This window comes from Ornithodoros turicata, chromosome 8 (genome assembly GCF_037126465.1).
Source record: "Ornithodoros turicata isolate Travis chromosome 8, ASM3712646v1, whole genome shotgun sequence".
Lineage (NCBI taxonomy): Eukaryota > Metazoa > Arthropoda > Arachnida > Ixodida > Argasidae > Ornithodoros > Ornithodoros turicata.
In genome coordinates this window covers 8,766,424-8,829,318 of record NC_088208.1, presented here as the reverse complement: position 1 = coordinate 8,829,318, position 62,895 = coordinate 8,766,424, and the positions used below count along the sequence as shown (strand labels likewise).

The following is a 62,895-nucleotide window of genomic DNA, read 5'->3' as shown; positions in this document are numbered from 1 at the left end:
TTCGAGGCTCAGCATCTAAAGCGTTTCCGCTGATGTGGGTCTTCAAATTCATTGAAATGTGATTGATAATTTCGCCGAATTTCTCTTGTGCCATTGAATGTAATCGTTCCCGATCTTCGCACCCTAAAACCCAACTCACGTCATATTTAATCCCAGAGAGTCATATGTGCGAGGAGGCAGCCGAGAAGGAGGCATTATGAAGATCCCTATAATTTTACTTGTAGCCTTCATTTTCAATGCATCCTGCATCAATTTGGCAATGTGAGTAGCCAGTCTCTCCCTCCACCGAGTCAAATTCTAATAAGGGCATATATGAAGGAAGTACAAATGTGTCGAATCTTTGAGGCATTGCTCCACATTGAGTTTAAAGATGGACTAAACACGAACTTATGCTAATAGCGAGTAGGAGAGGCATCCGTCTAATTTCATGGATCGGTGTGCCAGTTTGCGCCTGTCGAGAAATTCGAGGAACTCATCTCGACTATGATGACATCAGAAGTGGGTGATTGTGGATTGCACGTTTGTGTCCATTCATTAATGCCGTGTTTTTCTGATGTACCTTGCACACAAAGTACAATGACTATCTTACTGACTAATGACTAGCTTACACACTGTCTTAAACAGTCCATTCTAGCAAGAGTGTAGCTTGAAGCACGTAGCTTTGATCGATGTGCTGCATTACATTATGCGCGAATTGTGCCATCGCGAGAGAATATAGGGGAACAATGAAGTATTTTCCTACTTCTGTGGTCTGTGGTTTCTGAAAGAGCTCGCCATTGTCGTCTTCACAGAGTAACCTCACGACCACGTCACGACTAACGCTTTGGTGCGTCCTGAGGAAGACATGTCGTGACAGCGTACCTTTTTGGACATTTTCGTCGGTGTTCAGCTGCTTGTGGGAAATGCTTTTCCTTCGTGGTGTGGACTGTGGTGTACCTGATCCCCACTTTGATGGAGTCAACCTCTCAATTTTATTTTTCCCCTTTCGCCATTATCATCACCAGACAGCAGAAATGCTTTGATGTAAAGCACCAGGACTTGCGTTATCGGCACCAAAGAAAATTACGTAGTAACGGGGCGGGTTGAGGAGAAATTAAAGCAAAACTTCAAGGCGAATATTTCTACTATGGCACGTTATTGTTCGTTTCTCCCTTCAACGTGTCAGCTATGATCAATCTTTACCCCGCCGTTTAGCGAGAAATGTTTCGAGATCACTAAGAATAACTTCATAGTCTGCGGGAATGTATTATTTAGCCTGAGGCGCAACAGCAAGTCGCAAAGTACGGCAAAGTACAACGAAATGTGAGTCTGGCTATGGCCTCTAAACATTCTATCGCCATACCGCTCATGTATCTCGTAACCAGTCACTATTCCGGATATTTAACCACATAATCTTCCAGCGTGGCCAAGGTGCAGCTGATTTCTGGACAGTGCCGGTTCAAAGGTGGTGCTAAGAGCCACTCGAGCACGCTGTACGGGCTCCTAGAAAGCGTATTTTGGCCAGTTCTGTTAATGCTCTCACAAAACGTCCAGAAAACAGAAGCGAAATCTAAGATGCACAACGGATGTACTAATTTTTCATCTTCTGTTGTCTTTTCTTTCCTTCACGAAACTAACAGAGGGTGCTGTGATGACAATGGCGGATGCTCCTTCCATATTGTAAGTTAATTTTCTTACACTTTGTGCGTCTAGGGGCCACACAAGACCATTGAGATATTATCAATTAATTATAATGGCCATGGTTCGCGTGCTCAACGTCTTAAATATACTAATAATTGAGCCTCTTCATGCAATAAGGGGATAAGTCGAAAAATCCCAAACAGAGAAAAGGGGCCTGATCTGACTCTGCGTCCGATTGACATACATGCATTTCTCATTTCTTACCTTCCTGTAGCGGGCCAATAAATTGCAATATAGGGTCCTAAATTTTATTTGGCAGGTACATACTGGTATGTAGATGTCATTGCAGCAAAAATAGCAAAAAGGTGATAAATTGACTTATCACCTTATTGCATACAGAGGTTCAATTGTTGGCCCAACAATAAGAGGACGTGAAAAGTCTGGATGGACGCAGCCAACGGCTTTGATGCTCTGCAACATCAGCGGTACATTCTATATGTGATGTTTTGTTTATTTATCTATTTGTACATGCCGTAGCCTCAGCTCGAGGCTATCGCAGGAGTAAACTGAAGAACATGACATGTATGGAATACTGTAGAAAAATATGCATTGAAGTGATTGGCCAAAGCAAGTGCATTGGAACATTAATTACCTACAGCAAACATAACTGGGAGAAATCGAGTAATACAGGACGCAATCAATTTATGGAATACTTCATAGTGTACTTGAACATCTGCTGTTCCACAGATACTCACAAACTCATGAAAGGCAGAAGACAGTCTGTCAGTGATCGCGATTTCGTTAACTCTAGAATAACCAAGGACAGAAAAGACAGTACAGTTATTCCTTCATGGCTTCCTTCGTAGCTTAATGGAGCATGGAAAGACTCGAGAACAAATATGTCGGGACAACTAGAAATTAGTATTACAAGGCCTGGGACACACTCGCACAAAATCTACGAGTGCAGCGCGTAATCCTAGAGCGCGAGAGAGCTTTCAATCTCGCACGTCAGAAAACCCTCGTCTGCCAGTCTTCAACGTCATGTGCATCGCCAATACTAAGGAGAGCGACTTTCTTCTTTGTTTCTTTTGGCAGTCGCCTTTTGCATCGCCCCTTCGCGTCTCGACCAGCAGTTCTCGCTACCAGATGATTCTTAGTGGCCCATGAAGAGTCCTCTGCCAACCTGACGTCACGAGACGCGAGGGGCCGCTGAGGGAGGTCGTCGCTGCTGCTCGCTCTCTAGCAAAGCGATTTTCTCAGTAAATTCCCAATTCCCAAAGGAAATATATCGCGTGACGGTTCCTGAAGGTAGGATGCTCATATGACGCAGTAACAAAAATATATGTTCCAAGTCCTTTCAATGCTCCATTAATTGTCGCTCGAAATAATACACCTGGATGGTCGGACAGCTCGTCACGTAAGTGCCAAACTGTACATTCAGCCTCATCGCCATGGTCATAAGTGAATGGCGCCGCTACGTTATGTAAGCGTGCGCCACATGCTGATGCGCGTTCTTAGTCTGGCATCAGGTCACCGTGTCTGGATGTATGGAACATTTGTGTTGCCAGATTCGGCCCTCCAACGCCCAAATAATGATTTGTTTTGCAGTCATTCGTTGTACGCAGTGAGTCCAGCAAAATGCCCATGTGTTTTCACCTGTTGTGTTCATGCATCTATTGAGATAGGCAGATGGCAAGGGGGATCTGGTCCGTCACCGACGATTGCCTTCATCTACACACTTCCCCCGGGGCTTCCTGACTGACGGTCAACAATTTCACAAGCGTGTGCACTTTTTAATGGTGTAACTAAGAAAAACCAAATCGAGAACTCCACGATGTGCGTGGACAAATTAACAATTGGTATATTAACTCGAAAGTGGTTGCATGTCAATCGACGAACTTCCATAATAAAAGTATATTTGCGCGGCTACTGGCTTAAACTAACAATTAAGCTGCACAGTATAGGATCTTCGTTTGAGATGTCAGTAATCTTAGAGCGTCCGTCAGGTGGAAAGTCATGAGAATGCGGATAAATATACACAACGAACTCCCGAAATATGCATGCAACTATGCACTAAAAATCTTGTACATATACAACAAGGACTCTTAATGTATGCAATTGTATTCATGGTTATTGGTATGAAGGCAATGCTTCGAATGATCGAATGTGTGACGAAATTTGAGCATTGTATTAGAGATCACAATGTGACGCCACAGATGCGAACAGTTCCTCCTTTTGATATTGCTGCCAACATTACCAGACGATAAATTTTGGCAGCAGTCTCGTTGCGGGGGGAGGGGGATTGTTATCGCCCGTGCAGTTTCCTCGGATAATGCCATCATTATGCTGTTTAACACGTTGACGCTCCTTTCAATAGTCTATGCAGGGGTATGGGTACTGCCTTGGACCCACGGACTGTCGACAAGTACGAAAGGGGGGGTACACGTGCTGCCAGAGATAACGTCCACGACGTCGCTCACGAAAGTTCTACACCAGAGGAGCCAACAGCATTTCAAGGAAAACTTCCAGCCTCTCCTAAACAATATAATCGGTAGACAAAAACGTCTCAGCTGTTCAGCATGCAAGGATGTGCAGCTATGGAAAACAAGGGAAATTAAACTCGAATTATGTGATCCAATTCTGCCAGCGGTTGTTTCAACGATGGTGATGCGGTTCTCAGTTTGGTGCAATATTATTTCGCCTTCTCCTATGGCATGGAACAGACAGCATAGACAACGAAGAAGACAAGTGATGCAAGCTGCCAACTAGAGCTTCCCTACTACAGATTAACAAAAAAAATGAAATTTTGAAAAACATTAACAATCGAAATCTCTTTAATGCATTAACATATGAGGCATGTGCGAATATATGAATTTAAAGTATATCGAATCGTAATTAAATGGGAAAGCCAGCTATCTGATATATATATATATATATATATATATATATACATAAAGAGGGGGGAAAGCCATTAAAAAAATAAGTAAATGATGCTAGACGTGTTTGAAATTCAAACTTACAGATTAAAATGACTTCTATGGCTGCACGTAGAGAAACAGATACTACTCATTGAACGATGCGATGTCGCATCGTTCAATGAGTATCTATATATATATATATATAATTTAATGAAAAATAGCATAGGCTCTTTGGCTGCACGTTGAACATATGTTTATAAGTTCCAAACGTCGCCACACCAACATTGGACAGCTGTTTCGGCCTTATTGGGCCTTCATCAGCAATGCGTAGGTGGGCGACGTTTGAGCGAGTGGCGTCGGAAGGTCACGTGGAACGTGATGTCCTCCCGTCAGGGTGAGTGACTCACCTCTGAAAGCCCAGTGCGAAGCCAGTACAGTATTAATTGAAGAAAAATAGCATAGGCTCTTTGGCTGCACGTTGAACATATGTTTATAAGTCCCAAACGTCGCCACACCAACATTGGACAGCTGTTTCGGCCTTATTGGGCCTTCATCAGCAATGCGTAGGTGGGCGACGTTTGAGCGAGTGGCGTCGGAAGGTCACGTGGAACGTGATGTCCTCCCGTCAGGGTGAGTGACTCACCTCTGAAAGCCCAGTGCGAAGCCAGTACAGTATTAATTGAAGAAAAATAGCATAGGCTCTTTGGCTGCACGTTGAACATATGTTTATAAGTCCCAAACGTCGCCACACCAACATTGGACAGCTGTTTCGGCCTTATTGGGCCTTCATCAGCAATGCGTAGGTGGGCGACGTTTGAGCGAGTGGCGTCGGAAGGTCACGTTGAACGTGATGTCCTCCCGTCAGGGTGAGTGACTCACCTCTGAAAGTCCAGTGCGAAGCCAGTACAGTATTAATTGAAGAAAAATAGCATAGGCTCTTTGGCTGCACGTTGAACATATGTTTATAAGTCCCAAACGTCGCCACACCAACATTGGACAGCTGTTTCGGCCTTATTGGGCCTTCATCAGCAATGCGTAGGTGGGCGACGTTTGAGCGAGTGGCGTCGGAAGGTCACGTGGAACGTGATGTCCTCCCGTCAGGGTGAGTGACTCACTTCTGAAAGCCCAGTGCGAAGCCAGTACAGTATTAATTGAAGAAAAATAGCATAGGCTCTTTGGCTGCACGTTGAACATATGTTTATAAGTCCCAAACGTCGCCACACCAACATTGGACAGCTGTTTCGGCCTTATTGGGCCTTCATCAGCAATGCGTAGGTGGGCGACGTTTGAGCGAGTGACGTCGGAAGGTCACGTGGAACGTGATGTCCTCCCGTCAGGGTGAGTGACTCACTTCTGAAAGCCCAGTGCGAAGCCAGTACAGTATTAATTGAAGAAAAATAGCATAGGCTCTTTGGCTGCACGTTGAACATATGTTTATAAGTCCCAAACGTCGCCACACCAACATTGGACAGCTGTTTCGGCCTTATTGGGCCTTCATCAACAATGCGTAGGTGGGCGACGTTTGAGCGAGTGGCGTCGGAAGGTCACGTGGAACGTGATGTCCTACCGTCAGGGTGAGTGACTCACCTCTGAAAGTCCAGTGCGAAGCCAGTACAGTATTAATTGAAGAAAAATAGCATAGGCTCTTTGGCTGCACGTTGAACATATGTTTATAAGTCCCAAACGTCGCCACACCAACATTGGACAGCTGTTTCGGCCTTATTGGGCCTTCATCAGCAATGCGTAGGTGGGCGACGTTTGAGCGAGTGGCGTCGGAAGGTCACGTGGAACGTGATGTCCTCCCGTCAGGGTGAGTGACTCACCTCTGAAAGCCCAGTGCGAAGCCAGTACAGTATTAATTGAAGAAAAATAGCATAGGCTCTTTGGCTGCACGTTGAACATATGTTTATAAGTCCCAAATTTCGCCACACCAACATTGGACAGCTGTTTCGGCCTTATTGGGACTTCATCAGCAATGCCTAGGTGGGCGACGTTTGAGCGAGTGGCGTCGGAAGGTCACGTGGAACGTGATGTCCTCCCGTCAGGGTGAGTGACTCACCTCTGAAAGCCCAGTGCGAAGCCAGTACAGTATTAATTGAAGAAAAATAGCATAGGCTCTTTGGCTGCACGTTGAACATATGTTTATAAGTCCCAAACGTCGGGAGAACATCACGTTCCACGTGACCTTCCGACGCCACTCGCTCAAACGTCGCCCACCTACGCATTGCTGATGAAGGCCCAATAAGGCCGAAACAGCTGTCCAATGTTGGTGTGGCGACGTTTGGGACTTATAAACATATGTTCAACGTCCAGCCAAAGAGCCTATGCTATTTTTCTTCAATTAATACTGTACTGGCTTCGCACTGGGCTTTCAGAGGTGAGTCACTCACCCTGACGGGAGGACATCACGTTCCACGTGACCTTCCGACGCCACTCGCTCAAACGTCGCCCACCTACGCATTGCTGATGAAGGCCCAATAAGGCCGAAACAGCTGTCCAATGTTGATGTGGCGACGTTTGGGACTTATAAACATATGTTCAACGTGCAGCCAAAGAGCCTATGCTATTTTTCTTCAATTAATACTGTACTGGCTTCGCACTGGGCTTTCAGAGGTGAGTCACTCACCCTGACGGGAGGACATCACGTTCCACGTGACCTTCCGACGCCACTCGCTCAAACGTCGCCCACCTACGCATTGCTGATGAAGGCCCAATAAGGCCGAAACAGCTGTCCAATGTTGATGTGGCGACGTTTGGGACTTATAAACATATGTTCAACGTGCAGCCAAAGAGCCTATGCTATTTTTCTTCAATTAATACTGTACTGGCTTCGCACTGGGCTTTCAGAAGTGAGTCACTCACCCTGACGGGAGGACATCACGTTCCACGTGACCTTCCGACGCCACTCGCTCAAACGTCGCCCACCTACGCATTGCTGATGAAGGCCCAATAAGGCCGAAACAGCTGTCCAATGTTGGTGTGGCGACGTTTGGGACTTATAAACATATGTTCAACGTGCAGCCAAAGAGCCTATGCTATTTTTCTTCAATTAATACTGTACTGGCTTCGCACTGGGCTTTCAGAGGTGAGTCACTCACCCTGACGGGAGGACATCACGTTCCACGTGACCTTCCGTCGCCACTCGCTCAAACGTCGCCCACCTACGCATTGCTGATGAAGGCCCAATAAGGCCGAAACAGCTGTCCAATGTTGATGTGGCGACGTTTGGGACTTATAAACATATGTTCAACGTGCAGCCAAAGAGCCTATGCTATTTTTCTTCAATTAATACTGTACTGGCTTCGCACTGGGCTTTCAGAGGTGAGTCACTCACATCACGTTCCACGTGACCTTCCGACGCCACTCGCTCAAACGTCGCCTACCTACGCATTGCTGATGAAGGCCCAATAAGGCCGAAACAGCTGTCCAATGTTGGTGTGGCGACGTTTGGGACTTATAAATATATATATATAGGTATTCAATAAAGATCAGAAGTGGAGACGGTGCTTCTACAGGATAAGGAATAAAAGGGGGACTTTATTAAACACTAAGAGTGTAGTGTTAGCTCCGCTACTAGGGGGAAAGGACGACGACGTTGACGAGGTGTAGGAGCTCGTGGGGATGAATAAAGCATTAACGTTCTAAACTGCAACGTGGCTGGATGTCCTTTACTTCACGCTACATGGCGGCAGCGGTGGGATACGTTTGAAGACAATGTCCCTGGAATCAAGCTTTATGTCATCATCGTCTATCTCATCGATCGCCGGACTTCGGCAACCAGCCCAGTTCAACTTCATCGACGTCACGGACTGGCCTGCCTGGAGGGACGAGTTTGAAGACTACCTCTATGCGTCCGGAACTCAAGATAAACCAGGAGAAGTTAAGGTCAGGACATTGCTTTACTGCATGGGAAGAAAAGCGCGTGAAATCTTACGAACCTTCAAAAGGAACCTGAGGAAGAGACAAAAGATTACGGGATTGTGCTTGAAAAGTTCAATGCACATTTTACTCATTCACGAAACACTGTTTACGAGGCTGCAAACTTCAGCCGACGGTAGCAGAATCTCGGCGAAACCGTAGACGCGTACCTCGTAGAGCTGCACAAGTTGGCAGAAAAATGTGACTTTGGCCTAACGGCGGCGTTGACTCACGCCATTCATGCGCCCACTGCGGATATCAGCACCCACAAAGGCCCTGTCCCGCACGCAACAAAGAATGTTTAAAATGCTGCAGAGTCGGTCATTTTGCAAAAAATGTGCCATACTAGCCTCCCACAGTGGGAAAAACCGGGACCCAGAGACTATCGCAGGAATTTTGTATCCGAGGTCACACTGCCCGAGAATGATTTCTTCCTCGGTACGGTAGCAATGCAGACTCCAGCTCCCGTAACCAGAGAAGTAGAAGTCAGAGTCAATGATGTTCCTCTGCTAGCAAAGATTGATTCTGGCGCTGACGTCACTGTTGTCGGGTCTGGATTCCCAGGGTTGCCAGACCTTCTTGAACCGCCAGACACACTGAAAGGACCAAGTGGAACTACGCTCGACGTTCTTGGGAAGTTCAGAGCAGTAATCCAATGGAAAAAGAAGACTATGTCCCAAATGGTATATGTCGTGCACGGTCTAAGAAAGCCCCTCTTGGGGTTGCCAGCATTACTTGACTTAGAGATCATACGTTTTTTGAACGAAGTGGAAGTCGGAGAAGATCACTGGTCTACTCGCAAGTTTCCCGAGCTGTTCCGAAGTCTAGGCAAAATTCCCGGGGAATACGTCATTCGATTACAAGAAAACTGTACGCCGTTTGCCATAGCCGCGCCACGTCGCGTTCCTTTCGCCATGCGCACTTCGGTTAAGACAGAGCTCGACAATATGGAGAAACAAGGTGTTATACGGAAAATACACACTCCGACAGATTGGTGTGCACCAATCGTTCTTGTGAAGAAGCCATCGGGGAAAATTAGGATCTGTGTTGATTTGACGAAGCTCAACGAATGCGTTAAGCGAGAAAGGTTGATCTTGCCAACCGTAGAAGAGGTCTTGGGCAGCATTGGCCCCGCCAGGTTTTTCACGAAGCTGGATGCTAATTCCGGGTTTTATCAGATTATGCTCTCGGAAAAGAGTCTAGAGCTCACAACTTTCATAACGCCGTTCGGACGTTATTGTTTCCAACGCCTTCCCTTCGGGATCACTTCAGCACCAGAGGTCTTTCAAAGGAAAATTGCGCAAGTGCTTGACGACTTACCAGGAGTCCTGAACTTAATGGATGACATCCTTATTTATGGAGACAACAGAGAAGAACACGACCGGAGACTAAATGCAGTCTTACAGCGCCTGTCTGACAATAACGTCACCCTGAATCTCGAGAAATGCAAATTCTTTGTGGAGAAGATTTCGTTCTTGGGAGTTCTCATTGACCAGCACGGAATTTACCCGGACCCCAGAAGAGTAGAAGCGTTGACAGCTCTAGAACCTCCTCAAAACGTTTCGGACTTGCGTCGTATTCTAGGGATGTTCAACCATGTTGGAAGGTTCATCCCTAACATGTCAACATTATCAGCACCTCTGCGCGAACTTCTTGTGAAGAACGTTGACTGGTATTGGGGAAACGGCCAACAAGATGCTTTTCAACGTCTAAAGGCCTCCATCTCTTCTGGAATTTGTATGGCCAAGTACAACCCTAATCTCCCGACGATACTGTCAGCAGATGCCTCATCCTACGGGCTTGGAGCCGTGCTACTGCAGGTCCAGCAACCTGGGGACCGTAAGCCAGTAGCGTACGCGTCGCGATCACTAAACAGCGCCGAAACTCGTTATTCTCAAATGGAGAAAGAGGCTTTAGCCTTAACCTGGGCCGCGGAGAAGTTTGACGAATATATCTGTGGTCTGCGCTGTACCTTCGAAACTGATCACAAACCGCTTGTCTCCCTCCTCGGTCTCCAGCAGCTTGATCAGCTACCACTAAGAATTCAGAGGTTTCGGCTGAGACTAATGAGATACGATTACGACGTCACCGATTTACCCGGTGCGTCCATGACAATAGCCGACGCTCTTTCGCGTTCTCCGCTGAAGGACACCACGTCATCCCTTACTGCCGATGAAGTTTCGGCATTCGTACGTGGAGGAATCGAGGCGATCCCGGACTCCGACAAATTGCTAGACCGTATCCGGGAATTTCAGAAAAAAGATGAAGTGTGCAGCACACTAAGAGAGTATTGCAAAACGGGATGGCCCCCCAAAGGGCGAATTAACCAGGCACTACGTCCTTATTACGAACAAATGGCAAAACTCTCAGTGTGTGAAGACGTCCTACTGTGCGGCCAGCGCTTCGTAATTCCCATGTCTCTGCGAGAAGAAATTCTGGGTCGCATACACGAGGGACACCAAGGAATTGTTAGATGCAGACAGAAAGCGAAGGAGTCTATCTGGTGGCCGGGTATCAGCAAGGAGCTGACGGACCTTGTTAGAGCCTGTTCCGTCTGCGAGGAGTACAGACTTCAGCCGTCAGAACCCATGATCCCAACGGAGACACCTCCCCTCCCATGGGAAAAGGTCGCAGTGGATCTATTTCACCTAGGGGGAATCGAATACGTCCTGGCAGTGGACTATCGGTCCAGATACCCAGAAGTGCTACCTCTGTCGAATGATTGGTCTTCACGAGCTGTCATTTTACGCTTAAAAAGCATCTTCGCGAGGCACGGCATTCCCCGAGAAGTGGTAACGGACAACGGTCCTCAGTTTGCAAGTGAAGAATTCAGGAACTTTGGACGATATTATGGATTTAAGCACACCACATCTAGTCCCTATTTCCCACAATCTAATGGACAAGCGGAGCTAACACTACAAAGAGGGGGTATTCGACGTTTCGACAGCAGCGCTGTCTTCAACAGGACTGTCTTCAACGTTCCTGTTGAAGACAGCGCTGCTGTCGAAACGTCGAATACCCCCTCTTAGTTTTTAATAAAGTCCCCCTTTTATTCCTTATCCTGTAGAAGCACCGTCTCCACTTCTGATCTTTATTGAATACCTTTATTTTTCGTGGTCAACCGCATTCGTTTATTTCAACTTATATATATATATATATATATGGTGGTCTCTCTCTCTCTCTCTATATATATATATATATATATATATCTGGGTGACGTTCGAGGAATTAAGGATAAGAAAGGGGTTATGGCGACGGAATGAGAACACAGGTGCGGAGTACAAAGGTACCCAGTGGACCGCGAGAATGTGAAAACGGAGGTGGTCTCAGGGGAGCGACAAACTGAGAAAATATGGTAAGAATAATGGAGAGTTGTTTTACAGTTTCTGTGTGTGTATATGTTTAATATTATTTTATTTTATTTTATGCAAAAATGATATATGCGAGTTAAATAATTGTAATGGGCATGCGTGGATGTTCAAACTGTGAGGCTTCTGAGACTGGAATTTTGCAATTAAAAAGGATTCGCGACTTTTACGCTTCATGTCATTGTTATATCCGATTCAAGGATAATGATTTTGAGGTCTCTACCTAAAGTGTGTCCAGCAACGTTAAAATGTGTAGAAATGGGTGCAGGATGGTTATTAACAATATCGGATTTATGGCTGTAAAACCTTTCTCTCATGGTGTTCGAGGTTTCTCCAATATACTGAATACAGCATTTAGTGCACACAATAAGGTAACATATGTTAAAAGCGTTGCAGTGCAACCCCTGTCGGACTTCGAAAGTAAAAGAATGTGAGGTACTCGAGATAAAAGTACACGAACAGAAGAAATGACATGTTTGGCAGCATTTGTTACCACAAGGGGAACACCCTGGATTTGGTCAGGATAGACGGGGTGAACGTGATCGACGGAATGTGATACTTGCGGCAGCAGGAAAAAATAGCTTAAGTCTCTCATCGCTGTGAAGTATGTTGAGATGGCGGGTGAAGATGGATCCTGCGCTACGGATCCATGCTGCCGCGGTTCATGTGAAAGTAATTTATCCTGGTCTACAGATTTGCAGGTCGAGAGAGCATTGTTTATAGGGTTGTGAGGGTAATTTCGTTTTCTAAAATCGTTTAATATTTCTGCAGAGCATGCCTCAAAATCCTGTGGGTTAGAGCATATGCGTTTCAGACGTGTGAACTGACCAAACGGGATACTCCTTTTCTGCGTATTAGGATGGTAGCTGTAGTATTCATCACAATTCCTGTGCCTTTATCAGTGCGCCTGATTACGATATCGTCACGAGACTTAAGATTCCGTAGTGCTATCCTTTCTTTCTTAGATAAATTAAATGATCCTCAGTTGTTAAAAATGTTAAGAAGGTGTTTGATGTCACTGGATACTGCTTTAATGTAATTATCCAACATTGGACTAGTTCTTGATGGGTCAGGGGTTCAGACGGAAGTTTTCTTAAATGGCGTTTATTCAATACACGCACTGCCGTGAAAAAATGTTTACAAGGGCATTTGTCTACCTAAACTGTACCGTGCTTAAATCGTACGGTGTAATTCGCCTACCATATTGTACAAGTGCTTTCTGGACGACATCTTCATTGTTCAGCCACATTCGAAGAACGACCTGTATATCTTCTTTAGCGTTTTAATCAAGCACATCCAGCTATGAAATTCACCCATTCTTCCACGGCTCTAGCTGTTAACTTCCCCCCCATAGGTGCCCAAGTAAAGTTAAGCAACGGGGCCCGTTCCATAACCCCACAGACACTCAACAGTATTAGCTATAAATAGTTGTCACCCGCAGTATTCTAAACTTGCCATGCCATACAGCCTTGCACTTCGGTGTAGACGCACCTGTTCCAGCGACACCTACCTGAACAGAAATTTAAACCAGCCGAAGCAAGCATCAGTCGTCGATTCCCACCTAATTTTGTTCAGGACGCACTAACCAAGGCTCGTAGGGCAGATGGCACCATTTAATAATACTGTTTCAAACATGAACAGTATACTTAACTGTTATGTCCTGATTATCTGCTGTGGCGCATTCGATATCTAGTTTATTGTACGCTGCAATCAGGTGATGCCGCGCGCCCTTTCCCCCATGTCTGCCTAAAAAGGACCGAGCAGAAAAAAATTGCAAACGAAGTCGGCCCAAGCGGAAAAATCGCCAAAGAAGTCTGCATAGACAGAAAAATACGCGATGATGCCACCGCTTGGCGGGTTTGCTGGCTGCACCGCCCACCACACGCGGAAACAAATCGCGAAAGAGGTCGGCCGAAGCGCAGAGAGTATGCGACGGTAAGTTAAGGCGGAGATTTGGCCAAGTTGGTACATAACTAGGTAGAAAACAGCGCAGAGACGGGACACGAAGAAGAAATAAGTGCACACACAGAGCGCTGACTAGCAACTGCAGCTTTATTCCCCAAAGGGGGCAAAACCGAAAAGGAGAGAAGGAAAGGAGGACAATCAGGAACACTCCAGAAGATAACTAGTCTCTTTGTTCAATAGGTCCACTGATGGCTTGCTGACACATTTTTCACCTCTATTATGAATTTGTGCTCCTTCGTAAATTTCCCTGGCGAGCCTGTCGGAGTAGCTCCTAAGTACACGTGTGTCTTCCAAACGAGGTCGGCATGCGCAATCGCGACAGTGCGTGGCCAGGTTGCTGCCTGTGTGAGTCTGCAGGGAGGATGAGTGTTCGCGCAGCCTGTAACTCAGACACCGTCCTGTCTGTCCCACATATGACTTCCCGCACGTCAGAGGAATGTCATAAATAACATTACACTTGCACTGGACGAAATGCCTTACATGCTTTTTGTTGCATCCGGAACCAGCGGCTTCACTGTTGACGCGTCGACACAGCCCGCCTAACTTGTTAGGTGCAGTGAATACAAGGCTAACGCCGGCACGCTGGGCAACTTTCTTTATGTTGTGTGAAACTGCGTGGATATATGGAATGGCCGCTATCCTGGACGAGCGATCATGCCTGGGAGCCTCTTCGTGTTTCTTGTGCAACTTCCTGAGGAGAACCTCAGCTAAGCCTCTTATCAGCTGAACTGGAAAGCCCGCGGTTTTAAGCCTCAAAACTTGTGACAAGAGGCTCCGCTGAACTTGATGTGGGCATGAGCGTTTCACGGCATTTTCCATTGCCGATAGTGCAATACTGCGTTTCACCAGCTTGGAGTGGGCCGACGAAAACGGCAAAAGGCCCTTCTTAGAGCGTGGGGCGTATATCCAGCACAGGTGGTCAGGCTCGATGGCCAGTTCAAGGTCTAGGAACCTGAGTCGATGTTCCACTGGTAACTCCCTCGTGAGTGTGAAAGGTGAGAGGGTGCGCTGGAAGATGCGAGTTATGTGTTCTGTGCGCTCGTCCACGGCCACGTTCTCAGTGTCAAAGATGATCAAGTAGTCGTCAACGAACCGGAAAACCCTGCGGACTCCCATATCGCGGAGGGCACGTTCAAGCCGCCTGTCGTATCTCGCCAGCAGCAAGTTGCTGAGCACGGGGGCAACACATGAACCAATGCAAACTCCGGCTCTTTGCAAGTACACTCCTCCCAAAAACTCGACCGTAGTTGATTGAAGGTACAGTCTGAGGACTGCTAGGAAGGTGGAGACATCAACTCCAACTTCATTTTGAAACTGAACGGTTCCGTAACGGTCGATTCCTTCACTAACAACTTCGATGAGCTCGTCTTGTGGCAGGGAATAATACAGGTCCTTGACATCAAGTCAGAAGACGCAACGCGATCCTGGGCTTAAACCCTTGAGGAAGTCGGATACGTCGCTCGGGCGGAACACAAGGAAGGGATCCTCAATCTCCAAGGCTGAAAGCGCCTTCTGGATGAAACGTCCTACCGGCTGCTGCCAGGTATGCCGCTCTGACACGATGGCACGGAACGGTGAGCTTTCCTTGTGAGTTTTAATGGAGAAGAAGACCTGGAGACTGAGTGTTTTTGCTTTCTTCACTGAGGCTACCAATCTAGGCAGATTCGCACTCTCGCAAAGTTCAATGGCCCGTTTCCTGAGTGAATGAGGAACTAGGTTTGTCCTGACAAACTTGTCGTCCATGGCTTCTTGTGCTTCAAGGATTCCTGTACTCAAGGATTTTCTCCTCGCTGCGCGCACCCGGGGATGCCCCCTGGTATGTGGCAACGTCGGTTTCACAACGAACTCAGAGTGGCGTCGCAAGTTTCTGATTTCGTCTGGGGCAGGATCTTCCCCAACCTTCCGAAGCGATTGAATGTTCAGCCCCCAGCAGGACAAGAGAATGGAATGTGCTTGGCGGGGCAGACTTGCCTCGACAATGTGAACGAGTTCTCAAGCTAGGGCCCAAGTTTTGTGCTCCCGTGAAGCCCGACAAGACGGAACTCCTGGCCCTGGTCAGGAAGACTGCCACGAGGGCTCATCCCCAGGAGGTTGATCGCTGCATCTCCTGCGCGGTCGACACGCTTCCAGCCACCGCGAGCCCATGCGCCCGCTTCAAGACCAACAGCGTCGTTGAGCCCCTACGTGAGAGAAACCTCAAGTTGCTCCAGACAGACAAGGAAGGTGGGTTCGCCGTTCTTCCCTCAGCCCTCTACTACAGGAAGGCACAGGAAGCCATGGATGACAACTTTGTCAGGACAAACCATGTTCCTCGTTCACTCAGGAAACGGGCCATTGAACTTTGCGAGAGTGCGAACTGCCTAGATTGGTAGCCTCAGTGAAGAAAGCAAAAACACTCAGTCATCAGGTCTTCTTCTCCATTAAAACTCACAAGGAAAGCTCACCGTTCCGTGCCATCGTGTCAGAGCGGCATACCTGGACACAGCCGGTAGGACGTTTCATCCAGAAGGCGCTTTCAGCCTTGGAGATTGAGGATCCGTTCCTTGTGTTCCGCCCGAGCGACGTATCCGACTTCCTCAAGGGTTTAAGCCCAAGATCGCGTTGCGTCTTCTCACTTGATGTCAAGGACCTGTATTATTCCCTGCCACAAGACGAGCTCATCGAAGTTGTTAGTGAAGGAATCGACCGTTACGGAACCGTTCGGTTTCAAAATCAAGTTGGAGTTGATGTCTCCACCTTCCCAGCAGTCCTCAGACTGTACCTTCAATCAACTACGGTCGAGTTTTTGGGAGGAGTGTACTTGCAAAGAGCCGGAGTTTGCATTGGTTCATGTGTTGCCCCCGTGCTCAGCAACTTGCTGCTGGCGAGATACGACAGGCGGCTTGAACGTGCCCTCCGCGATATGGGAGTCCGCAGGGTTTTCCGGTTCGTTGACGACTACTTGATCATCTTTGACACTGAGAACGTGGCCGTGGACGAGCGCACAGAACACATAACTCGCATCTTCCAGCGCACCCTCTCACCTTTCACACTCACGAGGGAGTTACCAGTGGAACATCGACTCAGGTTCCTAGACCTTGAACTCGCCATCGAGCCTGACCACCTGTGCTGGATATACGCCCCACGCTCTAAGAAGGGCCTTTTGCCGTTTTCGTCGGCCCACTCCAAGCTGGTGAAACGCAGTATTGCACTATCGGCAATGGAAAATGCCGTGAAACGCTCATGCCCAAATCAAGTTCAGCGGAGCCTCTTGTCACAAGTTTTGAGGCTTAAAACCGCGGGCTTTCCAGTTCAGCTGATAAGAGGCTTAGCTGAGGTTCTCCTCGGGAAGTTGCACAAGAAACACGAAGAGGCTCCCAGGCATGATCGCTCGTCCAGGATAGCGGCCATTCCATATATCCACGCAGTTTCACACAACATAAAGAAAGTTGCCCAGCGTGCCGGCGTTAGCGTTGTATTCACTGCACCTAACAAGTTAGGCGGGCTGTGTCGACGCGTCAACAGTGAAGAAGCCGCCGGTTCCGGATGCAACAAAAAGCATGTAAGGCCTTTCGTCCAGTGCAAGTGTAATGTTATTTATGACATTCCTCTGACGTGCGGGAACTCATGTGGGACAGACAGGACGGTGTCTGAGTGACAGGCTGTGCGAACACTCATCCTCCCTGCAGACTCACACAGGCAGCAACCTGGCCATGCACTGTCGTGATTGCGGATGCCGACCTCGTTTGGAAGACACACGTGTACTTAGGAGCTACTCCGACAGGCTCGACAGGGAAATTTACGAAGGAGCACAAATTCATAATAGAGGTGAAAAATGTGTCAGCAAGCCATCAGTGGACCTATTGAACAAGGAGATTAGTTATCTTCTAGAGTGTTCCTGATTGTCCTCCTTTCCTTCTCTCCCTTTCGGTTTTGCCCCCTTTGGGGAATAAAGCTTCAGTTGCTAGTCAGCGCTCTGTGTGTGCACTTGTTTCTTCTTCGTGTCCCGTCTCTGCGCTGTTTTCTACCTAGCGACGGTAAGCACACGAGCAGATCTCCACCCACGCACTGGAAAAAATTCGCAAGTGAAGTCGTCCCGGGGGGAGGGGGGGACGCGCCGTCTACTAGGGTTGCTTTTACCTCGGGTCCCCTCTATACTACTGATCCCTATCATCATATTTTTAGCCTTCATTGTCATGACCTTCTCTATCAGTTTGGCAATATGAATAGCCAGTCTCTCTCTCCATTGAGTTCAGTTGATAAGAAAAGACAAAAGAAAAAAAATGGAGAAATAGGCACTCATTGCGAGACCCGGCTATAAACGAAAAAACGAAATGGCTAACTACAATAAAAATAATGCGTGACCAAGACACACTGTCAGTCACTTGCACATTAGTTATTCGATTCAGTGATAATTTAATAAGAGCATATATGAAGGAAGTATATATATTGTGCTTAATCATTGAGGCAGTGCTCCACATTGAGTATAAAGATAGACTAAACAGGAACTTATGCGAATAATGAGTAAGAGATACCTACAACCACCACTAACCAACCAGATACCTACATATGGCATACACTTGTTTAGGTATGATTCCGCGGTAAACGTTCCCGACTGTAGAGGATTTCCAAGCTTGAAATCTTAAAATATTTTAAGCGCTTTCATTGCTCTGCTCCAATGCGTTTCAGCAGATGCTTTCGTCAGAGCAGTCGCCTTGCAACCACATGTCCAGTACTTTTCACACTGCTACTTAACAGTACCTGACTTGTTATTCCGGTGGTTCCCAACCGGGGAGGAATCCGTCTCTGCTAAGACCTCTAATCTCCGTTGAGCGCATATAACAGGTAGCAGTTTGTTCCCGAGGAGTGCTATCCACGACATGATCCACGCACACCTCAGTACACACAACGCACGTCGCACCAGAGGTCGCAGGCATGCCTCGCGCCCAGAACGTACTGTTCCAGTCTCTTTGGAGCCTTCCTTCTAGGCAGCGAGTGCGCACGCTAGAATTACTGGAATGACCCGCTCCGCCAGCGCGCCCGAGGTGGTGAGAGGGTTTGACACCTCACAGTGACAGCAACGCCGTAAGTTTCACGCACCTGTTGTGACATGCGTATGGTAGTGCAATCATGTGATCAAGAAGTCTCCCAGGCAGGTCTGTATCAAGAGAAAAAGACACCCACTGTATAAGAAACGGTTACGGCTCCATTGCAAGAGGACCTTCATCGAACGATCCCGATTGTCATCTTCGTCAAAGGGGGGCGCTCTCAAATCGCGACTTTTCAAGGAACTGTGCTGTGACATGGGCGCATGTCACCAGTTCCTTTTTCACACAAACGTTCGTTAGCTTTCAAGGGGCAACTTAACTGCCAGGGTAGTGGGATTTCGGGAAGAGCTCAAAGTATGCTCCCATTAACATGGGAATTTCCGGGAAGGGCATTTCCGCGTGGTTAAGTGATGAAGAATGAATATTGCGTCCCAGCTATTTGGCCGACATGTTTGAGCAGCTGAACAAGCTCAACATTCAGATGCATGGAAGGAACACGAACATCATCAAGTTCACCGACTCCCTGGAGGTATTCTTGTGTAAAGTGGAAAACTGGAAAAAGAGCATCAAAGGGGATAACGCGGCAATGTTCGAGAGGCTAGCCTCGACGCTTAGCGGTAGTGACCATGATGGCTGACATCCAGCGTTTGTCGGGAAAGAAATTCTGCTCTACTTAACAGTTGAAATTCCCCTGAAATTAGTGAAGACGACATAGCTCTAGTGCTGAACCATTCCAAGTTGTCAATGCAAAACGGATTCCGGAGCAGGGGTACATTCGAAGAGAAAACGATAACGGAGTTCTGGCCGCTAGTCTGTAGTTCTTACCCCAAGTTTCTGAGAAAGCGCTCCGCATATTGCTTCCCTTCGCGTCGACGTACCTGTGGAAGTCTGGGTTTTCGTCTCTTTCATACGCAGCTCCGCGAATCCAAGAACTCGTGAGGAATAGGCAGTGTCAGATGTCTCATCGAGAGTTGTGTGTTTCGAGCTTACATTTGCTACTGATCTAATCTCGCCCGCTTAAAGCACATTTATTCCTCTTCCCTTATCTTCCTTTTCAAATATGGACCGCGTCTGTGAGGCTGGAAGTGGTATACAGGGTGCCCCAGAAAACGTGTCATTCAATTATAATTAGAAAACCTACACCAACTAGAATCATGCGGTAAACTGCATTTGTTCTTGCTAAGTTTTTGCCACATCCTGAAGTTTAATTATGTAAATGCTTGCGAACCGAACTCGGAAATTTGCCAAGTAAAGGTTACTTTTTTACCTCACCAATATGAAGAGAGTAGTATAAGGAGATGCCGGGGGAGACCGGTGGCGAGTTTATTCTATGCCAGTGCCTCCCTGGGCCGACTTTTTTCGCGTATTTTTCCTCGCGCGCGGCAGGCGGCGCTCGGGTGGAGGCTCTTACCGGTGGGCGGAGCGTGGTCGGAGGGCTGCGTGCGCGCTTAACCGCTCACATTTTTCAGCCTGGGCCGACTTCTTTAATCATTTTTCAAACTATGTCGATTTCAATCGCAATTTTCCCCCGCTACAACAGGTGTGCAGTAGGCAGTTTACATGCAAAGGATAGCCATACACAAAAGCACAAATGGAAATATATTTATTAAAGTCATTAGTGTCGAGAATTATGTTATGACTCTGTGTGAAGGAAAACTTAGCCAAAAAATCTGATGCAATAGCATTGAAGGGGTATCACATTTTTTATTAGTGATAATCACGCAAGTTTTCAATGAAGCAGATGGAGTAGCACATTTTAATCGAAGATATTTTTAGTCAATACGATTACAATCAAAATTGAAAGTTTTATTATAAAAACTCTAACATTATTATACGTGACCACCATAGTGGAGTTTAAATTACAAAGTTCTGATAGATGTATGTAACTTCAAGAACAATAGCTGGGCCGACTTCTCTAGCGATTTTTTATTATTTTTTTTAGCGCGCGGTGGGTGGCGCGCAGGTGAGGGGCTGTCCGGGTGCTTACCAGCAGGCCAACGGGCTTGGTGCTCCCTGGGCCGACTTTTTTGGCGATTTTTCTGCATGGGCCGACTTCTCTAGCGATTTTTTTTTCAGCGCGCGGTGGGTGGTGCACAGGTGAGGGGCTGTCCGTGTGCTTATCAGCGGGCTGAAGAGCTGAGCGTACACTTATGGTTGTGCACACTGGGCTAACTTCTTTGGCTATTTTTCAGCCTGGGCTGACTTCGTTCGCATTTTTTCATGCGGCGCGCAAGTAGGGGCATGCACACTGACAACATCGGGCCACATCTTTCACGATTTTTCACCCTGGGACGACTTCGTTCGCAATTTTTTTCAGGTGGTGCGTGCATCAAAATTCAAAGTTTTATTATAAAAAGTCTAACATTATTATACGCGAGCACCCTTGCGGAGTTTTAATTACAAAGTTCTGATAGATGTACATAACTTCATGCACAACAGCTAATATTCCATTATGACACATTTAATCAAAGAAGATATTTTTAATCACTATGATTACAAACAAAATTCAAAGTTTTATTATAAAAAGTCTTACATTATTATACGTGACCACCATAGTGAGTGGAGCTTTAATTACAAGTGCAGATAGATGTATGTGAGCAGCAGAGAACCTGGAAGACCATGGGACACAAATGACACGAACACAAAACGAAATAAGATCTATAACACTACATTGGTTAATCAAAACAACAAAGCAGGAGAATAATCTATCATTTTAACTACCATAAAATCATCCTCGTGACTTAATCTAGTCGAATCCCATACAATTTTCATTCTGAGAGACACTACAAACCTTACTTTGTTTTATGAATCCAACACAGAAAATATATTAAAAAATGAACTTCACCGCATAGTGCGCTCCTAGTCAACAACCAGCTCTAATAATACCTGCCCTGATTTGTTGAAGACGGGAGGCGTACGCCTGTTTTGTCACAGTTATGAACATTTTCGAGCGCAATAGGGAAGATTATTCCAACATTACACAATTAATCAATTTCTTATTAAGTAAACAGCATAGACATATGGAAATAATGAGAAAGAAATCGATCAACAGTTAGCATTAATAGAGAGCCAAAACAATGCACAATCCAACATGTAAACAACAGACACATGCAGGAAAATAATTGAAAAATAATCTATCAAAACGAGAAACATGCACGGATGAATAGCAGAGAAACACTTTGAACAGCACACCATCCAAACGTAAACAATAGCACACACGCAAGGAAATAATGAGAAACACGCTCAACAGCTAATAGAGAACCAAAACCAATCACATAAACAAGAGGTACACAAAGGATAAGTAATTGAAAAAGAATCTTTCAAAACGAGAAACATGCACGGAGCTAACGCTGAATAGCATAGAAACACTCTAAACTGTGCATCTGCCAACGTGTAAACATGAGACAGGAAAATATCATTGAAACAAGGTCAACAGCTAATAGAGAACCAAACAAATACACCAAAGCAAACAAGAGGTACAGAAAAGAAAATGATTGAAAAACAATCTATCAAAACGATGAACATGTACGGATGAATACCAGAGAAACGCTTTGTGCGATGCATCTGCCAACATGTAAACAACACACAGGAAAATAATAGCGAAACAAACTATTAGACATTAATAAATTGAAATGGAAATAATATATCATTTGAACTATCATAAAATCAACCTTGCGACCTAACAATATAGAATTTTCATCCTACCTGGGCACTATAAACTTTACCTTGACAGAGGTATCCAAACACGCGGCATGGCTAAGCTTTCCACAGTACAAGCAGACTGGAGCCCGGTGGGGTCACTCTCTCCTTCTATACAGCCCAAAGCGAAGAATCCGCACATCCTTGGCAATCTATGGAGTGGGGAAACCCTCTCTCTTTTTCACATTCTTTCCTCCAAAAGGAAATATTCTTAGGACCGGTGTACAGAGGCGAAATTTTCTATTGATCGCAAATAGACATTGGGATTATTCTATTCTCAAGAACACAATAAGAATTCGATCAAAAAACAATAGCACGCAAAAAATGTAAGAATAGACTTTTATGTCAGTGCAAACTGGTTTTAGAGAAACATTATCTAAGCAAACGAGAAATATTATCGGCACAAACAATACTCAACCAAAACGAGAAACGATGCATTTTAATGTATTTCAAATCTGACACAACTATTATGCATACGTTATTCTCAACTCACAAAATATCGATCGAGTGAATATCTGAAGCAAAAAGAGACAGTCAAATTTATTCAATGATAGAAACAATACTCATTCGAAAACGAGAATCAAATTTAATTACGTCGTTTTATGACAACTTTGCAATAGTAATTTCTACACGCAGAAGCCACAAACAACTCATCTGAAATGCAAATTAATGTAAAAGTTTGCTGCAGTGAAAATCAATGCACACAACTTAAAAGTACATTCCCAACTAGTAGATTATTTTTATTAATATCAATCGAGTGATTATCTGAAACAAAGTCAAAAGCAGTAATTAATTTAGGCAAACATTTTTTCTTAACCACGCAGCGCAAATATACATCACAGAAACATGTCTTTTCCATTCAGGGCCCACTAGTGGAAACGAAGTGAGAGAGGGAAGCTGAGTTCCCGTACACTTTCGTTAAGGTTACGCCCGCAGGGAGTAGGGGAATCCAACAATGGTCTTGGTATACAATGTATAGTTTAAAGCCATAAACTGACTCCCGCAAGTCAAGTTACGGAATGAGGGTCTCTAGCGCTGTCTTGTATGTAGAATCATTGAAAGCACACGTTTTTTCCTTACACATCGCAGCTTATTGTAAATTGAATTTCATAATTCTAACGTCAGGTGGAACATCCTAAACGCGATAACATAATAAATTTTAATAAATAAAATTAGCACCGATATGACTTAATTAAGTGTTGAGGCACACTGTAAATCAGAAGAGACAATTGCTATACATTGAAGGGATGGACGGATTTTGTACTCATTACCATAGGTCATGGGAGGACCTGATAAAAAGATGCTTCGAAAAGGAGGAGCCTCGAAACGATTCAATTATCGCTGCATTTCGATACGTCCTAGACATGGTCGTATTCGGAGATATGGCACAAATTATGAAATTCAAGATACGAGAACTTGTATGCCGAATCTACAATCGTTATAAAAATATTTGCACGTCAACATCGGAAGGACCACTGGGATTGATGGTGGAGTTTTTGAGGTTTGCTAACGAAGAATTGAAATACACTAGACCAAACGTAATTGTAATCATTGCAATGGGCATTGCATTAATCAAGAAAGCAATCAGATCAAATTATCATGTACAAGCAGTCTATATCGCACGATTCATTACGGATTTGTTGAAATTACACCTAACAGTTGAAATGGAAAGTACATAAAAAATCTTATCACGTGATATATTCCACCCTAGAGCCTCTACACATTTATTTTATTCTGCCAGTCAATGATGTCGAATGAACAGAAGTTCAATATTGTCGTGCAAGGTCTGATGTATCATCACTTATTGAAACTCAACAAACATATCAATTGCGGTGGACCACAGGACGATTTTCATCTAATACTCTCTTGTACGCCATTCAAGAATCTTCATACAAAGAAAGGAAACATCAATAAGAGACTGTGCAAGGTCATCGCTACAAAGTGCAAGTTGTTGAAGCAATACAAACACGGCGACAAACATATCACCCGCGTTAATCAATGCTGGATTCAAGCGCCCAATAATCAGAATAAACTACTTGATGTCTTCGGAATTCCTCAACCAAGACAACAAATGAAAACTTCAGAGTTTGGATAGAACTGTAATTTATCGAAATAAACATGTGTATAAATGAAATAATAATTATATTCTTTGTCATCATTGTAATGTATTCTACACATCGCAACGAAAACAGCTTATGATTAGATTCAAGATTGCTAAGGAGACGTTTATTCCACACTATGTACAAGGATCTTCGCATGGAATCAGTGCCGGCAATCAAAGAGATTTTACACGACCACACTCTATACAGCACCGACACCCAAAGGAAAGAATTGTAGAAGAATTGCTAATATAAATTTGGAGGCATGTTACATCAATCTTTGTTTACAAAAAGAGGATCACTAATATTGTGCGAAAGCTTACTTTATGAATTAAATTGCACAGTGTGTATATTTTCTCAAACGATTGGACAGTTGACAATACTATATTGAAAGGAATCTATTATCATATGACACGATGCAAGTGATGGACAAGCATGATGCGCAGGCGGAGTCTACAATTCTAACCATCATAACATGCGGCACACAGTTCCAATAAGATTTGGGAGAATCGAATCACACAACCATCATCAGATATTTTTAACCAATGAAGATGTGCACTATGAATAAGATACGTAATTATAATAAGTAAATATTTCTTTTGCAAACTTAACCAAAACAGCACACATAAACGTAGCTCCAATTCACAGAATGTACCCGAGGTTTTTTCATTAGCCATACTGAAAAACTATGAGTCTATTCATTATGTCACAGCATATGAGGCACTACAAATGGGAAGGACATACTTTATTTTAGAAGATTTTAGCTCATAATCAATCAAAACACAAACTCCAACACCAAAGGCTCTTGTTTAAATTTTCAAAGTCAAAACTGTACACTCTTTCTTTGTACACTGTACACTCTTTCACACTCTTTGTACATCTTAAGTTGAAGTTACATACATCTATCAGAACTTTGTAATTAAAACGCCACTATGGTGGTCACGTATAATAATGTTAGAGTTTTTATAATAAAATTTTTAATTTTGATTGTAATCGTATTGACTAAAAATATCTTCTTGGGTTAAAATGTGCTACTCCATCTGCTTCATTGAAAAGTTGCGTGATTATCACTAATAAAAAAATGTCATACCCCTTCAATGGTATTGCATCAGATTTTTTGGCTAAGTTTTCCTTCACACAGAGTCATAACATAATTCTCGACACTAATGACTTTAATAAATATATTTTCACTTGTACTTTTGTGTATGGCTATCCTTTGCCTGTAAACTGCCTACTGCACACCTGTTGTAGCGGGGGGAAAAATTGCGATTGAAATCGACACAGTTTGAAAAATGATGAGAGAAGTCGGCCAAGGCTGAAAAATGTGAGCGGGTAAGCGCGCACGCAGCCCTCCGGCCACGCTCCGCCCACCGGTAAGAGCCTCCACCCGAGCGCCGCCTGCCGCGCGCGAGGAAAAATACGCGAAAAAAGTCAGCCCAGGGAGGCACTGGCATAGAATAAACTCGCCACCGGTCTCCCCCGGCATCCCCTTATACTACTGAAGAGCATGTTGAATTTACTCAAATTAATGATAACTGACAGGTAAATTAGGAGCTATCCCATCGGAAAAAATAGCCGAACATCATGCTCTACGGAGCTCCAAGAGGATAGCGCGCGACGAATTTTTCAGCCCAATCGTTATCAGTCCAACAAAAGGAGGGTGGAAACCCCTAACAGCTCACGAAAAGAGGCGCTGACGCCGAGAATCGAACCTGGGTCCTCTGTTCTCCGGACAGCCATGCTAACCGCTACACCACACCAGCCATATGTATGAGTTGTTTGAATTTGTTAATTTCTGGGCGTGTGAGCCTTGCGTGTCTGCGTCGTCCCTAATTGTGGTCTGCCTCGGCCAATTCTCATTGTTTATTCTGATGATATCAAGATGATCTATTTGCCACTACATTATGGCACGGTTTAAGGCAGTACAAGATGTGTCACAGTATCGCGGTGCAGCAACACCGTATGACCAGTATAAGTGCCGTGCTCTAGCCGCCGCAATTGGGCACAGGGGGGTGAGGTACACGGTATCCTCTATATATGAGCTGGATGGAACTTATATTAACATACAAATTGTTGTGGCAGGTTCATGAAATGCACTGGGGCGCAACTGTGTCCCAGGCAAAAATCTGGAGTGGGACCGCTTCAAAGTGGTTTATTGGACAGGTCCCACTTTACCCCTTTACCTTCTGTTTAGTTCTTTTGCGATATCGCTCCCTGGCATATCCCTCCCAGCATTTCTTGATGACTATTTTCGCCGTTCACACAGAACGCAACTGAATAGCACCAAAACAACAAGCTGCTCGGATGAACGAATTGTCAATCACGGAATCTGCTTCAGGACTAACAGACATTCAGCGTTCAACTTTTCTGTTGTGTGATCCGGTTGAGGAAGGTAGTCTCCGCAGGAAAGCATACAGATAAAGTTCGATTCTCCAAAACATTCACACTTCATTTCGACTATCTGTTTCGTGGAATTGACGACATTTCATACCGCGTCTATTTACACAATATTTACATACATTTTATCTTACGGGCATTCCGAAAGGGGAGCAAGGGTGAGTCGGCTCCCCTGGAGCTACGCGCAGGCCATCATGATTTATACTCAAGTGTTGTCTTTATTGCTCTGTACCTTACCCGCTGGATGCTCTGCATATCAGAGGTTTCGACTGCCGTTAGTTGCGGGCCATTTCGCCCCTCCCGCACATTGGGGCTCCTTTGCCATCCGCTGTAAAAAAATCCCGGGAACTCCCATGCTTTTCCCATAATAATTGAAATTAAATGTGTACACAATATTAAGTGTATTATCGGGCCATTATTATTATTTCATTAAAGTAAAACAGTACATCATTGATTGACAATAACAACATAACATGCCGCTTAGCAATGTGCGCCTCTCACGCACCGTACATCACGGCCACCTGTACGTTCCTCGCATGTTCACGGAATTAATTATCTTTAAACATCCTGTTCGAGGCTCAGGATCCAAAGCGTTTCCGCTGAGATGGGTCTCGAACTTGATTGATATTTCGCCGAATTTCTCTTGTGCCATTAAATGTAATCGTTCCCTCATCTTCGCAGCCAAAAAGCCAACTCACGTCATATTTAATCCCAGACAGCACTACGTGGGAGAAGGCAGCCAAGAAGGAGGCACTATGAAGATCCCTATATATTTATTTGTAGCCTTTATTGTCATGGCATCCTGTATCAATTTGGCAATGTGAGTAGCCAGTCTCTCCCTCCATTGGGTCATAATTTAATTTCTATATTCATGACTGGCATGTGGTCGCACTAGGCGAGGTATATACTCGAAAGGCGTTGGGCGCGTTAAGCATCGCCTAAATTCCCGGTAACAATTGTACTGAAATAACACGTTCCCAAAAGCCTCGTTTTTGAATAATACATCTCAATTGAACATGAATTAAAAAAATTTCTACGATACAATCTTTCATCGTTTGCCGTAATAACACGCGGTACCGAAAGAAACTCCCGAAACCCTCGTGTAGAAATCACACATTTGCCAAAATTTCCTTTCATAGTGCACTCTAGGTACCTCGTACTGTAATTACCTTACATGGCGTTAGCAGTCGGGGCAGTGTAGTGAATGCTACGAATTATCCGTAATGTCGAGAGCAGACGAACCCAGAGAACAAACGCGTTTATTTTGTTTCGCAACGCCAATTATACACCGCAAAACGGCATACATTTTTAGGTACGATTCAAGGGTAACCGTTCCCGACTGTTGCTGATGTCCAAGCTTGAAATCTTAAAATATTTTTTCCCTACCTTTTTGCGCTTTGGTTGCTCTGCCCCATTGCGTTTCAGCAGATGCTTTGGTCAGAGCAGCCACCTTGCCAGTACCTTTGGCACTACCACGTAGCAGTACCTGAGTTATTCCGTAGGAATAAGTATTCATACCCCTCCAAGAACTTTTGCCTTTTTTGCCTTCTTGCGTCGCGATCAACGCCATTACGGACAGGACGAAAACTACGGCGGGTGCGAAAGTAATCAATCCGTGATGTAGTGTTGAACCTGGGATAGCCATAGGCACGATATGTGTGGGAACTTGAGGGCATGAGCCCCTCCCCCTCTCAGAACTTTCCCAGAGGGGCCATGGCTTCTCCGATAAGTGTATGCAGCTGACACTCAAGATAAACTTTTCGAGGGATATCCCAAGAATCGTTCGTGTGTTTCATGGAGTGAATATGAAAATCCTGCAAAAAAATTGCCTCACAAAGTCACAACACGCAATCCCCGACAAAGATCAACGCACGTCGTATTTAACCCTAGACAGTCGTACGAGCGAAAAGACAGCCAAGAATGAGACACCACGAAGGTCTCTATGACTTTGTTGGTGGCATTCCTATTCGTACCCAGGTGATACATGGTGCGCTAGTATACGTGGACGTGCGCGAGACTTTAGGGATACCGATAAATTTAGACGTCTAGAAGCTGTCCATATCGCTATACATTATTTAGAGGTCTAGGAAGGGGTGGTCTGCGAGACATGGCCGAGATATTTCGCAGTAGACATCTACCGTTAGACGTCTAAAAGCGTATCACACGTTGGCCACATTTATACTTGCATCACAGATTTATGCAACCATTTTCACAGGAGCTATAAGACAGCGTTGCCTCTGTGCTCTGCGAAAAATAATCAAAGTACTTTGTTTTTGCTGCTGTCATGACAGAGCGACTACAAACCGTGTGTCTCGCAACCGTGAGGTTCAACGTGATTAAATTAAATTTTTATTTGCACTGACCCCATGAACAACCTAGTCTGAATAAAGTTAAAGGTCGTGACAAGCAGGCACAAGAAAATACGACTGCGCAAGAGTGCTGCAATGAGACGAAAATATAAGTGCGAGGAAGCCGTCGGCCCTCGACGCGCCAGTTTGGAAACGGCTTCGGTAGATGGCTCCGCCAGCGGCGTACCGTAACCCGCAACGGTCGGTCAGTGTTCAAACTTGTTCGCTCGCGCTCGGTTGGTTGCTGGGAGCTCACGCTCGCTGCAGAAGTGTTTCCTACAATCCTTGCAATTTTTCTTGCAATCCTTTGGTCAACGAGGCAGTTCCGGCATCCTGTCCACTGCAATTAACGCCATCGTTAAAGGGACCGAAAAGTGAATATAAACCTATCGAAACTTTATGTTCAGCGAAAAGTTTGAACCTTCACAAGTTCAAAGATCAAAGAACTCCACTGAACTCGCTGTAGTTTTTCTGTAATCGAATTTTCCATAATTGCATGTCCAGGGACCTAGTAGGAAACCGAGCAGTCTGTCAACAATTGCATGACTCCGCGCCATTTGTCGAGGACGCATGTAATACGCGCACTTCCGGGCGCTAATCCGGCGAAAAGGGCGAAAACGAAATTGACAGTGCGCATTTGTGAATTGTGACTACTTTCTACGTCGAGAATGTCGAGCCTCTTGAACATGAGTGCGCTGGAATTCCGCATTCGAGGACTGTCGCTCACACAGAACTGTTGTTCGTGCGTTAGCGTGGTGCAAAGTGTGTTCTTCGCAGCAGAAGATTCCTCATCCAGAGATTAATCGGAGTCACATTCGTCCTCAGAAGTAGCTCACCGTGCCGTGAACATGGACTGCTTTGTGAAATTTCCATGTATCAGGGAGAAGCACTTGTGTAAGCCGAAACAAGCGCTGTTTTTTTGGTCGTGCAGGTGTTCATGTGTGAAATGCAAACCGACGGATACTACGGTTTTTGCTGCCGCGAGGTAGAGCATGCGTGTGGAAGACACGTCTGACAATTGCATCAGAAGTAACGAAGATTTCGAAATACTGTGCCTTGACACCGAAGTACTGCAAGTGTCTTTCACATACATCCTAGAAACCGAAGAGCATGGCAACATACACGGCAGCGCCGTGTGGTCTTTACGCGCTACTTGAACGGCAAACTGGACGGAAAACCCTTATTTCTGCAGGAAATTCCGTTATACCACCTGTCTTCCATTCACAAGAAGGATATGGGGTGCTCCCAGAAAATACAATAGAAAGCACTCCACTGGATCTCGATCTGCGTCATGCATGCAATTAGGGATGCTTTCCCATCAGTGCGCAGACTGGTAGAAATGTTGATGTCAGCATATTTTCATTTCGTGCTTGCTGCAAGTTTTTCTCACTGCTTTTTCTTTGCTGTCACAGCATATTATAATTTCTAGTTTGTTCCTGGAGGGTTAAGTAACCTGTGGGCATAGATGTATTTGTAGGTTATACTCATGGCCCCTCAGGGGACCCTAAAATTAAATTTGTTGATGTTGACAATGTTTAGTACGGGACAAGTAGGATAACATACGTTAAATGGAATACATCATCGCTATATATAATTTATACATGTGTGACGCCTGTACGTACCTAAGACGTTGTGTTGAACTCGTCACAACGGTGAACCAAAATCACCGGGTACTGAGCATCAGTGTGCTTTGTTACGTCTTGGGAGTTCGCCTTCTACGGCATATTCGTAGTCATCGGCAGCAAAATGAGCTCAGCACACATGACACGACTGCTACATCTAATAACCAAGTGTTTCGAACCACATTCGTTTTCGCGCACTCTCCTGTTGAACCTTGTGGTGAAAAACGCCCGCCGCCGATGGTGAACGAACATGATTTTTGCATCCCCCAACTCCAAAACAACACCAGGCATATGTAGGGCTCTCGAATAATTGACACAAGAGCCACGAACATGTCATTCACTTATACTTTCTGCTACGCGCGACCAGCATGACCACCCACGACGTAAACAATAAACGCGATAACACAGATGGCCTTGCAGATGGCGCGGCGCATCGTAGCTCGTAGCGGCAAAGTAGCTGAATGCTTTATTAACGTAACAGCTATGGAAGTGAGCGTCGTTTTTAAAATGGCGTTTAGCTGTAAGATAATGTGCGTCAACTTTGTTCTCTACAAAATTAACTCTGACATGGTAAGAGTTGACCAATCCCTGGGAGCCCTGGACCCGAAACCCAAGTTGCTCTTTTTCGCCGTTCGCTGGCAGCACCGTCCATGTTCCGGCAATCTTCAAAATATTTATACGTAAAAAATATGCCGAATTGAGAAGTAATGCTTTCTCTGTCTTATCAAACAACGATGTTGTGCACGACAGTGGGCAAAAATATGGGGGTTATTTTTCACTTTTCGGTCCCTTTAAGTGTAACAACGAGCGCTGTTGTAGTGGGGAGGCCTCTGGGAGAGGCAATGTCTGTTCTCTGGACTTCAAGTTCCAGGGGTGAGTTTTCTTTCTTTCGCTTTGAGATTTGTGCCTGCTTGTGTCTGCCAGAGCTATGAGCTATGAAGCACAGCAGCTGAATATAATTTTCTTTCTCTGCAGAATGTGGCTGCGTATGGTGACCAACACAATGGAGATGTGTGACTGACCTAAGTGTCTGTTAATGAGATTCGATCGTTTGGATACCTTGTTGGCGCGGGTACCTCTTCGTTTCATGTCATTATTTTTATAGGTGATTGCCGAGTGATGGAATGAAGGTGGCGAATACCACGGCTGTCCTGTGAGCGATTTGTTGGCACTTCAGCTCAGCTGGAGCTACGATCACATTTTAGGTAGACAAATACTGTTACCTTTTTAGATTTGACAATCCTGTTGTTCAATACCCCTTGATTTTTATGGCGCTAATCTGACGATGCCTGCTCTCACTACTCTGTGCTGTTGTCACTAATCTATGCTGTCTGTGTGTGCAGTAAAATATGTGTTCAGTGAACATTTTGCCAGGTACAACTAGTTAAGATTGTTGCATTTGTTTTTGAAACAGCGCGTACGTTGAGCAGTTCTTTCATTTGATAGCTTGCTGTGTAAAACCCCATACATTATGTTGGCGCGGGTACCTCTTGGTTTCATGTCTTTATTGTTTTTATAGGTGCTTGCACACACATGGACTGGAGCTGACGAATACAACGCCTGTCCAGTGAGTCATTTGTAGGCACTTCAGCTTAGCTGCAGCTATCCCGGTCGAAAAATCCATCAGAGCCAATCCTAATGGAACCATTATGCCAATCGGGCCATTGGGCCTATCGTAATTTCGGACATCTCGGAATACAACTAACGGTCTAGTGGTTCGATGGGACCATTAGGACCTAAGGGTCTAATGGCCTGATGGGAACTCCACAAAAGTAAAAACAATGCAATTTGTTTCTTTCTGTCTTTTTCTGACTCCGGTCATGACATAATTTAATTTCTCCTGCTTCAATTCGTTCCTTTGCTTCCAAGACTTTTCATAATATACGGTGCGCCTAGCATTTCAAGAAATGAGCAGAAAATGTAAAAAACAAAATAACATAACGCTCTCCAAAACTGAAGGACCAAAACCTCACTCAGGATGGCAGTGCCCATTTCCTTTAATGCATTGGTATCAAAGTGGAAGCGGATGCAAACAGCTTATATACTGCATATACACATATATACTATACTTATACCTTTTCTTCCGTGATTTGGGGGATCCGATAGCCCTGTTTGCTGCCGCGGTTGAACAGAAGGCCTGAGGTGTCTCAATTTATTTAATTTGCTCACACACGCATCATTGAAGTGAGGAATGGCTTGGGGTATTAACTCAAAACTACCACAACGCCTGTGTTTCTTACTCATTTTGCTTTAGAAATTCTGTAGCTCCATCGAGAATCAATATTCCGCAGTGCAATCGCGCGTTTTTTTCTCTATCTCTCTCTTTCTCTCGCAACACTGCATTCCATCAGAGGATTCCGTCAAGGCTAGGAAAATAAATTTTTGAAACTGCCGACACGCGACATCCCGCGGATATACAGAAAGCGACGTCCACCTATGAAGCTCCCAGTCGTTTTATGGATGCTTATGATATTCGCGCATCGCACGTGGCCTTTTATAGAAAGTTGTTTAAAATTGGGCTAACAGTCGTGTTGGACTACTAGGAGTTGTTAATGTGCTGACAAGCTGTTTTGATGGCCCACCAAAATACTTTAATGGACCATTAGAATTTTTGATGGAGTCCTGATGGATTTTCCGACCGGGTACGATCCCATTTCAGGTAAACGAAAACCGTTACCTTTTCAAATCTGCCTGATTTGGCTGTCTCATCAAATCTATCTGACTGTGCTGTTGTTCAGCATCGCTGGATTTATATGTGCTCGTTAATCCGGCGCTAGGGTGAGCCTCACGTAAATACGTTGTTGCCAAATACCTTCAGTTACTGTTGGAGTGTCTGAACTGCATTGCATTTGTCATGAGTGCCATGTACGTGTAGGCTGTCAGAATGATTATTTTTCAGTTTCTGTCAGACAATTTCCTTTTTAGCGTGTACGTTCTGATGTGCAGAGTAGGATATGTCACGTCACATTCTTTTAAGTATCGTCGACTTCAGAAATCCCAGAATGCTTAGCACTGCTTCGAACCTTGGTAACTTGCGTTACATCAAGGCAGTAAATGGCAAGGCAGTTACATCAAGGCTGCAAACTACTTCAGTTTCTCGTCTTTCAGCCCATGACCCATGCTGTGTCAAAGTCAACAAAAATAATGCATGAATTACTATTCCTTCTCTCACGTAAGGAGTGCTGGGATTACCTGATGTCGCCCATTGTCTAATTTTGCCACGGTGCTATGCGAGTGTATAGAAGAAGGTTTCCTCTTCGAATTCTCAGCCGGGAGTCAAATAGGTTCTGCACAAACAACCATGGACAGGAAATACTTGACACTTGCATAGTGCCTGAATAAAAAAATATGCGTAAATTTCAGTTCAGTAAACAACCTGCATCCAACATGTTTACATACGGGCATTTATAGTGATATCACATATTGTGTTTTCTATTTTCAGTGTATCTCGGAAACGTACCCTCCTGCTACCCACAGCGGTCTACCACTGTAGCGTATTGTTTCCCTTTGGGTCAATCAAGATCAGAGCATGGACCTGAAATGAGAGGCATTGCTTACAGCTACCAGTGATGCAAGTACTGCGATTTGTGTACATGTATATTATTATATACTTTGGAAGGGTGCCTAGATTTGTTGGCATGTCACTGTGCAAAGATGGCAAATGTTCCCGATGTCCCGTAACTTGTCCACATGTTTGGAAGTCAGTGTTTACCCAGTATGTTAAAAGAAATAAAGTTTGTAGCAACATCCATGCTGCCTTTGTATAGACATATACTGTGCATGAACCACACATACGGCATGTGCATGCGAGGGACATATACCTTGATTGAACCAATACATGGACCACTAGTGCCAAAATTTAGGTATAAATTATGTATAATTTTAGACATCATGCCTATTACCTGTCTATATGACGGGTCACTGGATAGATAAGTACTGTCCCATTTTAGGATTTTGGTCTGAAAAAGGTCTAAATCGATGCTACAATCCGGCTATTAGCTGTATTTTAGCGTATCGTTAGCCGGGCTAGGGGAGGGCTAGGGGACGGATACAGATGAATAGAGCTACTTTGTTAGACGTCTAATATACATTACCAAAGTCTACATTTAGACATCTTTTAGACGTATTCTAGCGCACCATGCGTTGCCTGGGTTGTCAGCTGTGGTCTTGGCAAGCGTGATAATTATATAAAAGCAGACATGAAGGAATGATATTATGTTCAATGATGAACATATCGCTCCACCGTCAATTTAAAATGCCATACGTTTTGCCGACTGGCAGGGTTGCTCACCGTAGTCAAATAAGTAAACGTTGATAAAGTACAGGTTCATTACACTAGTGCGTAAGAAAGGCATTCATCTAATTCCATGCATCGACAGTGCCAGTTTGTGCCCCTCGAGCAATCCTGAAAAGTCAAATGGAATATGATGATACCGAAAGTGGGTGATTGTAGATTTCACGGTTGTGCCCGCTAATTAATGATGCGTTTATACGCCTGCGCTCTTCAGACAAAGCGTACTGTCTATCTTGTGCACACGCGATTCACCACACATATATCCTTCTCGCGGCGACACTTATGCGGCTGGCACCCACTCAGTCCGAAGAGATGCGGGCTGCCTTCCTGTATCAAGGGTGTCATTGCCGACAATAGCCATTGTGAAGGGACACACCGAGGACTCCGAGGTTGGGCCCATTCACTAATGGCGGGTTTTTCTGATGTGCCTTTCACACAATGCACAGTGGCTATCTTGTGCACCACGCGATTCTCCTCAGCTTATATGCTGTCTTAACCCTGCCATGCCGGCAAGAGTAAGAGTGTAGCTTGAAGAAGCATTGATTGAGCTTGAGCATTGAGACTGTGCAAGCTTCCTGCATCTCTGACTGAAATCGAACGGGGTAAATTTTCAATGTCAAAAATCGCGTCCAAGATCTGCAGGCAGTTGCATGTCGAGGGGCGAATGATGAAGAACGAGAGGGCGAAAACCACGTTCACAGCGCGCGGCCAAGGTCAGTTCAAGTGATCTCGCTGTTACTTCTATGGATAGGAAACGCAAATATTTACAAGTTACACCATCTGGCACTCGGCGCTGTAACTTATATTTCCGACGAGTACCCTCTGCTGTGACATATAGAAGGCGTGTAACCTTGACAGAAAAATATTGTAACTTTTAAATTATATGTTACAGCATTTTCAACGTGGCCCTAAAAGCAACCAGATTGAAAGTACGCATGCTGTGTGGCACAAGCAAAGCGGCTGGTGCCCACGTGGTTAACCGCAGTTGGTTAGCTTTAAAAATCCGTGAGAAGATACAGTGGGTGGACCACTGCAGCCAAAGTTAATTATAATATTAGGAAGCACAGCGAGCATGGCACGTGCTACCCCGCGACAGACTCTTATGCATGGTAGTCATCCTTAATTAAAATCCGTGAGAGGATACAGTGGGTTGAACACTCGAGGCAAAGGGGGATCGTGTCCACGTGGTTCAGCCTTAAGTAAAATTCGTGAGTGTGCACAGTGGGTGGAGTCACAGCGTGGTTGTTTTCAACCACAGCGGCATGGGGGGTTGGGACCGAGGCGGTTTTGTCTGTTGATGCTAGATGTGCTAGCGTATCTATCATTGATGGACGTGTCTTGGTTAATTGTTGATAGATGCGCACTAATAGATGCGTTATAATGTAACGTATCCGATAAAAAAAAGCCATAAAACTCTAAATGCATCTAAACATATCCGTGCACGGTATAATATTATACTGCTGGATTCTTCTATCCGATGTTTTACGTATAGGCTAATATACCGTCCACGAATATGTCTCTTTCACGCACAGTACATCATCACGTACAGTACAACATAAGAAGTACATCATGGTTATCACGGCGGCCTGTATATTCCCTTTATGTACTTGGAATCGGTTACCTCGGAACTATTAGTAATTATATCGGAGTTAATTACCCGACTGGCAAACTTATTAAAATATGATGTATCATCTTGCGCACTTTCACTTGTGCCATTAAGAATAATCTTAAATGTCGCTCAACCTCGCTGGCTCAAAAGTCAAGCCACGCCGCATTTAATCCCAGACGGCTCGGGGGACAAGTCAGTCAAGAACGAGACACCATGACGATCTCTGTCATCTTAATTGTAGCCTTCATTGTCATGGCCTCTTTTCCCATCTTTGCAGTGTGCGCAGCGTGTCTTTTTCTCTACAGAGCGATAATTGGAAAAGAGTAGATATGAAGGACGGAGATAATGTGTCGAATAGCGTGTGAGCTTTTGTTGCAAATTCAATTTTAAGACAGACTAAATAAGCATGCATTCTAATAGTGAGAAAGAGTCCCGTCCGTCTAATTCTATAGGTCGGCGGTGCTAATTTCCGGCGTAATCGAGAAACACGGGGAACTCATTTCGATTCACAAGAGGGCGATTTTACACTACACGTTCGCGGCCGTTCCCAGATGATGTGTTCATACGTGTGCACAGCGGTGCCGTGCCGTGATGTTACACGTAATCTGAGTCAGCATGTACACGTGCGTCACCTGTGTACACGTACACGTGTGCGTGTGTACCTATCATACAAAGTACAGTGGTTACCTTGTGCGCACCCGATTCACCAAAGCTTACATGCCGTCCTGAACCTGCCATGCTAGTAAGAATGTCGTTTAGTAGAATGCAGTAGAATGTAGAATGGGGGGGATATGTTTATTATATATAAAAAAATAAGAGGGAAAGGTTAGCATTACATCGTGCGCTCATGTACTAGTACCCCAGAGTATTGGGTGAAATAATTATTTTTCTCCGTGCCGTTCTTGGCGAGATATAAACCCTAGTGCACACGTAAGGGCATTCTCTCATCTCGCAGGGGCTAGAGTTGCAGTCATTCCCATTGATAGGCGTAAGTACGTGTCTTCTGAATGTCCGAATGAGTCTTGTGCAGTGACGTCACGTTTGGTCAGGTAACATGGGAAAACATATTGCCGCGCCGGAGTCACAGTAGGAGGGTACGCCGTGAAGTATTACGGTACGTGTGCAATTACGGACGGAAGGAAGAGCCCGCAGGGCCTGTGACGCGGCCCCGGGTTTTCGCGTGTAACATGGCTCGAAGGCGCTCAAAAGCTGCACTTGAGGTAGCCCGCCATACCGGACTCAATTTTCTGCGCGTCTTTTACGTCCTTTCCAGTAAGACCTGAGACGCGAGTTTACATGGATACAAACATCCTCATTTACCTTTGCGGACTGGGTATAACTGAACAGGCAGTTTCGCAACCCTTCTAATGGTATCGCGAGGTGACATGCATCCATTGTTCATAAACACGCAGACGTATTGGCGCAGAACGCTTTCTTAGGTCGTTTGCCTGAAACTTGACGTTGATTATATCGCAGTAACGTGGAAAGCTGGGGCAGTCGAGTCACCTAGACCTTCCGTCCTTCGTCTTCTGCAGCTTTTCCACAATCTCGGTTTGCCCTCAATAGAGCCATCTTTAACTCCATAATCATCTTTATTGGTGCTGCGGATACGCAACGGATAATGGAAATACTCTAGAGCGGAACTCCAGACTTCGGGCTGTGGACAAAAAAAAAAAAGAATAAGAGCATGCGCGTTGAAATTGAATTCGGCCAGAACTTCGGTGACATTTGCTGCGATGGGTTTTCTTGCCCACTTTTGTCAACAGCGTGCAGCTAGCGTTAATGTCTTCTTCGTCTTGTGACCAAAAATACTTCTAGATCACTTTCAAGAATAATTTGAAAGTTCGCAGGCACGTACTGGTTACGCTGACGTACAATATAGAATGTAAAACGGAATAAGAACGCATGAAGATAGAAGAGAGTATGTGTGGGGGGGGATGACAGTACATACTTAGCTTAGGCTGTATGCTGTCAGCTACCTGCAACATCCTGGACATTTCGCCATGTGATATTCCTGCTGGATCAAGGTACAGATGGCTTCAAGAGAGCTACAGTTTCGGTTTCAGTATTGTGTTGATAAGTGACACTTGCGCACCATAGAACACATGTTACCGCATTTTAGTGCCTTCACAACACCTAGGAAAAGTAGAGACCAGATTCGATACACACAAGCGAGGAGGAAGGACTGATGGGAGGCGTCCTATACAGTGATTTCCCCAGAAATTCACGGCTGGGGGGGGGTGCCGAGCTTTCAAGGGGGGGGGAGGGGAGGTATGCTTGGTGAAGGTTCCACTTACGGAATTTTCCTTAGACACGGAAAGAATCGTGGCACAATGGTGACATATCTGCATAGCTTCCCAGTTTTATTTGTACGTGTTGTTACGTTAGAGCACAGTACATTCGAATACAGATTCATTATGAACGGCATTTCAACATTAAGATGCATAACCACACGACTGACAAACAAAAAAGACTAGCACCTCGTCTCACGAAGCTCAATGAATACCTAGCAACCAACTGTGAAAACCTTAGACGAAAAAAGCAGAATACCTCGCTGTGTGACTGCATGGCACATGATGTGTCTGCATCTGCATCTGCATACGTGAGACACGATGTACTCTGTCTTCATCTGCACACGTGAGACATGATGTGTCTGCATCTGTGATACCTCGCTTGATTGAGCTTGGCGCAAATGGTTCTTGACGATCCACATTGAGTTTGCGTGCCCGCACACATTTTCGCTCGTATATGCGCGCAATATATGCAGAAATCCGTGGTACGATCATCCGCAATACTGTGGTCCTACAGCCCAAGTTTGACAGTACAGGATAGAATTCGCTGCGCCGGACTCACTACCAGAACGTGTTGGTGGCTCAGCTGGTGGTTGGTGGTGGGGTCACCTTATAAATTTCAGGGGGGGGGGGGTGTTGCAAAATGCAGGGAGAGTGTACACGTACTCCCCTTGAGGGGGGGGGAGTAGGGAAATCCCTGGTCCTACACCATCGAGAAATGAAGCTAGAATTTGGGGCCCGCCATGGGACTTGACTGCTAGTCTTCCGGTTTCTGTTTTACAGTTGTCTCTCTTGCATATTTTCGGAACTCATGGAAAGGTGCGATCGTATAGCGTGCCGAGGTTGCGCCAAAGTAAAATGCGCAGCGCCTTCTCATTGCGTTCTTGGACAAAGTGACCCCTACAGGGGCTGCAAGCAAGATGAGAGTCGCCCTGTATTCATATGCCACTATCTCTAATCCTTTCTCTTCCCTCGAAAACTTACAAGTTGCCTCCTTTCTTTCCTTCCTCCGTGCATACAACGCATGCATTAATTTTGTTTGTCTCTTTTTTTATTGCTGCCTGAAACGAACAGTGCTTGTTGGGGCTCGTGTGACGATTCCGGATGCTCCGGCTGGACAGTAAGTTACATTTCACCTACTTTTCATCTCTACTGAGAACATAGACCCATTTGAGAAAATCTGAGAAATCAAATCATTAAATGTAGTGGCATGCATGTTCAACATGTTGACTGCACTAATAACTGCCAAGCATAGAATAAGAGGATCGAAAAGTATTGATAGATTCTGCTGGTGGCACCAATATAGTAATATGTGGTAATGATGTTACTGATGCTTGCCGTATTTGGCCTCACAAACGAACAACGTCCCGAACTGAAAAATTGATTCAGAAATGGGGCGTCGGTCATCTAATAAGCGCAATCATCAAGCATGAACATGAATGTAGATAAATGCATTTCTTCACAATTCGGACACTGATGGGATAGAATCTCTGGTTGATGCCCCTAAGGGCACGATCTTGCGGTCCAGACTAGGGTAGACTAATGCGGTTCCCAATGTCAAGACCTTCGTTTCTGTGATATGGCTATCTGATTTGTACGTTTGTTCTTTTGTGTGTTTATGTGCATTATACTAAGGCGACATTCTGTACCAGAACCAAAGCTGAGGAACTAACACGTTTTCCTACGATATCCAGAGTCACCGCACAAAATATTTCAGTTAGATTCGCTGTCAAATCCTTATAATTGAATTAAGTTGGTAGCAGGTTCTTGCGCGGTGTGAAATCATTTTCCAGTTTTACTTTTGCCATGCATCCGCCGGTTCGCGACAAAACCTAATGATTACTATTCGTGATACGTAACAATAGTTTCAATCTCGCTGCCAGAAGATGCTGCCGTACACCCTCGACACCTTTTGCTTACGTCATTGTAAAGATGAATCCAGTGCTTGCATGCCACTTATTGTCGTGCATTTCGACAGAAACTATAAGGCTCCGCTGGATGATTGTTTGCTTGTATACGTAACTAACGGTACAATACAGTTCTAATCTGAAGGTCAATCGACAACTTCAGAGTGTCCCATTCGAATGTATTAGAAAGGCTCTGCATAATCTCCATAATTAAAAAGAAATGTTCAGCTTTGATATCACGACTAGAGCGATATCTGCTTGCCATATCCGGGATACACTGTCGACAGAACCGTGAGAAGGTTCCACATCGCAGGTCAGAGAGTTTGTGACTTTTGGAGCGGTCTGGTTCGGCTGTCGTCCGCGTACTTTTCTAAGGTAATGCCCGTAGCATGCTGTCTAACCCGTTTCACGCTTGCTTCCAACAGTCTATTCAGTCGGTTCGGTCATGCAGTACCGGTTGCAATCCAGTGACAGAAGGCCGGCGGACCTGCTGCAAGAAACCTGGCCGTGGTTGACGAAAGTTCTTCAAGAGAAGAGCCAATAATGTTTCATGGAGCACTTATCCATACCTCCGCACAAGACATGGGATAAATAATTGCACGACCTCTATGAAACACCTGAACTGTTTGATCGACACACACCAAAACAAGAAAAATAAAACGCGATATGTTATGTGCAGCTCTGTCAGCGAATGTTTAAACAAGTATGACTGATTTCTTATTTTGGCGCATTACAGTTGTCCCTTCCGTTCTTGCGCTTGATCAGAAAATCCGTACAGTGATCTTGGAGCAGAAGTTCCATAAAAATGACCCAACCTGCAACAAAATCATACTTAAGTGCAACATATCAGTTGTGGTCTCTGACGCGATCCAAGGATCTGGTGTCGAGGTATGAAGCAGTTCGGACAAGTCACTTTTGCCCATTGTACGTTGTCCACGATATACTGATATATATACACGATATATATCCACCCAGTATACATATGTCCATGATAAATAACGATGCTTCTCAATACCCGACAAAACGTTGTAAATTCCACAGATATGTGATGTTGGAAATGAACGATATGAATGCAGAATCAATTATCAGAGCAATCATATGTTCAACATGAAAAATGACGCCTCGAAAGCGACAGCAGGCGGTCACCGATCGCTCACGCTAACGGCGAGCAGTCAACCGGTAGCTAAAATGCGACTTTATGGGTAGAAGCACGGTCTTTACTAAGCTGCAAAGAGAGTAGTAGAAGTCTTTTATTCATTCTGTGTTAGCGCCGCGAACCAACTGCGACTATAAGCGGCGCATAGGCGTGGAGAGATGAAGAGGGGACATTAGGAAGGAGTTGGGGATATAGGATTTAGTATGCGTCATTGGCCGACTCAGGGAAACTCTGGCGGCACCTCAGACAGCACAGACGGTGGTAGGAACTAGTATGGAATGACCCTGATTATCCGGAAACGCACACTGGTCTGAACACAATAAAATTAGCAATTATAACTATTTAGGACCCCCCACAGTAATGGGGACCCTCCAGTGAGTGGGAGGATTAATTGGGGAGCATTTAACTCGTGTCCAGACCACCCTGCATGTTACCGGACACTCGTGGTCATAAAAAGAAAAAAGAGATAGAAATAGAGTGGAGAGAAACAATTTATTCAAAAATCAACGATGTCGTGTTGAAGAATCTGCTCCGGAACGCCCGAGTGACCAGCAGCCGCCATGCTGCTTGTTGACGGCCGGTAGTTGCACAGACCGACGACACGTGGCCAACTTGTTGCAAGGCATCACACCAGAGGGCGCCCCCATCATAGCTCTATGCGAGAATGACAGCGAACAACGCAATACTAGCGACAGGTAAAATCGCAACACAGCAGACACTGTTAAACAAGTCTAAACTTGCGAGAGCACGTACAAAACACCGGGCAAAAGGCCTAACCGCTACGGCAAATGCTAACCGTGTGACAGCACGGAGAAAAGGTTTATGGGCATCGAGTAGTTACCAAATGTATTGTACCTAGCAGTGCCTATCTAGCAAACAATTGCTAGATACGCTAGCTAGCGTATTTTGCATCAACAGACAGGACGCCCCCGCCCCATCCCGCTCTTGCGAAGTTTAATTAAAGCTAAACCACGTGGGTGCCAGCCCACTTTCGTGATACCAGACCCATCTCGTAAGGGCTGAACCAGCCAGCTGTAGTTGCGTGGGCCCGGATTTAAGGCCAGTCCCTCTCACGCGCGGAAGCAACATGTGCTTCTTAATATTATAATTTGTTTGCAGGCACACCTACTGGGTCATTAAGGTATAAACTAATGCTGGGCATGCGCCCCAGTCTAATAAAAACAGTGCGTGCAGACGAAGATAACTATAAAAATTATAAAAAAATGCAACTATAAAAAATGGCAAACTAGTTCTGCATTGATAGACCTCTCCCTGCTTGTAAACAAATGACGCCATAGTGTTCGACAGCACCACCGATTTGCATAGATTGAGAAGTTACCCGTCAAAAAGAACTCGTTACAAGTTACCGCGTGAAAAATGTAACTAAGTTAATGACGAAGTTCTGCACCCTGAAATGTAACTCGCAGTCGCTGAGTTACTTAAGAAAAGAGAAAGTTACTTCCAAGTTACTTCGGACACAAAATAGCATTACCTAGGTGCAGCGCGCATGAGCAGTTTAGTTAGATCTTGAGTTGCCTGCGGAGGAGTGCAACACGCTTGAGCAGAGGAGCAACAGCAGAGGTTGATGTCCAACAATAGACCTCTCCCTGTTTGTAAACAAATGACGTCATAGTGTTCGACAGCGCCACAAATTTGGTAGAATTGAGCTACGCTCGAAGCTAGAAGTGAACAAGGTCGCGCCCGAAAGCCACCGTCTTGAGGGGATTATACGACATGGTTTCTTAAAGGGACGCGACCCTCGACCCTGCTTTTCTTTAAATGGGAGGCGGCACGGAAGCCACCGCATTATCAGACAAGATCGCATAATTCGACACGTCTTGTTTCTCATCGGTGTTTACTCCGGCCGGCGACGAGACCTAAGCAGCAAAATGTACTGAAAGTCAAGTGCAATAGGGGTGGACGGTTTGTGTCTTATCAAGGTTCTTCAGTTTCACGAGTCTGTTCAATGCCTTCCACCTACCCGTCCCTTCCTATTGCACTCGACTTTCAGTACATTGTGCTGCTTGGGGATGTGTCCATGCGTGATTATCCTCGCCGGCATTCCAGGTAAGATGACTGAGTTAGATACAGCTCGCGTGTTATATGTGTTGTTTCCCGACGACGATGTCAAGACACGTACGGTGATTACCGTCGTCGGCGTCCGGGGTTTCCCTGTTGGGGTTGCTTCAAGGGGGCGCGGTTCGGGCAGTCTCGGCGTACATGTCCGCGTTTTCCGCAACCATAACAACGACGGAGACCCCTGACGTCTTCATTGGGCCTCACCTGGGATGCTTCTTCCAGTTAGTTGTCGTGCCGGTTACTCGGTATTCTGTGACGCCCCTTACCGGCATGTCTTGCGCTGAGGGTTTCTTCTGCAGCTCCCGCTCCGTTCCTTAGCTTATACAAAAAAGGGTCCAGAGCACGAAGGTTGTAGACAACGGGTAATCCCCTACTCGGTTCGGGGGGACAATGGGATGCTCTCTCCCATGTTTCTGCTGGTCTGGATGCGCCCACGACTCCGCTGGACTCGAGTGTTGCCTTTGGTCCAGGTGGCGGGCGGTACGGCAATTCAGCCACGAGGTCTGCCTGGATGTTGCGGGCTTGCTTTGCTCGGTCAGAGGGAATGCGCAACATGGCCCTCATAGGTATGGCTTGAAACGAGGGTGGCACTGACGGATAACGCGTGCCACCTTCTCAGCCATATCCGCGTGCGCTTCAGCCCTGCGGCAAAGTCCCCGGATTGCCCTGAAGTGCTCCAGAAGGCTCTCCTCACTATGGTGCGTGCGGGCTGCCCAGCGTGGGCGCTGCACGCTCTTCACGCATGCATAGTCTGGGGACAGGAATTCTTCCCGAAACTTCCGGTGAAAATCTGCAATTGACAGAAACGGAGGCTACGACTTCCGTCGTAAAGCACCAGTGACTACCAGTGCTGCAGGGAGTATCCTACGCAGTAGCGCGTACTCAGTGGCCCCTATGACCGTCTGATAGACCTCCAGGTCCTCGAGAAACTCTTCCGCGGAGTTGCCAAATTCAGGCGAAGGGAAGTGTCCGGGACGGCTGGACAGCGGGCACACCACTGCTCAGATATTGTGTCAGCAGCGTGCAGACCAACGCTATCTGCCCAAGCTGGTCCTCTGCCACTGACGCAGTGAGTTGTCCTGGTCACTCACCTTCTTGAGCCGCATGACCACGAAGAAGGAAAGTCTGCCTACAATAACAGCAAAGGACATCAAGCTACAAAGACCGCGCAACAGGGAACGACGAGCATGGAAGCAACAACGAACCGTGAAATAACTACGAGAGCAGAAGAAAAACATGCAAGTGATAACCGCTAACAATAACGTGCTCGTATCCCCCGGGCGAGTGGCTTGACTGGTCATGGCCCCCACGTCGGGCGCCTGTTTGTGGGATTTTGCACTTAATTCCTCCGGGAATCAGGAGGAAAATTCCAGAAGTTCGAATGAGAGTCACGCCCGACCTGTCTCAACCCCAGCCGCAGCCCAAAGAACACGAACGCACAAAGCACAAACTAGCAAATACATGTTTATTCGCAACTAGCATAGCACAGTCCTTATGTTTTAAAGATACTATCGCATCAAGGAACGTGGGTATGAAACTGTTACCACGATGTTTAGCATCCTCCGACAACATATTTGGCCAATTTTCTCTCCCGATAACGGCTTACATGTTCGCTAAACAGATATGTTTAATTTAGCGCAGCCTCTACGGCCACGAGCGCCCCAGCAGCAACGACATCATTGTGACGTGGTTCCGACCGTGACGCTATGGACGAATCACAGAGAAGTCGGCCCTCGAATCGCTCCGCCGACGATAGTCTCCCAGACCGTCTGCTTCAAACCTCATTGCATCACTACCAATGGTGAGCTTTAATTTCAATTAAATTACAAGTTCTGATAGATGTAAGTAATTTCGAGCACAATGGGGAAGCTAGGATGGATGTGGTTTATTCCGACATTACTCAAATTTAATGAATCAGTTTCCTATTAAGTGAATAGTGCAGAGATGAGGAAAAATTCAAATCAATGGAACACAATATAGATAACACTAATAGAGAACCAAACCGACACATATTCCAACACGCAAACAACACTTACATGTACGGAAATATCAGAGAAAAAATACTCTATCAAAACGGACGCGACTTTTAACCTAAGAATATATCCTTAATCAATATGACAACAATAAAGTTTTATTATAAAAAGCACAATATTCCTCTAAGCGACCAACGTCATTGCGACACTAACAATAGTATGGCTTTAATTTCAAATAAATACAAGTGCTGATAGGCGTAAGTAATTAATTGTGCACAACAAAAACCCTGAAAGACCACAGGACCACAGAGGGGACGACACGAACAGAAGGGGAAATAAAATTTACAACAAAGGACACAACATTTAGTTAACGAAGATAATCTGATTCAATAAGATTACAATCCAAATTACGAGTTTTATTATAAAAAGACTGGGACGTGATCACTATCAGTGCTACAGTGACAATTTCCACATTATCATAGAGCAGTGACTTTCTTCAGTTTTTTTCGGAAGGAATTTCGAGAACAATAGGGAAGCTAATTTGCATATGTTTTGTTCCAACATGCCACAGCCTTAGTTTCTTGTTAAATAAACAGCGCAGACTTAAGGAAATAATTCAAAGCAACACAGCACAATCAATAACCAGTACTAATTGAGAGCCAAACGGGCACACGCTCCAACACGCAAACAACAGACAAATATGAGATAATTGATGTTCTGATGCTGGTACTCATAGAAGGGCAAATACATACAAAGCCTCAAGTGCCTAAGAAATTAATGATGAAAAAAGGAAGTCTGGCTAACACCAGCTGGCTAACCTTTTCAGTGACTTCCTTCTTTCAACAGACAAATGTTGGGAAATAATAGCGAAACAATCTATCTAAACGAGAAACATTACAAAATTAACAATTCAAAGTGACTAGCACAGACTTAAAGGAGCATCAAAGTGGTATCTAACATGGCCAAAAACTGCTGTCCCACAAAATATTTCTGTCCAAAGTTGTTTCACCACCGTGCAATTAATTTGGAAAATCGCTGCCACGGTGACAGGCCGGAGCGCTCCAACTGCAGACCACACCCACTCTACTGTGACGTTGGTGGTAGAGAGCCACTCATTCGTTTGTAGGAAAAACCGTCTGCTACGAACATTGCGAGCTGTTTCTTGTTGACTTCTATTCTTTATATGATTTATGTCACGTTTTCTAAAAAAACAATGCATATATGCAGCCTGAGAAAATAAGATTACGATCACAAGAGTAATATATCAGTGGCTTCTGTCCAATCTCAGAATTCACAGTAGCAGAAAGCAAGCGATGGCGGCAGTATTGTGGCGCCACCTATTAGCCACTGAACCAACTGTGCGGTGAAAACGGTCGGACAGGCTGCACACTGTCGGGAAGCACGGGGTGTTCGCTGTACAAGCGCAGTTCATTTCGGGCTGCACCACTCGTTCTTCCCGTGGTATTTGCGGTCCCAAAAAATCGTAGTTGCGTCGTGGACAGCCTTCAACCCCTCCGTTTCGGACATCACGTAGCCGGAGAACGCATGGCGTTTCCGTGGCCGTCTCCGCGTCTCTCTACCTACATTACACGGACTCCCCGTTGGTGTTTTCACAGAATATTGGCAATATTGGCGCAAAATGGGCTTGCCAATATGGGCAGCCCATACTGGTCCAATATGGAGCCTGGTTGCACTCCCCATATTGGTCCAATACTGGCAGCCCACATTGGACCAATATTGGGAATCTTGGCACCCATATGGGTCCAATATTGGACCAATATTGGCGTGCTTCTTGGGTACCGTCATCGATAACAACATCTGGGATACCTCAAAAGCGACTACCCCACGCTGTTACGCTCAGTGGGCATGGCGACACGGCTGTGAACATGGCACCAGTATTGCCACACCAGTCGGAGGAAAGGTATGGAGATCACTTGTTAAAAAGTATGGAGATTTCCGTAAAAATCTGTAGATTGCAATAAAACATACAGTTTGCTTAATTAACACCGTGTTTAGGCCACGATTCAGTGCGTTTCGTCGTCTGACATTTTGTATTTCGCTCTTTGAATCGAAACAATGGAAATATGTGATGGCAAAGTTATATTGGGGAGCTGCGTAGTATGGAATGACTCTCCCGGGTTCAAATCCTGGTGCCGGCTGTAGTGTCTGGGAAGAACCGAGCAACAAGCCGTCAGGCAAATCACTCTGAATTAGCACACCACCACTACCACCACCTGATTGTCGGTGCCATGGCCGCTGCCAATGCGTCGGCGACTGCGTGAGATATATTTGTTTCCAGTGGAGGCATAAGAATAAGAAAAGACCAAGTATCATCATCAGACAAATCAATACATAACCGATCTAACCATGATGATTAGTAACTACATCGTGTAATTAAGTGCAAACAGCCTCGAGTGATACAAAATATCAAAGATTATATACTGACAGTCGTATACCGGCCGACACACCACGAAGCAAACATGAATTGAAAAATTCGGCTGTAGTTTAGTAACGCTCCCACAGCGCACGGATAGGCGTAGATTTAGCAGGAGTACGGTAAGGTCATTGTTGCCAGACGACACTTGTGAATACGGACGTCCAGTGCATGTTACCAAATAATATCGGCTTTATGTCATTGTTGCCAGACGACACACGTGAATACGGACCATACGGACATTAAAAGCAGGCTACGAAATGAATATCTGCTTTTGAAAGGCAGAACAGGGTTATTAGAAGAGTTAAAGCTCCTAGGGCCAACGGTGATGTAAAACAGAAAACTGCTTGCCAAGCAAGAACTTTACTATGAGACATAGGCGTATTTTGAGCGTAGATTTCTGGAATACAGCATTTAATATTGAAATGTGCACAAAAATACTGGAAATCGTTAGCAGAGGCACAAATGAATAAGAGGAAAAGTGATGTTTTACATGGGGAGTCTTAATGACAAAGGTCACATTCTGTACGTTATTCTACGTTGAATGTTCATGCATCACAAATGTCACGTCAAATTACACATACATATATATGTATATATATATGAAATACGTTGGGACTACAATATCCGTTGTGACTAGGTCAGCTGAATACGTAGTCCATGTGCGGAGAGAGACCATATATATACTTAGCATCCGTCATGACTGAGGTTAGGTTAGGTCTGGCGAATACGTATTCTATGTGTCGAGAGGGCCCATATATACTGTGCATCCGTTGTGACTGAGGTTAGGTTAGGTCTGGCGAATACGTATTCCATGTGTCGAGAGGGCCCATGTATACTGTGCATCCGTTGTGACTGAGGTTAGGTTAGGTCTGGTGAATACGTATTCCATGTGTCGAGAGGGCCCATATATACTGTGCATCCGTCGTGACTGAGGTTAGGTTAGGTCTGGCGAATACGTATTCCATGTGTCGAGAGGGCCCATATATACTGTGCATCCGTTGTGACTGAGGTTAGGTTAGGTCTGGCGAATAAGTATTCCATGTGTCGAGAGGGCTCATATATACTGTGCATCCGTCGTGACTGAGGTTAGGTTAGGTCTGGCGAATACGTATTCCATGTGTCGAGAGGGCCCATGTAGACTGTGCCTCCGTCGTGACTGAGGTTAGGTTAGGTCTGGCGAATACGTATTCCATGTGTCGAGAGGGCCCATATATACTGTGCATCCGTCGTGACTGAGGTTAGGTTAGGTCTGGCGAATACGTATTCCATGTGTCGAGAGGGCCCATATATACTGTTCATCCGTCGTGACTGAGGTTAGGTTAGGTCTGGCGAATACGTATTCCATGTGTCGAGAGGGCCCATCTATACTGTGCATCCGTCGTGACTGAGGTTAGGTTAGGTCTGGCGAATACGTATTCCATGTGTCGAGAGGGCCCATATATACTGTGCATCTGTCGTGACTGAGGTTAGGTTAGGTCTGGCGAATACGTATTCTATGTGCCGAGAGGGCCCATATATACCGTGCATCCGTCGTGACTGAGGTTAGGTTAGGTCTGGCGAATACGTATCCCATGTGTCGAGAGGGCCCATATATACCGTGCGTCCGTTGTGACTGAGGTTAGGTTACGTCTGACAGACACGTATTCCATGTGTCGAGAGGGTCCATGTAGACTGTGCTTCCTTCGTGACTGAGGATAGGTTAGGACTTGCGAATACGTATTCCGTGTGTCGAGAGGGCCCATATATACTGTGCATCCGTCGTGACTGAGGTTAGGTTAGGTCTGGAGGACACGTATTCCATGTGTCGGGAGGGCCCATGTAGACTGCGCGTCCGTCGTGACTGAGGTTAGGTTAGATTAGATCAGCTGAATACATATTCCATGTGTCGAGAGGGCCCATGTAGACTGTGCATCCGTCGTGACTGAGGTTAGGTTACATCAGGGGAATATGTATCTCATGTATCGAGAGGGCTCTATGTCATGATTCGGCACCAAACACTGCGAGTGTATCCAGTCGTTTGTGTGTCCTTCAGGATGTGGCCCAACTTGAACAAGTTCGTGTTTGTGGTTTTGGAATCACGCACTTGCGAAGTGTCGTGCTTGCCGTGTTCGGCGACATCGCGAGATGGGTGTTTCATCATGGTTTCTGCCTAATGTTATGCGTTATTTGTAATAAATTTACGTTTTAGTTACATGAAAAAGGTTGAAAAGTCAAAGAATTGAGTTTTATACTTTTGTGTTTCTGTCATATTTTGGTTTCATTGGGATGGTGGCGCTGAAGTAGTGGGATGGGGGTTGGAGATAGATCGCGGTAATTATCCGTTGTCGAAAGAGGTAATTTCGTATCAAAATGCACAAATTTTGCAAATCGGTAACAATTTTTGGCCTGTAAAATAGTAAAATTGCATGTAGAGACCGGACGCATATCAGTTTTCCGTGTTTTTCATGATTTTTGTCTTCGTAGAAGCCGCGGTATCGTTACTAAACTATATCCAAAAATTCATTGTTTTCTTTTTTTGTTTTTTCACCCCAGAGTTGAACATGGTGAATCGGGCTTCTCGTCACAACGTTTTTAACGATTGTCCGAAGATATGACAACATAACGTAAACGCAGGCTGGCTGGTGCATGAAATCCAACAAAACGAGCCTGAGCATGGTAACGATCTTCGTGTATGTTCGTGTATTTCATTCTCAAATTTGTTTTCGTCAAGGAGTCAAAAATCTGTAGATTTCAAAAATAATCTGTAGATCTGTAGATATTGCCGGAAATCTGTAGATTTCCATACAAATCTGTAGATGTGGCAACACTGCATGGCACTTACAAAGCATATTTTTTCTCGTTGTTCAGATTTTGTTGCATTAGACATCTGGCGATCATGCTGCTACTTCTTTCCCGATTGGTGAGGCGCCGCACCAGGCCCATACTGTTCGGCTCAAACTACTGCCCCCGACTAGTTTGCTGAGACAAGAAAATCCGGACCTTCAACTTTGTGTCCCAGTTTCAGCCTATCACCAGGAAGATCTACCGTCATCTATAACAACATCTGGGATACTTCAAAAGCGATTATGCCACACTGTTACGCTCAGTGGGCATGGCGACACGGCTGTGAACATGGCACTTACGAAGCATATTTTTTCTCGTTGTTCAGATTTTGTTGCATTGGACATCTGGCGATCATGCTGCTACTTCTTTCCCGACTGGTGAGGCGCCGCACCAGGCCCATACTGTTCGCCTCAAACTACTGCCCCCGACTCGTTTGCTGAGACCAGAAAATCCGGACCTTCAACTTTGTGTCCCAGTTTCAGCCTATCACCAGGAAGATCTACCGTCATCTATAACAACATCTGGGATACCTCAAAAGGGACTACGCCACACTGTTATGGCCGGGTCTCATAGCTTTATGCGAGCAGCAGCAACAAAGCAGCAGTGGTTCGGCGGCAGCAACACGGCAACATGGCAGCAGAGCAGTTTTCTACCGCGGCTGCTCTGCTGCTAGAGGCGTCCCATAGCTTCGTTTTGAATTAGCGGCAGCAGCGGCGTAGGAGGTCCAAAACGTGTTGGCAACTACGGCATTGTTTACGTTTCGAACATTCCGAAGGCGTACGCAGTAGCTAAGACTTTTAGTACACTCGCGTAGGAATGCAATTCTAGGTGAAAGGCTGATAGGAGTGGGATAAATTATGGATCTGTAGCTCACAAGTGGACTGTGAAATGATTGTGGTGGTGGTCAGAGCCTCATATTACCTAATTGACTCTTCGTTTATGTGTAGGAAGTCTCATGACATTCAACGTAGGTTCTTCCTTTCGCACTGCTGGGGTTGTACGGAGACTCTTCTACAGGAGTTTATCGTATTAATATCACCTCGCTACTAGGATTCGATATTTTGATTTATTGTGACTGTCAAATGCGTATGTTGCTGATAGTGAAATAAAGCTGTCTAACGAAAACAAAGGCCTCTTCTGCTAGTCATCACTAGGTTCTGCCTGTTTTCATAAGGTAACGAGTTCATTGTCTATCTCTACCGAACCTTTTTGTAGCCTGAACATTGCCTGTCTCTATCGAACCATTTTCAAGAGTCAGTTTCATTTACAACAACCTAGCTCGCATGTCTGTGAGAGCCAATCTCTTCAATTTGGCCTCACCGTCATTGTCATGAGCCAGCAGTGGCGCAGCTACATGCTTATAAGCGCGCGCCACGTGCTGTTGTGCGTTCTTTTATCGTACAACGTTCATCATCATACGTCGTTAGTCTGTTGGATCCTCACTTTAGCTCATTCGGTCCTTCATCACCCAAATTGCTAGGTATATATTTCCAGCCATTTATTCATTGTATGTATCATACCAGAGTGCTAGTAAACTGTATGTGTGTCATCCAAATGCCGTATTCCTGAATGTTATTTTTGAGCTTGGCAGATAGCCAGGGACATCGGGTCCATCACCAACGTTAACACCTTTCTTCACCCCTTTCCCTTGGTCTATCTTGCCTCACATCGCGCAGTCGACAGGATACGCCAAGTGATTCTTCAGATTTCTCACTTCTGGTTGATACCGTATTAATGTTTTGCAAGTACTTCGACTTTGAAGTTTTATGCTTATGGACGTAGTTCGAAAGGCTTGTTCGCTTTAGGCTTAGCCTCGTCATTCGAACGCATTGCATTGCACCAATTCTATCCCTTCGTAACTTCTAGCTCACTTTTTGTCACGCATTAATTGCGTCTTCAGTTTTTCGTTGCATTTGTGGATTTTTCAGTTCGCAATTTCGAACGCGACGTTCGACGTTCGTTAGGTTCAGCTGCTAACACCTATCTGGAGCATGGTGCAGTATTGTTTCTGTCTCTCGGTTTTCGTTGTGCCCTAACGACAGATATCGTCTTTTGAGTTTGCTCTTTCATGGAAAGTCCAAAGGTGTTGAGCCTTCTTTTGCGTCCAGCACAAGAGTGCGTCTTACGTAATCTCACAGTCCCAGAGAACGCTGATCCTCGTCAAGCATCAATTCTCATCATGGAAGACGATGAAAGGAGGAAACATGCATCTACGAGTGCTATTCCCACCAAAGACGACAACGAGGAATACCAAACATCGGAGGAATACGAATCATCCGAAGATGAACATCAGGATGAACAAGTAAGAAGACACCTACTGCGAGTTCCTCTGCTCCGATCACCATCGATCAGTTAGCTGAGATTTTCAAACAGGTGGTTTCCACACCACAGAGGATAGTAACCACCCCCGACCTTAGTCAGACATTGAAGTTCTTTTATGGCCGGCCCAACGATGATTTTCGCGCATGGCTTTCATCAATTGAGGTGTTACGTATCCAGTACGGTTGGGACGATTTTACCGCTTTAGCCATTGCAAAGAGTAAGCTTCGTGGTGTGGCCAAGGATTGGGACGATGGATCCGGAAGAAGTTGTGTCACACGGCAAGACTGGGTCACAGGTTTGAAAGATCAATTTGATTATAATCCAGATCTACCAGATTGGAATCGTGATTGTGAAGCTAAAGTCCAGAAAACTGACGAATCTATCTCTGACTACATTCATGCAAAGATCAAAATACTCAGCAAGTGCCCTTATCAGCTCAGGGAACGTGACAAGATTCGTTACATCACCATGGGTCTACAGAGCGAGGCAACGAGGACCAGTCTCACTTCCTACTACATGTCTACTGGATGACTGTCTCACTCTGATCAAGCTGGCACGACAGATCGAACCTTCACAGAAACACCGTGATCCAAACTGGCGTCAACAAGGAGCCAAGCCAAAGGACTACACGAAGAAGGAACATCAACGTCAGCGAGGCTTTTCGTCGACATCACAGCCTAAGTATTAAGCTCGGCAAAATGGTGAGAAACATTTTCCTACTTCCACCAAAACATCGGACAAATCAAGCCAAAAATACAAAGACCCAAAGGACCACACCAAACATCAAGACAAAGACAAGAAACACAGCTACACTGCTTCAATAACACACGACTTACCATCTAGACACCCCGTGAGACCCGTCATTGAGATTCTTGTAAACAACACACCGGCCGACGCCCTGGTTGACACTGGTGCAGACATCTCAATCTTAAGAAAACAGGAAGCAGAGCTTTGGGGTATTAACATAAACCATGGAGTGACTCAGCAATGATCGCCGTCGATAGTCCATGCCGTTCGGCGAAGCCGTCGTGGAAGTGAAGTTAGCGAACACAACTGTTTCTCTTCAAGTTGCTATCGTCACTAACATCATATATCCTTTCATACTTGGGAGCGACTGGCGCACATCTGCCAAGCTTGGAATGACCGTTTGACCTAATGGACATGTCTCCATCCAGTCACCTCCAAAGTCCCACCAGGAGTAGATCTTCAACAGCATGTTCCTAAAGAAAGACTCCCTCCAGGAACTTTCTCAAACGTCTCCATCACACGCTGAAGAATTTCAACCCATACAGGAACAGATCTTCTACAACACGACATCCAAGGATCAAGACACTTCGACAGACATCAAAACTCATCACATCCTTCACGCTTCCAACAACGTGCAAGTAAATAACAACAAAGCCTCGACATCAACGTGTTCATCAACACAACGCAAATCTCCACCAAGGAACTGTCCTTTCCCACTTCTTCCTGGCACCAACATCGTGGCATCCCAGGACAAGGTGTAGATACCATCTCATCAAGCAACATCAGTCTCCGCAAGAACAAGTTCGTCAAACAGTTTTCCGGCGAACAACAGTGTTTGTGAACGTGTTAGTGAATTCCGCAATGTTGTCGACCTTCATAGAACACAGCCATCACAGGTATGTGAAAATGTCATGTTTCATAACGACGAAAAAGATGAGTCATCTGACCTCTTGCTTGTGAATACCGTACAAGTCGATTACATCATTCCTTTGGATAGGGTTGTTGTAGAGAGACAGATGCAAAGTACAGCATGCTGAAATCTTGAACTACTTGGACAAACTTAAAGACAAAGTAACCTCAGACATAAATGACACACAGCTGAAGAAACTCCATGACATCATTCTTAAGCACGCGAACGTGTTTTCTAAGCAAAAGTATGACGTCGGATTTTGTCCAAAGACCGAACATTGCATTGATCTCTCTGACAGCATTCCTGTTCGTATAAAGTCTTACGGCTACTTATGGAATGACAGAAAATTCATCAACGAAGAAATCGACAACTGGCTTAAATTAGGTCTTGTTCGAAAATCGGAGTCTCATTATACGCCTCCCCAGTTTTCGTTGTCCATTTCATCCGTCAACACCACGTAGACTTGTTGTTGCCTACCGTAAGCTAAATGGGAAAACCGTCAAAAAGGTGTATAGTATGCCTCGAATTGATGATACTGTTGACAGAGTAGGGAAAGGCAAATACTTTTCCACTATGGACATAAACCTAAACATCAAAATAAGGGAATCTGATCAACATAAGACAGCTTTCATTACACCTGACGGTCTTTACGAATTCGTTCGAATGCCTTTTGGTCCAACTGGTGCTCCCGCCACTTGGCAAGCAGTAATGGATGAAGCATTTCATTCCCTCAAGTGGAAGGACGTTGTAATTGTCTATATCGATGACATCTGTATCTACACTTCCACCATAGACGAACATCTCGATGTTCTTGACCAATCTATGTTCATACTGGAAAATTATGGTTTCAAAATCGAGATGAATAAGTGTCAGTTCATTCAGACCCATATAAAGTTTCTGGGTTACATTGTATCTCATGAGGGTAAACTGCCAGATCCGGAGAGGTCAGCTGCTGTTGACAAATACCCCGATACATTGAACACAATACAAGACTTTAAGAGATTTTTGGGCTTTGCTTCTTACGTTCGCAAATTCATCAAAGGTTTTGCTGAAATTGCGCGACCTCTATCACTCCTCTTGCGAAACAAGCAACAGTCCAAAAGCACTGACAAAACGAACATTACGTCAGAGTGGACACCAACACACACTCAGGCTGTACGTAACTTCAAATCTCTTAAAATCACCACCTATTTTGGCTCATTTTGATCCAGACAAAGAAACTCATATCTATGTGGAGTGTTCTTCTCACAGAAACACTATGGAAAAGAGTACGTTGTTGAGTATGCCAGCAGAGCAACCAACACAACAGAGGAAAAACTGCATTCAAACATGCTCGAATGCATTGCTCTTCATTGGGGACTCAGACAAATTTCGTATTTATGTGTACGGGTTGCCTATCGTCCATGTTTGGACAGACAACTACAGTGTCTCCTTGATCACCAATGCACAGCAAATCAATAGAAAATTTGCTCGCATGGTTCTCGATCTTCAAGAATTTTCCTCTGAAGATACACCATCGTTCGGGAAAAACCAATGTTGTCGCTGATGCTCTGTCACGCATCCCACAACCTTTGGTTGCGTCACTAATTCTCACTGCCGAGAATTCTCATCTCTCTAATCACCAGCAGTCAGATCCGTCGTTATTAGAGATTTTTGAAGTCATGAAAAATCCTAATATTTCTTCTCGCAAAGCTGAGAACATGCGGAATACATTCATGTTGTCAAATGGCATACTCTGCCACAAAACCACTCAACAAAACGGACTGACAAAAACAAGGATTGTCATATCAGAATCTCTTAGTAAAGAGATATTGCTTAAGTTTCATAATAAACGTGGTCACATGGACAAATTCAAGAGCAAAAGCAGTATTCTGAGTAAATACTGATGGTCACCCATTAATAAGGACGTCAAAGCGTACGTCCAGGGTTGTAACATTTGTCAGCGCTTCAACAAAAAAACATCGAAGCCCGTGGGATACTTACATCCTCGACCAATTCCCACACAACCTTTCACCACAATATCCCTCGATCACATTGGTCCACTTCCGGAAACAGGAAATGGAAACAAGTACATCATTGTATGTGTTGACCACACTACACGCTTTGTAGTAACACAGGCTGTGAAATCAACAGCATCGTCACATATCATACAGTTCATTAAGGAAAAGATCAACACAACTTTTGGTATTCCTATGACAATTGTTTCTGACCAAGGTTCAGGTTTCATGAGTCAGAACATGGGAAAATTCCTAACCACAACAGGAATTGAACACACAATTTATTCTCCTTATTTCCATCAGGCAAATGGTCTCGTGGAAAGATCTCTAGCCACCATAAAGAATATTCTAAAAAAATATTGCTTTGAGAATCCTTCAAAATGGGACCAATACATCGCAAACACCACTTCTTTCATAAACACTTCAAGACAAGGTTCTACTAGATTTTCACCACATTTCCTTCTCTTTGGATTTGAACCTCGTATTGAAAACGAGATTCAGGTTGGTGTAATCGTTGACCACATGTCGCGACTTCAGAGCAGAGAAATGCTACACGACATACGTGCAGAAGCACGCGAAAACCTAGAAAAAGCTCTATCCTCTCACAAGAGACGTTACGACTACGGTCAAAACCCATCGCAGTTCTCTGCGGGTGACTTGGATAGAATTCTTTTCAACTTCACCTTTTGATCCTAAGTACAAGGACAAGGTATTCCTAAGGTATTCCAAGTTATTTCTAATCATCCCCATGACATTTGTACTGTTCAAAGTCTGGATGAAGAAATAAGAAAAACAGTTCATGTTTCACAAATGAAACTGTTCAAGGATCAGCCAGATTGGGATCCTAACATTACGTTTAATGATATAGACAGTGACGAGATCTCTATTGATCAAGACAGTTCTTCCGAATCCGAAGAAAGGGTACCATTACATGCGTACGACCTCGTTTGACTTTGTTTCAAAGTACACACATTTCATAGGGACGGCTTGGTCGTTCATTCATGGACAGGGCACGCTCTGGTCCATAAATGACTATGTACTACATTTCTTTAAATGTATCAAGTGTCTGCAATACGACTTTTTTTTTGCGGTCATTTTTCCTTTGCTTTTCACTTTAGGTTACTTCCACATTTCTTAGTTACTCACGCACACAGCCACACTCAAACACACTCGTTGCTGTTTAGTATTTCTCTTCTACTGACCTCTTCGGATCAACTTTCTGCATTTCGAATTTAGTGTCTTAGTTTCGAATTTAGTCACTTCTTCGCACTATTTCGCTTCATTTTCGTATCACTGCATGTACTGTGTATGTACTGCATGTCACAATGCTATTCATGCTATGCTGTGCTATGTCATGTACTACGAACATTGAACTACGAACTTTCTACTTCAATCTTAAAGGGGCCTTAAACAGGCCACCAAACATTTCTGAAATAATGATACCCCATGAAAGAACGCAGCTCATAGTACCCAAATATACATTTCGTTCGGCTCGTGCCAGCTCATTGACCCGTATAACTGCTCTCAAAGATGAGTAACCAGCGAGCCTCTCTCCACCACGCATACGTCACATGGCTACGTAGCGTTTTGCCGTCCAATCGGGCGGCCCAGCTGCGCTCATGACGTTTCAAATTACCAGCCAATAAACATACTTCGTTATCAGCTGTGAGTCGGGGCGCTCAGTTTGTTTGTGTGAAACGACGTTTTGCGCTCCGTGGTTGCGAAATTCAACGTCATGACATCTTCAACAGCTGGGCTGCTATCACATGACGCGATTCGAACCCGGGTTCCTACCAGTCACGACGTGACATGGCCAGCACGCTATCCACTGTACCACGCGAGCTGGTGACGCGATGCCGCGTGGATCAAACCAAAGTACGGCAGCCCAGTTGTCGGAACCATTCGAAGATGACGAAGATGTTCCATCGCGCACCTACCTAAGATTCCAGAACTGTAGTCCCGGATATTCATTCGCGCAGGTGGTGTGCTGCGTGCTACTACCCAGAAAACGTAGTGCGCGTATGATACCTAAATTAAACGCATTTCTTTCTCAGTTTGAGGCTGTAACTGTTTAGATTTTGAATAGAAGAGGATTCACGTTCATCTAGTCCAATTTCGCATTTAAAATAAAATCATACGTGGAACGCTCAATCGTAATTGGTGGGGAAAGCACTACGTCAAAATGACGTAAAGTTAGAGCGCGGGGCGGAGCTAAAATGCGAAAGAGTGCAGTGAATATTTCATCCGTATGCAAGCGCCTTTTGTTTTTAAGCGTTAGTAATTGCAAGGAGTTTTCACTGACTAAGCTCCAATAATATAACACAAAGAAATGTGCACCTTTTGTACCTGTTTACGGCCCCTTTAACAAATTCACACTGTGCCAAGGGCCCTTTTCTCTTGTTCTCTTTTGTTTTTTTATCCTGTTTCAGAACACCTTCGATTTTAAACTGTTAAATTTCCGCATTACCGCTATTGTAACGTTTCATTTTTCCTCAGTGTAATAACGAAATGAGGACATTTCATTTTTTTGTTACAGGTGGGCGTGTGAGAGCCAATCTGTCCAATTCGGCCTCACCGTCATTGTCATGAGCCAGCAGTGGCGCCGCTACATGCTTATAAGCGCGCGCCACGTGCTGTTGTGGGGATCACTCTGGTTTACACTTCGCAAAATAAACTTCGAGAATAAACTCCTCAAAATAAATCACGAAAAAATCCACGGTGTAAAGATAAAGCCGTAAAAATCAACTTTTGCGATACAAACGCTTCAGATTCAAACTTTCAAAATAAATCGTCTCTGATTGGTCGACAGGCACGGCAGCCTCAGAGCAGCGAAGGCTTTTGGCTCCCGCGTCTCAAAATAGTTCCGCAGGGTGAGGCTTTTTGCGGTGGGCTGGGAACGAGAGTACCGAGTCTGAACGAATTGTTTACTGTATTCTCCGCCGGCTATCAGGATTCTGTTGACACTGCAGTTAATGATTTGCTCTGCTGCTCGCCTGTCAAATTTGAGTATGTCGAACTCTGAATTCGTGTGGTGTCACCGAATGAGTTCCCGGTGTTGGTCCCAGCCGTCCCAGCTATGGTGGACACCTGCTATATTATGAACATTGTCGCGAACATCGCCATTCTCCTGCAGCTGCCTTGGTTGTGAAGTCGTAGAGTTGAAAAGTGACGATCGACGAAAAAGCCTGATTCCGATACCGTTTGGATGTGTTGTGTTTATCCGTCTGTATGTGTTTGTGTGTGTTCCAGCCTCAGAACCGTAGAATCGTGAAATCGGAACCTGCCTGTGGTTTTCCTTGTGAGCCTACGTTCTGATTAACGCACGGAACAGGTACTGGACAGACTCTCGAAATGCATTTCTGCAAATAAGCTGCATATGAATGTGAAGAAATTGTGTGTTTGTTTGCAAGAAAAAAACTATTTTCTCTCGAATGAATAACTTGAGTCAGCAGAGGTCCTAATTTTTTTGTAACCAGCATACGGTAATCTCAAAGTGTAACGAAATAAGATTCTAATTTCAGGAACATCCACATTGATTCGCGCACCTTCCTAGACAACGATTTGCCATGCAAAAGCTGCAAAAGATGTATCTAGACATAATACCTCAAGCACTTTGTTTTCACTGGTCTTTGAATACACTGGAACCGAAGAATGCCATTTTCAAGGTATTAAAAACCATGAAATTTTCTCACAGGAATTTTTGCATCTTTTTTATTCGCGTGGACATACAGTGTAAATTCTGGTTATCAGATGTCGGAACTGAAGAAAACTAAGAGCAATGAAGTAACTGAAATCAGAAGTGTGAGAAATGAATGGCAGCCTCTGTTGTATTTGTTTGCCTTCCTTTCTCTCCTATGATCTTCGCATTCAGAAATCCCCAAGTGCGTTTATTAGCAGTCACTCTTTATGCCAAGCACCCACGCCAAGAAGAGGTCTAAAATTTACGGTACCAGCTACTTCACTGTATGGTACCCTTGCACCCATTTTTACAGCTTATAAATATTGTGCTGAAATATGAAATCGCTGTAAAACTTGCATCCTGTACGACATTACATTAAATGTGCTGCTTGCAGTTCTGCAGCGTTGTTTCTTCCTCACGTTCAAGTGAAAAGGCAAAAAGAACGCTCCGGGACTTACTCTCACACAGCCATTATTTCGGGGCCATGTCCTCGCACTAAATGGTCACGAGCATACTTTGGAAAACTATAGCGGCACATAGGGAAACCGACATTGCATTTGCACCGACCTTCTATTTCTAATAATTAAACGAGACCTAATTAGTACATTCGCTTCGGATGTAGAACATGTTGTCATCCTTTATAACTGCAAAAATATTATTTCTCTAAGAATAAAAAATCAGTCCATGGACATGCTACATGCACCACACCTACTAGAAATTATCCAGTGCTTGCTGAAAATATACTCGTATTTGTGTCTTATGTGATGTATGGCCCACATTTTCTTTTTGACCAGCTATGCCAGTGTGAGAGCTCCTACGCAAGACTAGCTAATTCCTCCTCTTTGTCCTCCATGCGGTCACATATATGTTACGCTACAAGGAAGCTAGCTGGCACCACAGTACCAAACAGGTGAATTAACATGAACTCAGTCACATAGCAGAGTGAATAACAACCACCATTATTGACTTAGTTTGCTTGGTCAATGACAACTGAAGGTGGCATATTTCTTTCCTCAGATATTTTTTATTGGTTTGTTCCAGCTAAAAACAGAAGCCATACACTGAGCAGCAGGGCATAATAAAACCCTCCATAAGCATCACTTTGCCTCTTTGGCTTTGGCAATCGTGACATTGCCTCCACAAGCATAACTTTGACATAATTGCTTTGTGCCGTGATATAGGGTACTATGACTGTGTTCGCAGTACCATTTAAAACGTTGGCACCTATAGGGCTAGATTGTAGCCCCCTATTGTGTGCAGATATTCTGATGCCTGCAGAGCTGTAAGCTGTTCTTCCGGGTGAAAGAAAGCTTGAAGACTGCATACGTTGTGGCTCACTGCCAAAGAGATGCGGTTGGAGAAGAAATTACTGGACATAAAGCACAGAGAGGCATGCTCCACCCAGGCCACAAGGAGGTACAAGGAGGTTAATGCAGCAAAAACACCTATTTCCACTGAAAGAAAGACTGTTTTTTTTTTTCTGTTGTGGTTGAAGGGCACACGAGATCATAATAAATTGTTTCCAAATGCTGTTACGTCGCATTCTGACATGATCTGAGCCAATATGGTCAGCTGATGCTATAAGACCTACAGAAAACACATGCTTGCAAATTCTGAACATGCTATAGGAGAGGGTATGCCCTTGAAATGATGAGATTTGTTCACTTTCCAGATGACTTCAGGTATGTGA

The 62,895-nt window shown here is 44.9% G+C and overlaps 3 protein-coding genes across 3 annotated transcripts; 2 read left to right on the top strand and 1 right to left on the bottom strand.

Annotated features, from left to right (window-relative positions):
* The first annotated feature begins 8,252 nt into the window (after window positions 1–8,252).
* LOC135367489 (uncharacterized protein K02A2.6-like) lies at window positions 8,253–11,485 on the top strand. The gene is made up of 2 exons (XM_064600792.1): window positions 8,253–8,423; window positions 8,816–11,485. Exons 1-2 carry the CDS (start codon window positions 8,253–8,255, stop codon window positions 11,483–11,485), a joined length of 2,841 nt encoding a protein of 946 aa, XP_064456862.1.
* A 2,442-nt stretch (window positions 11,486–13,927) lies between these two features.
* Window positions 13,928–15,532, bottom strand: LOC135367487 (uncharacterized). Its single transcript, XM_064600791.1, has 2 exons — window positions 15,245–15,532; window positions 13,928–15,181 (listed from the first exon to the last, which is right to left on the bottom strand). The coding sequence occupies exons 1-2, from the start codon at window positions 15,530–15,532 to the stop codon at window positions 13,928–13,930; spliced, it is 1,542 nt and encodes a 513-aa protein (XP_064456861.1).
* Window positions 15,533–15,595: 63 nt separating this feature from the next.
* On the top strand, window positions 15,596–19,453 carry LOC135367486 (uncharacterized). The gene is made up of 4 exons (XM_064600790.1): window positions 15,596–15,605; window positions 15,713–16,138; window positions 16,255–17,330; window positions 19,277–19,453. The coding sequence occupies exons 1-4, from the start codon at window positions 15,596–15,598 to the stop codon at window positions 19,451–19,453; spliced, it is 1,689 nt and encodes a 562-aa protein (XP_064456860.1).
* The last annotated feature ends 43,442 nt before the right edge of the window (window positions 19,454–62,895 follow it).

What these genes read in the sequence shown, in the direction of transcription:
- LOC135367489 (XM_064600792.1), top strand. Translation starts at nt 8,253, where the DNA reads ATGTCCCTGGAATCAAGCTTTATGTCATCATCGTCTATCTCATCGATC. An exon ending in ATAAACCAGGAGAAGTTAAG is followed by an intron (nt 8,424 to 8,815) that starts GTCAGGACATTG and finishes AGCCTCCCACAG; the next exon opens with TGGGAAAAACCGGGACCCAG.
- LOC135367487 (XM_064600791.1), bottom strand. Translation starts at nt 15,532, where the DNA reads ATGGACGACAAGTTTGTCAGGACAAACCTAGTTCCTCATTCACTCAGG. An exon ending in TTGTGTTCCGCCCGAGCGAC is followed by an intron (nt 15,182 to 15,244) that starts GTATCCGACTTC and finishes CTTGATGTCAAG; the next exon opens with GACCTGTATTATTCCCTGCC.
- LOC135367486 (XM_064600790.1), top strand. An exon ending in GGCCATTGAACTTTGCGAGA is followed by an intron (nt 16,139 to 16,254) that starts GTGCGAACTGCC and finishes CCATCGTGTCAG; the next exon opens with AGCGGCATACCTGGACACAG. An exon ending in CCGGATGCAACAAAAAGCAT is followed by an intron (nt 17,331 to 19,276) that starts GTAAGGCCTTTC and finishes ATGTTTGAGCAG; the next exon opens with CTGAACAAGCTCAACATTCA.